Source organism: Spinacia oleracea, chromosome 2, assembly GCF_020520425.1.
Source record: "Spinacia oleracea cultivar Varoflay chromosome 2, BTI_SOV_V1, whole genome shotgun sequence".
NCBI classification, from domain to species: Eukaryota; Viridiplantae; Streptophyta; class Magnoliopsida; order Caryophyllales; family Amaranthaceae; genus Spinacia; species Spinacia oleracea.
Window position 1 is genome coordinate 8125540 of NC_079488.1, and position 72089 is coordinate 8197628.

Here is a 72089-nt window from a genome sequence, read left to right on the forward strand (position 1 = left end):
GTTGCCCTTGTTAAGGGCAACTTTTGATAATTTTACAAAAGTGACCTAGCCATAGGTGACCTTTATAAAGGGTAACTTATAAGACTATTTTAAGGGCAACTTATGATGTTTTTTATTCTAGTGGTGGAAGCTCAAATCGTGGTAGTCTTTGTAAGTCTTGCTATACAAAAAAAAACAACCTTTGTAACGTGGAGACTTCCACAATTTGAGCTTCCACCATGGTGGAGACTTCTTCTGTTTGAGCTTCAACCATGGTGGAGACTTCTTCTGTTTGAGTTTTCACCATGGTGCAAGCTCAAACTGTAAAAGTTTATGTGCAGTACCATTTTCTTACAAAAAATATTAATTAGATTTTTATTACTGAGAGAACCAAATTAATTTCTATTATCATTCATGATTATTATTATTTATTATTAACCATATTAATATTTATTATTATCATTAATTAAAATTTGATTATTTTGTTTAAACACGCGGACTTCTTCATTTTGAGTTTGGTCCATGGTTGAGACTTATGCGTTTTAAGCTTTTACCGTGGACGAAGCTTAAAACGCAGAAGACTCTATCATGGACCAAGCTCAAAACTAAGAAGTCTAAGTCTCTTTAAATTATTGTTTTTAATTTTTTGATTTTATTAAATTTATGAACCAAATTCATTAACTTTTAAAAATACATTAACTAAATTTATTAACTAGTTTGATGGAGAGATTAAGAGTGAAGTGGGGGTAAAATGTGGGAGAGAGAAAGTTAATATAGACAGAGGTATCTTAGTAACTATATAAACGGGGGAGAAATAATAGGGGCGGGGTTTAACGCTCCACCTTAATAAAGATGTATGTTTTGTATATTCTCGTTAAAATTCTCTTTAAAGCAAAAATAGAAAAGAAGTTGTCAGAAAAGAAGTTAAATACGGTACCACAGTGGTGGTGGTGGTGCTGCTTAAGTGGTTGGAAACTGTTGGGCCCCACCACAAAATAATTCTTGTAAATTACTCTTCAAATCTAAGAAAAAAAAAGAAAAAAAAAAATTTCCTCCCCTTACTAAGTTCCTTTCCCCCAAAATGGGTGGTCGAAGCTCAGTATATCTCCCATTCATTTTAGCAGCAGCACTAATCTTCTGCTACGCAACCGTATCATTACCATCCACCTTCACTGATGTTAATCCAATCAGAATTGCATCATCATCATCATCAAACGGTCTTAATCACTTGCAATCATCCACTCATCAAAATCCCAGGTTCAAATTCTTAATTTACCATACCATTTTGAATTGCTGCATTTCCCAATCTAGCTTTTATCATAATTATTAATTAAGCTTTTATTTAATTTGAATTATGTTCGATCTTATAATATTTACATGTTTGCAGATCGAGATTGTTTATTCATTATTCACGCAATTTTAGAGATTCTATTATTGCTAAATGCTTTTGATTTTTGTGTTCTACTCAGATTGTACTCCGTATGTGGTAGTAATGCGTTGACGGTAGTCTTTTAAGTTCTAGAAGGTCAATTTAATAATTTTAGGAGTATTTTAGAAGATATTAAGGGACGGAGGGAGTATTACGTAGCACACCAATCACAAAATATATTTTCTGTCCGTTTTGCAATAACCGACACGTTCCCTTTGGCATATACGGAGTAGTTAGGCTTCGTTCTATTGGAATTATTTTGACTGAATTTATATTATCTAAACTTATCTGAATTTAATTGAACTTATCCGAACTTATTTTATCTGGAAAAATACTTATTTTGTCCGCTGAAATAAACTTATTTGTGTGTGAAAAAAATCTATTTTTGTTGATATGAACTTATCTGACTTATTTTATTTAACATTTTATCTTAAATAAGTCAAAATAAGTCAAACAGAATAGAGCCTTAGTTTAAAGAATACAGAGTATGAGACCAAAAAATTGTTATTTCCGTTGTAAAAAGGAAAAAAATGAGACCATAAAAGAAGTTATTTAATGTAAAACAAAATCAGTGAATCCTTTTTTTATTGTTAGAATAGGGAATATGAGGGTGAAGAAAAGTTATTGGGGGCATGGTGTCATAAATCTCACGACGGGTGTAGTAATTACATTTTAATAATTAATAATGGAAGTCATTTTCCATTTATGGTAGTGTCAATTATTATGAAATGACTAAAGAACATGAAACATCTAAAACTTAGATTTTTTTGTGTGTTATCATCCAGTTTACCTTTAGGCTTTGTTCTGTTAGATTTATTTTGACTTATTTCAGACAAAATAAGTTCAGATAAGTTCAGATAAGATAAGTTCAGCAAAAAAATGTTTTTTACAGACATTTTTAGTCACAAATAAGTTTATTTCAGACAATTTTTTTTTTTTCAAATAAGATAAGTTCAGGTAAGTGCAGTTAAGTTCAGGTAATATAAGTTAAGTCAAAATAATTCCAATAGAACAGAACTTTAGAGTTAATCCGTTGGGCGAGTTCAGGGTGTATATGTTTCAGTCCCTCCCAATTGTTGTTGCGGGGATCCAACACGCGGTTCACCCTACTAAGTTCAGCCTCAATCACCACTGAACCAACATGCAATTGATTTTGTCTTAGATGTATAGGAGTATTGATATGTATCCAATATACACGTGTGAAAAACAACAAACTCTAATATACATGTAAATTGTTTGATTTTGTAGATGTCAACTAGCTTAGTAACCAGAACTTGAGATCCGGCTATATCATTTTCTCGTTGTGAGTCTCTCAACACCAAAAAGAATACTCCCTTTGTCTCTCTTTTATTGCTCCATAGAGTATATTGCATTTTATTAAGATTTGGGTGTAAATTATGCGCATGGGTAGAAAAGGGGGATTATTTGGAGAGAGGGTACGAGTTGAAAAATTACCATTTAAGACATGACGCAAACTCAAGAAAAATAGGGCAATCAAATAGGGACGGATGGAGTATTTGTTAAACATTTGTGGTTTTATGCAGTGCTTACCTGCTTGGAGTAGGACAAGAGGAAAAAACGAAGAGTAGGTCTCCTATTGGACCATTATACACACAAAATCGTCAATGTCATCATTTAAAACGTAGTTATATGATGACAAGGTATAACTATTTGATTCGAAAATATAACTAATTGTTTAGAACATATAATTATCCGATTGTAGATTATAGTTAATTAAACATAACTATTTGATAATAAAGTACAACGGTTTGATAAGAAGTTGATCTTGTACATAGACCTTCATATATTGTAGAGAAGATATTGTCTATCATATATCATTTAATTAATTGATAATCTAATATATATATATATATATATATATATATATATAAAGGAGACATATTTGCTGAAATATTAGAGCATCACCTAGGATTACTAATGTTTCGGAATGAAAAATAAGATTTTTAATTTATTTTTGAATTAAAAAAATCGAGTGAGATGTTATATAATTAATTAGGTGCCACGTAGATATTTTAATTAATTAATTATTAATATATACAACTCCATCCAAAAGCAAACACTCAAATAATCAAAAAATAAATTTAATATATACAACTCCATCCAAAAGCAAACACTCAAATAATCAAAAAATAAATTTAAAATAAAATTCAACCAAAATCAAACACCAATTTAATAGAATCCGTGCATCGCACGGGCTAAAATTCTAGTTACGCAACATTTCACCCGTTTTTTCTGATAAATGTTATATTTGTCTAAAACTCTAAATTAATTATAAATGTTATATTAGCTTTCATAAAGGGAAGTTTACTATACTATTTAATTATATTTCTTCCCACTTTTTTGAGAATTTTGACATTTTTAAACATTTAAACTAGAAATAATCTTTCTTTTTATGTTTTCTACTAATTTCATCCTTTTGTCATAATTTATGCATTCCAAAGATCAAATATCGAAGCCATCTATCAGTTTGGAGTTCGATTTCAGATACGGGCAACATTATACGTGAAGATCCTAGCTCTTCCTTTGGAAATTCACCGTATGGGGAAACTTATTTCCACAAGCCAACCGGTCGTTGTTCCGATGGACTTCTTATGATTGACTATTTCGGTAAAAAAATTCCTTGCTATTTATGGATTCAATTATTTTTAATTTCTTTTGATTGATTTGGTTGTACTTAGTGATGGCAATGAGGCGGGTTGGGTGGGTTATGGTGGATTTGGTGGGTCGTGGTTGAGGATAGTTGACCCACGTCCCTCCTCAGTGAAATTCAGGGTGGTTCGGGTTAGATCGTAGTTGTGTCGGAAAAAATGGATAGAATACGTGATGGGTTGTGACTTGTGAGGTACTTCCTCCATTTTTTTTAATTGTACCATCTGAGATTTCACGTTTGTCAATGCACTAATTTAACCACTAATATCTCTCATTATACATTTTAAAAAATTATAAAAATTTGATAATTTGAAAGTATATTTCGAGACGAATCTAACAATATCCCACATGAATATATTTTTCCTTACATATAAATCACAAAAAATAACTATATGAGAATATGTGAATAGTGCTAAAACCAATATAGTGCAATTATTAAAAAATGGAGGAAGTACATGGGTTGTGGTGGGTTGTGCGGGTCGAGTGGGACCGATGACCGGTTTTGGTGGGTTATTGACAGGTTTTGTGGGCTGATGTGGCTCTATTGGGTCATGTGAGTTTAGACGAGTTTTAGGAGCTGATGTGGGTCAAGTGGATCTGATGGGTTTGAACGATTATTTAAGCGTTAAGTAATTACAAATTTTATGTGAACTTAAATTAATCATTTTGTATGTTATATTGTTATTGACATAAATGCAGTTAATGTATATTTAAGCAGTAAAGTTAAAATTTATACAAAATAGTTTAAATTAGGATGACAGGTCGGGTGGATCACAAGTTTAGGTGGGTTGGGTTCGTGTATTGGGTGGGTTGTGTTTCGTGGGTCGGGTGTACTTTGATGGGTTGTGTCGGGTTCGGAAGGGTAGGTCGAAATGAGTTGTGTTAGAAAAATTGACACAATATGTGACAGGTCGAGTGGCTCTAGTGGGTTTGTTGGATAAAGACAGGTTTTGGGGGTTGATGTGGCTCTGATGGGTCAGATGGCTTTGGTCGTTATAGACGAGTTTAATTATGAGCTGATGTGGATCAAATGGGTATGGTGGGTTAGGACGAGAGTACTTAAGCTTTTAAAATTACAAATTTTAATGTGAATTTTAGCTATTTTTTTAATTATTGACATACCCACATAAATGTAGTAAACGTATATTTAAACAATAAAATTGTTTAAATTAGAATAGCGGGTCAGGTGGGTCACACGATTAGCTGGGTTTGTGTATTAGGTGGTTTGTGTTTCGTGGGTTGGGTTCGTCAAAAGGGTGGGTTAGGTGGGTCAGGTGTGTCGTGGTAAATTGTGTCGGGTCGGTCCAGTTGGGTGGGTGAAAATTGGTTGTGTTGGAATCACTCAACCCATGACACATTAAGAAAAATATCCAGGTTAAACGGTTTGTATCATAAGTGGATCCAAACCACGTGATCTATTACGAGTTGGGTCAGACACTCAGACCCAACCCACTTGCCATCTCCAGTTGTACCATACTACACGATTTATCAATACTCACTGGTATTGGTTCTTATTAATGGTTGCAGCCAAGTTCTTCAAGCTGCCATTTCTTGAACCATATCTTAAAAAAGATGGGGACTTTAGTCATGGGGCTAACTTTGCTGTTGCTGGAGCGACTGCAATGAACTGTTCGACATTAGCTAAGGATGACATTAAAAACTGCCCAATAAAAAGTTCCTTGTTAGTGCAGCTTGATTGGTTCGAGTCCCATCTTCATTCCATCTGCTCTACTGTATCAGGTAAATAATCAATCCAGTATGTTGTTCTATTTTCTTCTCCCATTCTAGGCAAATTTGCCAAATACAACCTAATAAAGTTCATTATTTGTCAATTACAACCTCAAATTTCTAATTTTGTCAATTACAACCTTAAACTTGTACATCTATTTTAAATTACAACCCGAAACCATTTTCCGGCAAAAATCACCGGAAGATGATGTCATAACGTCATTAGAAAAAACTTACGAAGTACATAATATCTATAAAAAAATATATTTTTTCAATTATGTTATTTTTTTTGTTTTAATTCTTATTTATCGTTTTAATTTTTTTTATGGAAATTATGTAATTATTATTTTTAATAACTATATGACATCATTTTTCGGTGATTTTTGCTGGAAAATAACTTCGGGTTGTAATTTAAAATGGATATATAATTTTAAGGTTGTAATAGGCAAAAATAAAAATTTAAGGTTGTAATTGACAAATAGAGAACTTTATAAGGTTGTATTTGACAAATTTTCCCCCATTCTATGTAAATATGATATTATGATATACCCCCTTGTGTGGTAAATTCTGGTAATCATTTACTCCCTCCGTCCCGGAATACTCACAACGGTTAGTTTGACTTTTTGCACTATTCAGATAATTCACTTTGACCCTATTTTATTTATAGTATATGAAAATAAGTGTTAGCATATAATATATTGTTGGCTTCATCTTAATATATATTTTCAAAATATTAATATTTTATAAGTTTTTATAATATATAATTGAAGATATTGATGATCAAAGTTGTGCATTGGCAAACGTGTCTAGTCAAACCGTTGCGAGTATTCCGGGACGGAGGGAGTATTTAGAAGGTAACTAGCTCATGAGCCCGTTCAACGAACGGGTAATTATATAGTGGTTGGTAAGCGGTCTTTTAAACTGCTAATTTTATTGAGGGATTTAGTGGGTTGAAAGTTGAAAAAATATACAAATTAGATGGTGGCTTAATATTGAGTGTTAATGAAGGAGATGAGTGGAAGAATTTATATGAATTAAATGGTGAATTGATTTTGAATGAGGAAGATGAATTGGGGTGTTAAAGATGTAAAATAATTTGTGAAACAAACAAAAAAATTGAAAAATTGAAAAAAATTAAAAAAACTCAATTAATGGAGGAAAGATGGGATGACACATGTCATCTAATAAACCATGATCTTCCTTTTTAAATACTAGGTATTGATATGATTATATGAAGTGTCATATCGGGCAGACTCAGCACAGATCAACCCACCCCGAGTTAGCGGGAAAATAATCCAGTAAGCCGCTCTATTTGTTTCTCCTATTCTCTGTAAATATGATTTTATGATATACCAATTCTGGTAATCATTTATTTAGAAGGTAAGATGAAGTGTCATATCGGGTCAATCCCCGCACAAGTAAACCCACTATGAGTTAGCGGGTTAGACACTTTTAGAGTGGGAGAAATGGTAAGGGAAATCTTCCTTCAAAAGGCCCACACTCCACAATAGGATTGAACTGGGAACCTTTTGGTTGCAAGGTGTATTCATTTCCACTAGGATTTGTAATAGTTATACGCATATACAACCATTAACACTTAGACTTTGTGTCTTTATTTGACAACACTTACTGAAATTGAACTGAAACTGATAAAACAGCTGCAACTGATAAGGCAGTACGAAGTGAGTACTTAATATTTCACACTTAGAATGCTAAACAAGTAAAAATGCATTTGTTAGTGTTAACTGTTAAGCATGGGCTTGTATAAGTTGTGTAGCTAGGCGTGTGCATTAGGCCTAACCGCCTAAGTATTAGTTTGAGGCAGATACTTCGCATTAGAGATGGCGACTTGATACATGCAATGGGTCAACCGGTCCAACCCATAGTCAGCCCATCACGAACCTATCTCTTAAAGCGGGTCATGTGCGGGTTGAAATTTTGGTTCATAAATTGGTCTAACCCACGTACTCCAACCCAGTCATATACTTATATTTCTAAACAAACAATAAAACAAACGTCCAAACTTGCTTCTCAACTCTTGAATCACCCGCCCCTTTTAAGTCCCCTACCTTGCACAGTTGCACATAGACCAGATCATCTATCGCCCGCCCCCGCTGGCCCACCAGGCCCGAAAAGTGCGGGTATGAATAGCATAGAATATGTATTTTTAGGTCAAAATTCGAACCAGGTCCGACAAAGCCCGTTTTAGACCACATCAAATTTATGGGTTTAGGCATGATTTTTGTGTTAAAACCCGACCCGCCCCAAATTTTTATCACCTCAACTTGCACATAGCCTATCAACACACAACCCAATCAAAGGTGTGTCGGCCTCAACCAACCCGACCCGTAAACTATCCTCTAGAATGATCTTCAGGGATGGCCCGTTAACCCAACCTGACCCATCCAACTCGACTTTTGCCTTTAGCTTGCTCACCAAAGTAAATTTCCAGTTAGTTTTAACTTTTCATTTCTTAGCCTCTGATAAATCCACCGGGCCATACACAAGCTCATACTCCCTCCGTCCCGGAATACTCGACCCGGTTTGACCGGCACAGAGTTTAAGGGACTTGAATTGACTTATTTAATTTAATAGGTAGTAGTTGATAGTGGAGTATTATTTTAATGTAGTTAGTGGGAAATGTGTAAAGGGGTGGGGTTGGGGGAGAGTAGGGGTTGAATTTTTAATTATTTTTTGTATGGAGTAGGGGGTAGGTGGGTTAATAGGGGTGGAGTGAGAAATAATATAATATTGTTAGAATATTTCTATTTTTAGAAACATGTCAAGTATTAAGGGACGGTCCGATAAGGAAAACAGGTCAAGTATTCCGGGACGGAGGGAGTACAAAATAAGAGATTGACCATATATAAGCCTGAGGGGTTTCCATGTATCCTAAATCAATTGGTGATAAGTAGATTAGCCCCCCAATCTACTTTATATATACTCATTTAAGTTTAATAACTAAATTTTATGGGTTTAATTTGTTATTTCAGAATGCCGGGAAAGACTTGCAAAGTCACTCATTTTGATGGGTGAAATTGGAGGAAATGACTATAATTGGGCACTTTCTCAACGAAATTCAATGGATGAAATCTATAAAATGGTGCCTGGAGTTGTTCATGTTATAAAAATGGCCATACAGGTGAATACTTTCTTAAACTTTTAGAACTACTATATGAATATACTCGATCTAAAGATGGTTGTGGGTCAGGTAAGGCCGGGCTTTGGTCGATTATAACTCAAATCTAGTTAGGGTGTCCTCGTCAGGTGGCTAAGGTTGGGTCGGGTGGGCCGACTTCGTTCTATTATAGTTCAAACCTAGTTAGGTTGTCCTCGTCGTGCTTTGGGGATGCGGAGATGGCTATGGTTGGGTCGGATCGGGTCGGGTCGAACATTTAAAAATGGGGCATATGACCGTCCGGGCCCACGTGCCCTCGTGTTGGGCCGGGTCGGGCCTAAGCCAAATTTTACTAAATTTATCGTGTGTTGTCGTATCGGGTCGAATCATGTCGTGCATTGTCCTGCTTTTTCCAAGAAAATGTGGCCCAGACCCGACCCACGGCTTCGTGCCCATCTTAGGTTGTGCTTTTTTCGTGTCTATGTTGGGTCGGGCATTTGTGTTGGGTTGGGCCTCGGGCGGTCCACAACCATCTATACTCTGATTTGTATGCTAATCATATTGTTGGTGTTCTTGCAGAAAGTTATTAATCTTGGTGCCATTCGAATTATTGTCCCAGGAAACTTTCCAATCGGTTGTATGACGATTGTTCTTAACATATTTAAAACAAACGACTTGAGCATGTATGATGAACTCCAATGCCTAAAACATTTCAATGTTTTTGCGGAATTTCATAACAAAAAAATACAACAAGTAATTGGAGAAGTTCAAGAGGATCACCCGGATGTAACAATTGTTTACGCAGATTATTACTCAGCCTTGCAAGAAATCCTTCGGAATGCCACTTCCCTCGGTTAGTGTTTCAAATATTTTGCTTATATTACCTCCGTTTCAAAATGATATTTATATTTTTCGTTCTATTGCGTTTCATACTGATCTTTTACATTGTGGTTTATAACTTTATACTATTTTTGGACATGTAAATTCACTTTCATACCCTGATTACCCCACCATATTTACAACTTTTTACTTGATTTATTTTACTTACTTTATTTATTTATTTTCTTACACCCACACATCTTTTTATAGCAACTAAGATTTTAAGTTAATTTACTTTCTAGTTAATTTGCAACCTAGTGGCAAGCTAATTTACCAAAATAGCCTGCTAGTTAATGGGTTCAACTTTTACATAAATTTTATTTTTATTCTTATTTTAATTATAACTCACCTATCAATTGAACAATTTTTTCCCAAAGATAATTTGCTTGCCAAGCTACACTACAAGAATTTGTATCTTTAATGACAACCTAATAACGACGGGTCAAAAATTCCGTCGCAAAAGCCTTTTGCGATGGGGATAACAACCAAACAATGACGTGAACAACCGTCGCAAATGTCTTTTACGACGGGGTAACGACGGGATTTTCCATTAACGACGGCCCCCTTTTATGACGGGTTCGCGACAGGAAATCCCGTCGTTGGTCAACGTTGAACGACGGCCCCCTTTTATGGTACAATTTCTTGTAGTGCTAATTCATAAAACTCACTGATCCAACTAGTTTGCCAAAGTTAATTTGTTTGCCAAAGACTCGTTTAAATTGCAAGCAAATCACTATCTAGAACCGTTGGAGTTGCTCTTACATATTTATCTTATTGTATCCATATTTTATTATATTCACCCACCTTTTATTTTATTATGTCTATATGTAGGGTTTGACAAAGATGTTATGAAAATAGCTTGTTGCGATCCTTGCGGAAGTAAAGGAGTTCCTGCATGTAAAAATCCTTACAAACGCATAAGTTGGGATGGAGTGCATTTGACGCAACATGCTTATCAAATTATGGCAGAATGGTTGATTAAACATAACCCTAATATTTTTTATGACAATATTTCTAGTGTTAAACGTTTGAATTATTCTTTTTCTCTCATTATTTTCATTTCACTAGTTTTATTTATATGTTTAAATTAAGATAGATCAGAGTTAATTATACAACAAGGTATTTTATTATAGAATAATTGATTCTAATAATTCAATTTTTGAACATTTCTCTTTTATTAATCTCACATATGAATAATTTTTTTTAATAATACAACCTTTTGGATCCATTCTCTTTTTCGAAAAATATTATCGAGGTGCCAATTAAAAAGCACGAGTCTCATATTATTTGATGATATGTTTATAGTACAAGAATTCTAACACCACTGCCAATGCTAATATAACTACAATTTTATGTCAAAAACATAAAATATAACTACAATTAGGAAGCTAGGAATAAGAATATATCCTAAATTCCAATGCTAATAAATTAAATAGGACTTTCCTAATTGCTATTAACTTCCGTAACACCCTTCAAGTTGGAGCACTGTATGGGTAAAAATGCTCAAGATAATTAAACTGACTTTTACCAAGCGCCTTAGTGAATATATCTGTTAGTTGTGATGTAGCCAGATGAAGGCGCAATAATGCCTTCTGTGATTGCATCACATACAAAATGACAGTCAATTTCAATATGTTTTGTGCGTTTATGAAACCAGACTTTTAATTTGGCAATGTGCAAAACAAACTGACATCACAAGTAGAGGAATAGCCCTTAGGATGATGTATTCCAAGACTCATTAACAACCCTTTCAACCATTTTAATTCACACGTTATTGATGTCATGGAGTGATATTGGACCTCGACGTGGAAGAACGATAAATTGTATGTTGCTTCTTTGTTTCCCATGAAATAGGTGATTGGCCCAAAAAATACAAGTCAATATGTCAGCGACCGACGAGTAATAGGGAAAGCAGCTCAGTCCGAGTCACATCATGCATCCTTGGAGAGTCAATTCACTATCTGAACGTAACAAAATCCCTTGGCATGGAGTGCCTTTGAGATATCGAACAACAAGTAAAGCAACTTCAATTGAGATAAGACATGCACCGAATAGGCAAGATCCAGTCGTGTCACGGCCAAATAATTAAATGAGTCGACCAACAAGTCGGGGATCGATAGGCTTCGGGATCCACAAGTGACATAGTTGAGGATTATTGTGAAATGTGGGAGATCAATAGCTCTTTCATTTGATTGATTTGGAGAAGGAATCTCTTCACAATTCCCTAAACGGATTTTCTTTATGCAGCTTCCATCATTTCCCCAAAGTTATATGAGAATTAAGCTTAACAGGAACAACTTGAATGATTCTTCCTTCAAGCTTAATATCTTTCACTTTAGATGTATTTCTCACATTAGATGTAACCTTTTCAACAGAGGAGGAAGATTCACCAGCCATGTAATGATGCCAAGGAAATCCATGCGTTGATGAATTTTCATTTTCCGTAACATCATTCTTATAAGCACATTCCTGTGGGAACCATAAATGATTAAATGTCACGTGTCACCCTATCTTTCATTTATAAATATATACGAAGCATATTTTTTTTTTCCAATTTTTCCTTTTGTTGTTTGTTATATGAATTATTTTACAGCTTCAACACCTCTTCGATCTAGTATATCTTCCTCATTCAACATCAAATTACCATTTAATTCATACACTCATTCAACCCCTTCCACTCATCTCCCTCTCTAACACTCAATATTAGTTATCATCTAATTTACATATTTTTTCTACTTTCGGGTATAACTATTGTATACCACATTAAAACATAATGTTCACAAGAATTCAAAATGGACACAAGCCACTTATTCCATTGAAAATAATGTTTTAAAACCAAGAAATTAATTAAATAAATACGTAAGTAAATAACTACACCCTCCCCTCCTAAATTACATAACAATGTATAATTATGTGCAATGAAAATAATAGTAAACATAGGCTATTATATAATTTTTTTAATCCATCCGTTTTTTATATGGTTACACTCACAGAAAACATTCAGAATAGATCAGATCAGACCATACAAAAAACTAGAAAAATCAGACTAAATCAAATGAAGAGAACAAGGCTTTAACGATATTTTCAAGTTGTACGTGACGTTATCAATGTTTTTCTCACTCAATTTTATACTAATAATCATATTATTTTTGTCAAGAACAAGACATCAACAAAGTTTATAAATTAACAAGAACCGGAAAAAAAAATCATAAAAAGAGAAGAAGGGTAAATTATACATACCCAACAAATGAAAGAGGCAAAGGTAATTTAATTATCCCCACATTCAAATAATCAGGTAATTTACTGACTTGATTGAGTATATGTGCATGCTTCAAAATGTAAGCATCACTAGTTTGTAAACTCCTCTTCCTCTTTCTTTTCTTCATGACCGATGCCTTCAAAAATTGTGTTTTAAAATTTACCAAAATAACAAATGTGTTTTAAAATACTCTATAATCTTTAGTGGTTTTTGTCTTCCAAGTTTGTGAATGAAACACTCAATTTATAAGAATCCATTTCCAATGGCTTTAATTATTTTATTAAGTTTTATTATCTCCTCAATTTTTTGTTGCCATATTTTAAAATCTTCATGATTTATTTCCTTTTCAAGATTAACTATTCATATTCTTGCCATATTTGTAAAAATCCACATGATTTGTTTCTTTTGTAAGATCAATTATTCATATTTTTGCCATATTTGTAAAAAAATCCCCATGATTTGTTTCTCTTGTAAGATCAATTATTCATATTTTTGCCATATTTGTAAAAATCTCCATGATTTGTTTCTCTTGAAAGATAAATTATTCATACTTTTTTCATGTTTGAAAATATCCATGATTTGTTTCTTTTGAAAGAAAAATTATTCATATTCTTGTCATATTTGAAAATCTCTGGGATTTATTTCTTTTGAAAGATGTACTACCTCCGTTCCTATATATTCTTTACGGTTACTGTTTTCATGTGAATTAAGGTAAATGTCAGGGTGAGCAAGTGGGTTAGTTATTTGCAAGTGGGTGAAAGTGACTTCTTGTTTAAGGGTGAAAGTAAATGAATAAAAAAATCAGAATAGAGGATGTAATTATGCAGGTGGGCCAAAAAATGTTGTAAGTGGATGAATAAGAATGGAGGGTATAATTGTAAACATTATATTCTAAAAGTAGAATAAAGCATAAGTATAAATAATTTTTAGGGAACGGACTTAAACGAAAAGCGTAAATAACTTTCAAGAATGGAGTTACTTAGTATTATTTATACTCCTTTTATATTTGAAATACTCATGTTTTTTTCTTCTTGAAAATCAATTATTCATACTCTTGCCATACTCAAAAATATTCGGGATTAATTCTTTTGAAAGATTCATTAATTATTCATACACCCTCTATACAAATGCAATCTACTACTTTAGTGATACTTAATTATATATGAAAAAACATATTATTGTGGAATTTTATTAGATTCGAAAAATCATAATCTTGTGAAATTTGGTTAGATTCGTCTTAATTTATACTACCTCCGTTTCAAAAAATTCTTTACGTTTTGGAAAATGTGTACAAAGTATAAAAACTTTGACCGTAAATTCTCACCATTATATACATCAAAACGTTACATGTAAGATCTTGTTAGATTGGTCTCGGGACGTATTTTTAGAATATCAAATTTTTATGATTTTTTCACTTACGAAATTGGATATATTAGTAGTTAAATATTTCATTGGAGTCCGTGCAAATAGTAACTGTAAAGATCTTTTTGAAACGGAGGTAGTAGTACTTAAATATTAAATTTGTATTTTTTTGGTTAATGAAAGCGGGGTACTATTTTTTAGAAGACAAATTATATATTCATACTGTTATTACGAACTTCTATATTTATTTCCCACTTACTTAGTAAGACAAACATAGTACTCCCTCTGTTTCGAATAAATACAAGACTTGTCTTAAATGGTCGTATTTGAAGAGGTGCAACACTTCTAGTTTTGGAAACTGAATGAATTGATCTCTTTGCTCTAAATACGCATTTAATGTATTTATAAAATGTCTAATAAATACAAGTGAGATCACATTTATTAACAATTAATTATTCAGTGAGATCAAATGATCGAAATATGTAACAGGGAGCCGCTTTTTATCAGTGGATCTGTGAAATTACTGAGAGGAAGAAGGGAGTCTTCAATCTCCATAAATGAATGACAAACTTACACGTTGCTCAATTAATTGGACTGTTTAGTGGATCAGATTAATGTAGATCTGCTACACCAAAATCCTTATGAAAAATGGATGATTAACCTAAAAGTTAATATAGAGAAAGCCAAGTGAATAAAATTAAACAAAAGGTGACACAAAATTTGCAATTATTAAACCATGTTAGAGACTTGGGGAACAATGGAGTTCATACAAAGGCGATAATTTCTCATTGATTTTGCAAAATGTCTTTGAGTTATTATTCCATTTCTGCTTGTTTCTTTGCAATTATTTGCAGTGTAGATCAAAGGAGATTAATTGGGAATGTAGCTACTTGGACTTTGTGCATAAATCATATGCACATGCATAGGTGATAGGGGTGTGAATTCGGACAAACAGATTGGGTTTGGGTCAGGTTCATCTATTCATGTTTACACAAGTTGATCATTTGGCTAACGGGTCGGATCTGGTTGGGTTCGAAAATTAGCAGGTCAGGTTGATTAACCACAGTTTCATATCGAATCGGGTTCATATCGGATCGGATTATAATCGAGTCGGTTCATATCAGATCGAATTATAATCGAGTCGGGTTGGAACGCATTGGGTTGTAAACAGGTTTAACCTGATTGTAGCAACTTCAATTCATATCATATCAGGTGAGGCTCATACCGGGTTGGGCTCATCAGATAGAGGTCTGAAACGGGTTGGGTTGAACAAGTGTAGTCATGTTACATCGGGTTCAGGTTCTTATCAGTTCAGGTTCTTATCATTTCAATTCTTATCGCTTTGGGTTCATACAATGTGGATACATTAGTAGCGGGACGTACAAAATCATTAGCGGGCATATACTTCGGATCAGGTCAATTCGATTCCAAATTATAAAAACACAATATCGGGTTATTACTAAAATAAAAGGAGATGTATTATTGAGAATGTTGCTAATTGGACTTTGTGCACAAATCATATACACATGCATATGGATATGTAACTACGTCAATCGATCAATTGCATTGTGATCCACAAGACCACAACAAATTAACCCTACTTTTTTTTCTTAACAAATCCAATTGCAATCAAATCAAATCCATTGCACAAATCCAATTGCATATGTCCATAACATTCTGTGCACAACTTGGAGTTTGCTTTTGCCTTTACCTACCTCGCCTTTTTTTGGTGTTCAATGTTTCTATACACTAGAAGTTCGTCTTATATATTTCGGGGGATTGTACATTTGTACTAGTTAATTGCAATATCTTGCTTTAAAATATTTATTAAACCGAATATATGTATATAAGATAATATAAAATGTAGGAAAATCGATATTAGCAGTCCTAACGATGGATAATACGTTTTGAAAGGACTTAACTTTTTATTAAATTAGGGTGTACCTAACTTTTAAGGATATCATCTCAAAAGGATCTTCATGCAGTATTAACCTGCTCAACCAGTTAATATAGCCTCAAAATCTGGTGTTGTCTCCGCTATTTCTTCTTTCACTCAACCACGTGCTAACGTGCTTGCATTCACAATCCAAAAGTTGGGATCATACGGAGTTAATAAAAAAGTTTGGACTTTATAAAACAGACTATTTATAATTAAGACTGTTAATGTCAATTTTTCCTTAAAGATGGTAAATTACTTTTAACTGCATGAAGATGTTGGAAATTTGGAATGACCAGAGCAATTTACCATCTTTAAGGGAAAATGGAATTCATCCCATTGTTTTGTCCTTTACAAATAGCTAATAAAAAATCTGGTACAGATTATAGATAATGCATATGGAGTATACATACAAGTAATAGTAGATTTTTACGTTGGAAAAACTATTAAATTAGTAAAAGATATACGAAGTATAAATATTTTCATATCTTAGTCATAAAAGCTACGGAGTAAAATATATAGACGCAATGTAATCACATATCTTGAGTACTACCCAGGATTTAAAACACGTATTCCATATTTTCATACCTTCGTTCCTTAAATATTGCACCATATTGATTCAAAAGGTCTTGTATATACAAGGTGTATAATAAGTTTATTGTACACCAACATAACTTTTACCAGTTTTCTCTAATTTTTATGTAATTAAAAAAAATGATAGATAAACATCTTAAAAGATTAAATGATTAATTTTATACATTATTAGTGATTTCCAATGATTTTTTTATTAAAATGAACAAATTTATTACTAAAAAATAGATAACTTTTACCTATATAAGGGTAAATTTTAAGCATTTTACGTTAACTTTAACTTCGGTGTACAATATTTATCGTACACACCATATAAATAAGAATTTGTGATGTCGATTTTACACTCACCAACAAGTGACTTTGACCTCTTAATATCTCAAACTATACATAAGTAAAAGTAAAATAAAAAATTTGATATTTAGAAAGTATATATCGATACATATCTAATAAGTTCCTAAATATATGATTACATATATATTTTCTTACGTATATATTACTACCTCCGTTTTAAAAAGATCTTTATACACTTGCTATTTGCACGGACTCCGGTGTAATGTTTGACCGTTAATATATCCCATTATGTGTTGCAAAAAATTATAAAAAGTTGATATTTATAAAAAATACATTTCGAGACAAATCTAAGAAGATATCTTATAATAATTTTTGATAGATATAATAGTGAGAATTTATGGTCAAATTTTTGATTTTTGGACACATTTTTCAAAGTGTAAAAGAATTTAATGCAACGGATGTAGTACAAAAGATAGTCAAAGACACAACGTAACTAGTGTAAAGTCAAAATGATGCGATATTTGTGGGACGGGAGAAGTATAATAGGATGACAATACACTCCGTAACCGGATTAGTGATATAAACACTAGATTAGCCTTTTGCTTTTCGGATTTTACCTTTAACTTTAGGGAGAATAATCACTTCTAGTCTTCTATATTAAGGCCTTCGACGTGGTCGGACTATGAAATTATGCAAAATAGTCAAAGTGAGAAATTCTTGTGGCCCAAACAAGCCACAAAAATGGCTATATAAACTAAATGTCCCACACATCAATTCCTTCATTTACAGGACTTCTCTTCCCCACTAACACAAAAAAAGTTAGATGATCATACAAAGAATCCTATAATCTATAATCAAAGAATCCTATAATCTATAATGGCAGACCAATCTACAACAACAACAACAGAATCAATGATCATGGCTGCCCTCTCTACACTCACCTCTTCTCAACTAACCTCACTCTCCGCCTCCCTCTCGGCCGCCTTCCGCCGCCACAACCACCACCTCGCATCGCTCCTCACTTCCCCCACCCTCTTTGCTCACACCCTCAACCACCTCTACTCCCTTTCACTCTCTGAAAAATCCCTCCTCATCGCTCGCCACCTCCTCTCCTTCCTCCACCTCCTTACACCCTTCTTATTCCCTCTGTCGTCGTCATCACCTGTGTATATACCCTCCTCCAACAGGGTTCGACTTCGTGATCTCGATTCCGTCTTGTTACTCTTATTCTTCTGTGAAGTTCGTCAGCACCAGCCGACAATTCTGGAGAACGTATCCCCTGCACGCTGGCAGGGGATACTGAAAACGTATGGCTCTGATACCATATTAGGTAACCTATACACAGGGTTCGCATTATCCCTATCTCCCTACCAAGTGTTGGGGGCTCTAGTAGACCTGGTAGTAAAGTGCAGGAGGTTTGTCGGTTCGAAAGGGTGTGATGGCGTTGAGGCGGGGAAGGAGGTAGCGGCATCCGTGGACGCGGTGGTGGCGTTGCCGTCAGTCGAGAGTGGTGGTGGGGTAGAGTGTGTGATATGCAAAGAGGAGATGAGTCAAGGGAGGGATGTGTGTGAACTTCCATGTCAACACAAATTCCATTGGAAGTGTGTGTTGCCTTGGCTTAGCAAAAGAAACACATGTCCTTGTTGTAGGTTCCTGCTGCCGACGGATGACGTCTACGGCGAGATCCAACGGTTGTGGGATGCCATTGTTAAACTTGGTCTGCAGATATAAATTTGGAGCTAGTTGGCTAGTTGCTAGAATGATAGATTATCTAATTAATCTTGTGCTCCATATATAATTTCGTGGATACAATTATTATTGTTATCGTAATTTAGGAATCAATTACAAAACTCTTATTATTAGGAATATGCAAGTCCAATGTACAGGTTGTTCTCCTGTCATATACAACTACAACTAGGTGTAGTTTTTTGTCACTTTTGGTTTGAGGTGGGGCTTAGGATAGACTTTCGGTGGACAAAAATTGATAAATACGAAATACATACTAGTGAGTAAAGATGGTTGTAGACCATGATGGACACGAAAAAAATACGGCCTGGCACGAGCAAGATGTATTGTGTCGGGACTAGGGCGATGGTTGTAGGCCGGGCCGCCGGGACGACCGGCACGGGCACGAAAAAACATGGCCCGACACGTGTAAGACGATTGCCTCATGACTAGGCCGCGATTTTTTTTTGGAAAAAACACGATACGATTCTACCCAGCATGACAAAGCACGCTACATTTAGTAAAATTAAGCTTATACACGACGGTCCGACTCGGCTTAGCACAAGGGCCTCAGGCCCCGAGCCCATTTTGATAATTTGGTCTGGTACGATGCAGATTGGGCTTGACATGGGTCGGACTCGTTCAGATTCATATATAGTTCGTGGGCTCAACCCGACCCGACCCACATCCATCTTTACTACAGGAGTCTTACATATGTTGTGGTTGATATTGTATACGATAGGTACATTGATTTTGATGTATTGAAATGGCTAAGAAAACAGCATGCATGATCCTACTAGATCAGAACCTCTAGGATCGTCCGATCCCCATCCAAGCATGTGATTGGGTAAAATGACAAGGAATTATAATGCGTTACATGTTTCTGTCACTATCTTACGTAGAGTATAATAAATGACGATGAATTATGGTGTTGTAGTTTTGTTAATTTACGCCACCGAAGAGAAAGGTGGACAACAATCACTTGGAATGTTTTGCAGGGAATTAATAAGTGGAGAGTATCATGCATGTACTCCATATAGTTTCAGAATTTGGGGGAAATTTGTATACTCCGTATTAATGTTGCCAATCTTTCTACTTTTAGTGCTTAAATCCATCATTAAAACCTCAGTCATTCAACATGTACAATTCTACGTGTCAGATGTTATAATGAAAGTAAGAAAGATAGAACGTAAATAAACATAGAGATTTAACATTGTTCACTAGTAATGTGTTAACCACGTCCACAAGCAGAGAAGAGGACAAAATTTATCAATATTAAGGATTTCTAATTACAGAATAAACCAGCAAAATTTGCCCAAAATTGACCCAACACAGATAAAATAATAAATAACCCTTATCTAGAATAACAGTTAGCGAAATTTTCATGTTGGGGTATTGCAGTAAAAACAATGCAAATTTGCAATAACTTCACCGGATGCCGAGGGAGAATTGCACGATCAACCAACAAAGCCAATTTCATAAGACAAGTTTCTTTTAAAGTTATGGACAAGTTTAAGATATTGTCCCTATACAAATTAATGATTTTAACACATACACAATTACACAAATATACTTTAAAGTCAACGAGAAATTATCTCATAATAAAACCTGCAGATGCATCCTAATACATGACTAATTGACTATGCTTGATCAGATTATAGACAAGACAGGAAGTTCATCGTCAAAAAGCAGTACATTCATTCTTATATTTAAGTATGAACTGAAGTTCATTCATAAAAAAAACACGAGGGAAAATGAAATCATTAATAAGGCGGGCATGGGAGATTGCAACTGTCAAGATTGTTGTATATGATCTGCAGGAACTATAGCCCGGCCCGAAAAAGTACGAGAGTTTGAGCAGACCAACTCCCGAACCGGCCTGAAAAAACCCCGTTTCATCCCCAAAAGCCTGCACCAAATTTACGGGTCTGGGTATGAATCTTTTGTGTTAAAGCCCAGCCCAGCCGGGCTTTGATCACCTCTATTGTATGTGATCTGCAGGAACTGGGGTCTGAACAGGTGATGATGATGAATCAGGCTGAGTTTCAACTTCAAGAGGTTGCATCTCTGTTTTTTTCTTCTCCTTCTGAATCACCTGTCTGGGCATAACTTCTAGTATAAAGCTTCCTCCATTCCAGACTGCGGCAGATACCTTTAGAATTTGGAAGATGACAGATAACTCATATGAAAGGAAGATGGGAACAGTGAGTGCCATTGTTGCTACAGTAAACAGAGCCTGAAAAGCTATATACATCAACATTCGATTTTGGTCCCCGAGCAAGCCACTCAGGCGCCACCATATGCTGTTTGCTTTCTGAGCTTTCTTTGAAAGTTCCCTGTAATTTTCAATGAATAATGTCATAAGAGCATGTTTGTCAAACACCAACCTTTGCTGTTCAAGAAAGAGAATTGAATGAAGAACAATAAAATAGGTAGAGAGACGAGAGAGAAAGGAAGAGAGGCAGAGTGAATCCATTCAAGAATTGGTGTTCATGAACAACAGATGGTAAACCAATTTCATGCATGGAGGGTTTAACATGTGGCATATGGGGGGACCAAACAATATTGTTTGTTTTTTTAAAAATGCAAAGTAACATTTTAGATATGGTGTTTGATAAATATTGTTAAATATTGTTGAGTTTGGTGTTGGGAGAGAGAGAATAAAATATTATATTTTATTAGGTTGAAGTCCAAACTCTTAGGTGTTTGATAAACATGCTCTAAGACCATAGTTATCAAACACCTTGGGTTGGTGTTTAGGAGAGAGAAGTGAATAAAAAATAATAAAAGAGGTAGAGAGATGAGTGAGAAAGTTAGAGAGATAATGAAACCAAAAAAAAATAAAAAATTGAATGGAAAACCAAAGTCTTGCTTGGAGATATTGACATGTGTCCTATGGGGACCAAAATTATTGGTTATCTATTTTTTTTTTAAAAATGCAATGTGATTTATGACATAGATTTGTTGTGTTAAAAATACATACCTATTGCAAATTTACAATGTCAATAAAAAAAAATTATTACAACTAAAAAAAAAAAAATATTATAAATGTCTTTATTTTTTTATGCTCTACAAATAGACACTAATATTGATCCACTTTAGATCACAAAAAATATTTATTTTCTTCTCTCTTGTTTAATTTTTTTGTTGTTAACAAAAACTTAAACAATGGCTAATAACTCATTTTTTGTTGTTTAATAAATATGCACTCTAGTACTCTACTATGATCCAACACAATATGAGGAACAACAACCAGAACCTTCAACTAGTACAAGGCTAAGGAAAAATAGGACGAACACCGATGAACCTTTTGAATATTCCTCAAACCGCGCATTGCAAGTTTATCAACATATATGGCCAATAGAGCTCGAGTGTGTGATCATGAAGTACACAAATCTCTCAAGGAAGACAAACTAGTGATTCATGTTATATGTTAGTAGTATGCAATACCACTTATTTAAGGGTTGTAATGATTGAGTTTTTAGGTAACAAGTTAAGTTTATTATTAATATAAATTATATACCTTAACAAGTGAAGTTTTTACTTAGTTTATTTTTTTAAGTATTTTTAATTAAATATTTATTAGCCGATTATAAAATTTAATTAATAAACAATTAATATGTCACTAACTTAATTAATAACGATTAATTATGCCACTAATAATTTGATTATATATACTTATCCTTAACAATATCATGAGATATAAATGTAGGTGGGGTATGGGTGATGTAGGAGAGAAATGAATTTTTGGTGTTTGATAAATGTTGTTAAATGTTATTGGTGTTGAGTTTGGTGTTGGGGAGAGAGAAATGGAAAAATATTATATTTTATTAGGTTGAAGACCAAAACCAAGGTGTTTGATAACTATGCTCTAAAGAAAATGGAGAAGGCTTCAATCAAGCCAGACAAATCCTGAAAAGTTGAGAGTAAGAAATGCCCCGATTTGGAAATCACTCGCACTTCCAATCAAGCATAAAGATATTCGCGACAGCAAATCCACAGAAATCTATACAGGGTTTATAAGATTTCAATCACCTGCTTTTACAATGAGAAAATTCATACTCTGTATATAGCATCTTTACTTTATATGTTAAAAGAAGAAAAGAAAAAGAGAATACCTGTAAGAAGTCATGACTTCTGGATCCCGCAACAGCCTCTGTCTACGCAACACATTAACTATTAGAAAGTAGAGAACTTGCCAAAGGGTGTAAGCTACCAACGGGACAAGAAACAGCCAAGTCCACGGGTATGATTTGTTTTCCACGTAAGGCCATGAGACTCTTTGAGCAGTTCCTTCAGGATGCATGGCTGCAAAGGTAGCTGGATTCCACCAACGAATAGTAAAGAAAACCAATCCTGAAAAAACAACCATTTCAAACTTTTGAGTTCTGACCAAATCACAAAAAGGGCTCCTCTCTACACCAAATAAACAACTGATTTAAAATTTTCAGATTTGTTCTGTTGCAGAGGTTTTATTGACTTGTTTCCGATAAATCATTATCCTAATTGACTTAATTCAGCCTCTCAATTTGCAGAAATTGCATAATTTATTTCACTTGCTAATACCAATTGTCGTAATTGCATAAACACAATAACCTGCCAAAACATTGACACCTCTAGAAATTGCCTCAGCAACTCATGAAGTAACAGAATTTTTGTGAAAATTGGAACAACAATATAAGCTCTAATGTAGCATATTTCTGATTTCGGGCCTAAAAGAAGAATATGGTGACAAAGAAGACAAGGTGATAAACTCATAGCCGGAATATTCTAATAAAGGAAAGATTCCCAAATCATCTAGGCACAGATTGCCACACATAAATACAACAAATTTACCATATCAGTGCATCACATGTACAGAACTACTGCTAATTACATTTCTTTTATTCTTATTCAAATCCTGTCCAAACATAAAATCAGTTTCTGAGGATTGAGGACTTCCCACAAGGTATTAATAACAAAGAAGAGATAATTTTCTGATTCCACGAAGTCCATTTAAATTCTTAGCTTACCAGGTAATAGGTGAATAAGGACACTAGTAATTTTGTCAATGGAATTAAAAACCAAGCTACATCTCCACACAATAATTGCCCATGCTAATGGCCCCTGCAATGCAAGTCAAGAATAGATTAAAAGGGAAGAGGAGTGATTGACCAACCAAATTTGAAGTAACACCAGAGTAAAAAGAATGACTTGCCTCAGCAAATGAAAAGCAAACCATAAAAAGCTTTTCATTCTTCGGATACATCAGAAGTGTAACCAAGAATATTGTATTCGCATAGTAGCAAAAGTCCTGCCACAACAAGAACAACCTAAGATGAGCTATTTCCTCATATGTTTTATACAAAAGCAATGTCCAAAAAAGAAGACAAAGCTAATCAGAAATCTTGGACTCCTGGCAATAGAAGCTAGTCTGTATTATTTATCTATTTACCATCAAGTCTCAGAGTACATAACTGTAAGCCTTAATAGGCAACAAAGTGAAGTAAAACAGCACTTGCACAGTGACACTGCTGTATAATGCAATAGTCAAAAGAAGTATTTCAATGGTCATGTATAACTAAATAGCTCAAGGAAAATAACGCATCATCTACATTGTTAAAAATAAAATTGCTGCCGAGAAATTCTCATAGATCCATTCTCACCTCCATTTCTAATCATACTTGGAAGTCCCAAACAGAACATAATTACCCAGAGTCCTATGTAAAAACTAAAATGTCCGATTTATGTTCAATTACTTCAACCTTGATCTGAGACACAAAATGACTTCCAGGTTCCAAATTAATGGAGTACTCATCATTCAGAGCACCTTCTATCCCTTTACAACTTCAAAGCACGAAGTGCTATAGCATTATTTTTCTGAACAATGATTAAGCATGCGATACGAGATCAATTTATGGGTAGACATTCAGTCAAGATATTATACTAAAAAGATTTGCAACTAGAATTATTTGTTTATGAAATTTAAACAAAAAAAGAGAGAAAATATGCCAATGCATGGTAAACTATTGCGGCTGTCAAACTGTTGACGTAGAGTTAACCAAAACACAAACAAGCATAGTATCAGACTACGAGTTGAAGTACCATCCTTCATTATGTTAGTTACATCTCTACCATATCAGATATTGGCTTTCTTTGGAATTCTTAGTTAAAGCCTATGGTAACATTAACACTTAATGGTAGAGTAATACGGGGAAGATATTTGCCTGAATTTAGAAAGTAATAATTATGGAACGGTTTAGCTGTGGCTTATTAAAGGAGTGGACAAATGAGGGAGTATAAAAGATTGGCCATTACAGTATCAAGGATATCGTGATGAGAGATTTCGATGCGAGTATATGCACCTATGAGGTCCATGGCACCACTTATGATTGCTTCTTTTTAAAAAAATATAACGATACAGTCGAACAACTAAAGAATATATGCAAACATACAGGAACAGATGCTCATGACAATTGAAGATGTTATAACGGATGCAAGAAAGATTAAATAACGTAAATAAAGAACGCAGAGATTTAACGTGGTTCACTAACGATGTGTTAGCTACGTCCACAGGCAGGGAGGAGGAAAGTTTTATTGATCTTAAGGAGTACAGATTACATAATACAACTAGGTTATGACCTAGAGAGTTTATATAGTACTCTCTATACAAATCATAGAAAAAAAACGCGGATGCGGTCGCGTTCGCGGTAACGGTCGCGTTGTCGCGGAAACCGCTTGTAACGGAAGAATAGAACGGATCGCGGCTAACGCGGTGTGAATTTTTTGAAAAAACCCACGTTAGCATGTCTAAGCCTTATTATTACATTTTTAGTCTAAAAAGTATTATATCAAGACAATATAACCAAATCTATCCTAATATGAGTGACTATTATATTCTGTGAACAAATAAGCGCTAGAAATATCATGTTTCATAAACTACATAACTAATTACAAAAATATTTTTGGTCAATTTATGTAAAAGAACGGTGTAACGGAGAAAAAAACGTCTAACGCGGCAAGTCACCGTTACGTAACGGACGTCGCGGGGAGAAAGACGTGATTTTTGTCAAACCGTAACGTAACGGGTTTTCGCGTAACGGCAAATCCAAAATAGGTTACAGAACGGAACGGCCGAGTTTTAATTCCATGATACAGATGCGAAAAGCCCAGAAAATAGGCCCAAAACAGATAAGCCTAGTCCAGAACCACAGATACCGTAAAGTTCCCCGAACCCCCATCGGGACCACGTTGCGAGATCCCCGTGCTTGGGCGTTGCAATAGGGGCTTGACCGATTCAAGGCATTATTCTAACAGAAGAGATGAAAAAAAAAGGGAATGTCGTACGTCGATAATTGATATTACAGATGCCTGCTTATTCACCAATGAAAAGGACTAGCTGTAATTAAAAAAAGTACATATAACCTAAGTTGTCAAGAAGATTTTGAGCTACTTTGCCCTTTTTTCTATGGAAATTAAGCCACTTTTAGGGTGATGGGAAAAGGATGACCACAACAAATTAAGCACAGCTGGACCTCCATTTACAGCCTTCCATATCTATATCCGTACAATTCGAGACGCATCCAGTACAGCTCCCATCCAAATTGTGACCAGAAACAGTACAAAGTAAAGCAACTTTGGATTTGGTTGTGCAAATCTGCTTAACTAGTCTCTTTCAATAACTACTCATGTGTTCTGTTGGCGTAACTCTGTTATATTTACTTTTAACAACTAATCTTTTGTATACATAAGCACTACCTTAACATGAAGATTCAAGAATAATCACATTAGTTGCAAGGATGTTCATAGCACCCCCCATTCCAAAACAAAGGCCTCGTAGCACTTCTGTTCATTGCCAAGGTTCATGCTCCTCCATGTGCGCTACATATGGACCTAAACAGCACTAGCTGACAGCAAGTTTATCCTTTCCAAAAACAGAAGGGAGTGAGAGAGCTGACCAGAAATGAAAGATGATATAGCTTCGCCAACCCTAATTGCCCAATCAACCCTTCGGGTCCTAGCTACTACAATATGAGAATTCAAAGAAAGGGAAAGTTTTTCCATGTCATACTATTAAAATTTTAAAACTAGTCAATCAAGAGGGATTCTTAACTTTTGAAGTTATACACAACAATACTTGGTTGAGCTCCCATTCCCTTTACAATACTATAAACCCTACCCATTCGGAAGAAAAAGTAGGTAAAAGTAACACAGCATGTCTATCGTGAGGGTCCCAAGCAAGTAGCTTTTGGGGGGGAATGAGGTATTTCTTCAAGTGCTTCTAGGTTATGCACTTTTCCGTCTAGGTTATTCATCTTTTCAAAATAACCATTCGGTAGACAAGCTAATTATCACAGGTGAATATGTAACCCAATCAGTATTAGTTTGAAATTGAGAATATTAACCACAATTTGAAACCTCAAGGAGGATCATCACGTGATGATCGGAGTACATTAGTGGGGCAAAGGGTAATAAGGTGTGAATGGTGAGGAACATAAATGCTCTACGTTTCACTTAATTTTGAGGTCAAAGAGGCACACTTAGGTCACTCCACAATCGACATGCCCAAGAGACATAGAGATTCCATTAAATGAAGGGTCAATCTGAGAACATTTTCCCACGAGATCATTTCAAAATCCCAGAAAACTCAATGTTACTTTGAGAAAATTAAATGCCCCTCTATTTGGATATAGAGAAAACGATGACTTCAGCATCGGAGGAGGAAATTGCCTCTTTATTCTTGGAGAGGAATAATATGCATATTTAATTACATTATCATGAGGAGGTCCAGGGAAAATTTTAGAGGTAAAGGCAAGACACCTTTAGAAATTTAATTTAGAACTGCAAACGTGGTCAAAGTCAATACAGAAGTTCTCAGAAAGAAATTAAGATATACAATGTGAATGACCTCTTACCTATGTCCCCAATGTCTATCCAATAATGTATGAGAAACATATGGGTCAGTGTTCAAGCGTCTGACCCGGCTATTTTGTAAAAGAATTACGATTTTGGCCCAAAATGAAACAGGTATTTGAGGTTAAATGAATAGTCTGAGGAGTAAAGAAGAATAAATGAACCTCTAACAGATGTAATTCCTGTGTTGATGACTTAAGCATGCGTACCCGACGTACTGAGGTACAAAAGCAGAGTTACAATCTACATGACTCATCAATTTGTACTTCTAGAATCTAGATACAAAAGTTCAACTTCTCACTAGAAAGGTTCTGGTTCCTATCTTCTTTTGCACCTTAAATTAGTTTGTCAGCTTAATTAGTGTTTCAAGAAGCACCAACAAAACGCTTACATTGTTTCTTCAACAGCTATCAAAGTACTACTATGCATCGTTCAGTAAATGTCATAGATAGAGCTTTCTTTTAAGTACCATTCCATTCATTTAACAGCTTTGGGACCAACTAATGACTAACTAACTACTATTCCATTCATTTAATAGCTTTGGGACCAACTAATGACTAACTTACTGTTGCATTGATTGATCACAGTGAGCATTTCTCAAACAGGGTACCCTATTGTCTATACGTAGTAGAGCTAAACTTCGTATTTGAAGACCGCAATCCGAAAACAACCTAGTTCGTGTTCCCATACAACACACCGAGTTGGTGTTGTTGTTGCTTAACCCGCCAATAGAAATCATATTTTTCGAACAATGAAGTTCAATGTTCAAGCTAAAATGCACTGTTTCTCCATTTTTCTTATCGAATTACTGTCGAAAATGCCACACCATGCATTCCTTGGAGACCGGAGTGGGCTACAATAGCAGGTGGAGGATACAAGTGCAAAAATAAAAGATGAGACAGCGCCATTTAACAGTCCTTATATATAATAATTATACTACTGATATGTACTGAAAACATGATGTGAGGTAGTTGAGACCAGACTTACCAGAAGATAGTAATGCCACTTCTTGTACCGATAGTAAATCCATCTAAGTGGAACAAATGTAACATAGAATAAACAATACACATATGGAACATCTTGTGGCCCTGAAAATTGAAAGTTCGAACATAAATGCTACTAGTCTATAACTACTCAACAACCTACAACTACACTCAATAAATAAAATACTGCAAATCAATGATCAGATGGCAAGAGAATTGAAGACTCACTTGCCCCAAGTAGAAAGCAAAATCCTCCAAACCCTAGTACACCACACAAATAAGTAACCTGACATCAAACAACAACAACAACAAAAAACCCACAAAATTTCAGCTGCGCATTTAAACAAACACCTTACATGCATTCAATAAATCCGCATATTCAACACAGAAATCAAAACGAATGAACTCAAATTATTAAATTTAGCAAACCTTATTGATGAATCGTTCGTGTTCTTCAGCTTGTTTAGCAATCCGTTCCGCATGTTCAGATATGATCTTCTTCGTTTTGTCTCGTGTTTCTGCAACTTTCTTCAAGAATTAAACATACCCATTTCAGAATCAATCGCGCAACTCACAAAAACCCAATCAAATTCGATAAAAACCAACGAAATAAGAGAGAGAGTTGGTGGGGTTACCTTAGATCGATCTATTAACCTCTGTTTAACTTTCTCAAATGAATGTTCATTGGGTTCTTCAAATCCTTCATCACTGCTCGTCATTTTGATTGCCTTTACTAATTATGCGTGTTCTAAATTGTTCGATTGATCAATTGGGAAGTATATGAGTTTCTAAATATGGAAGTTTAGGATCTTTGGTATCGAGAATCATCAATCCTGTGTGCGTTTCTGGATTTTCTGACAAGATGTTGTTGGCACCACTACACGTCAAATTATAAAATAAAAAAGTAAATAAATAAAGGTGGTGAGGGAGATTATCCATCAATTGAATATTTTTTTTCTTACGTGGATGACGTAGAAAGTGTCCACGTATGCTTCTTGAAACTTACTAATTTTGAAATTGTTGCATAAAGAAATGTTAGGAATTTTGTCAACAAAAAAACTTGTATTCATAAATTCGGTAGTCATTTTCATGATTTCAAATGTTTTAAATTGCTAGAAATACCAAAAGAGTTAGAAATAAGATAGATTTGATAATAGTTGTATGCATGGGAATATGGGATTCGAAGAGATATATTACAGATTTACAGCTATTTAAAGGAATAGAATATTAAGCATTCGTAATATTCTACTTTAATTTGACTTTTTTTAATGAAGTAGGGTTGGAGAATATACCGCAACCCGCAATTACTACTTTTAAAGACGTACAACAGCAAAATGATGTTCAGCAATGAAAGCGGGTAGGCAGACAACGATTCAAGGTAACCCATCTTGGGGATTAGAGGTATTCGAAAGGCTGGAAATTTGCTACTCCAGAGGTCGGCTTGGAAAGTGGTGTCTGGAACGAGTATCTTAGCCGCCAAGGATAAGTTGATAATGGGAAAGTACATGTGTTTAATTGTAATGTTCGCGTACCGGATGCAAAATGAGAATCTCCGTTCTCGTGGTTTTGAAATTGATACCACTTGTGATGCATGTTCTATAATGGAGGAAGATTCTCAACATTTGTTTAGATCATGTTCTTTGGCGCAACATGTTTGGAGGAGTGTGTCTGGATATTCACATCAAATCATAATGAGAACTTTAGTCTTACATACTGGATTCTCTGCTTATATCCGATATTTTATAACCTAAGATGGAAAGGATGGAAATAGATTGCCAACGCGTAAGTATATTATGGGCTTTATGGGTTTCCGTGAATAACCACACTTTCTGAAAACAACCTACAAGTGTTGCATTAGTATTTTTAATTGTCGACAACACTTTACAGCAATATCATGTTTTTGGACCTCCAGGGAGCATAGTTTGACTATTCATCACCAATTGCAAGTGATAGAGATAGAAATCTACTAGGATTTAATCTCTTGGAATATTTGATGTATATTAGACTTCCAGTCAATTTAGTGATCCTAATTCTATTATGACTCATATTGTAATCCATATATATTTGATCAATGGAATACACTTCAATTCAAAAAGTTTCTCATAATCTAACATCGTATCAGAGTTTAGGTTTAGATCTAGCTTCCACAAAATTTTATTTTTCGATCTTAGAAAAGTATTCGTTCACCCACCATAATTCTTCCGCAACTTTTGGTCTCCACCACACTCTCCTTCTTGAGTTCACTTTATTCCAATATCACAAGTTTGCTTAGTTGTCATAAATTTTTGATTTTCTTTACAAAACAAATATTAGTGCTACTTTTTCGATTATTTGATACGAAAGTAACAGTGGATACCATAGCACTAGTTTGTCCCAATGGCTAAGGATGATAAAGTTCCTCCACCTGCTACCTCCTCGGAATTTCACCCTGTTTTGGAAGACAACAACATTAAAAACGCAATCCCTCTGATTCTTGATCGCGAAAAGGCACAATATTTCAATTGGGTTGAACTTTTTGAATGTGATGCTCGCGCGTTTTAATGTTCTTGATCACATAGATTGACCCTTTTATCCACCAAGTTTTCTCCATGTTGAAATTGGAAGACCGCAAGCTTGACCTACATTCGTGTTGACGTAGCATGGAAGAAACAAACTAAAAGAGCTGGTATGGGTTAGGCGATAACTCAAAACGGACTCAACTCTGATACTAATATATTATAAATGGTGGTTGTGCTTTAGGTATGGCTTATTCAGCAATACAGGCACAGCTTGTTTAAAAGGCATGGAATGTGCACTTGATTGTTCAATTGACAACATTAGCATCTTCACAAACTCGGTCGTCAACCTGCTCAAATCCGAAACCTCCAACACCAAAAAATACACTGACAATTAAGAAACAAGAAGCAAATTAAAACAACTCTTGGCAAATGATAAATTGCATTCTGAAAACCAACAACTGATTTCAGAATAGTTGGGAAATAGTTAGTAACAGGAGTACTCTCTCTACTGACATAGATTACAAACCCAAATGCACAGTTGATAAGTAACATAAACATCATAATCTGCAAACTATCTCATATAATAATTAACATAATTCTAGGCACACGAATAAACACCAGGATAAATGCATTAAGCACTAATTAAGAGCTACCCACCTACACAATTAGCAGAAATATCCTCATCAAATGGAGTGGAATACAAATAGAAAGTCAAGGCCTAGATCTTTTGTTGCTGCTGCATGAGGGGCACTTATACTGCTTGATATGCTCAGCCCTAGCCGGGGTTATCTTCACACACTTGCCATGGAACCATCTCTCACATATGTCGCAGCAAATCCAGAACTCGTCTGAAGCATAGTTATCTCCACAAGCACCGCAAAGTGTATCGCCGTGTTCCTCTTCGAATTCCTCGTCAAAACCATCTTCTTCGTCCTTTGTTAGTGGTTGTGGCCCTTTCGAAGAATACTTCGCCTGCAATTTTTAAATATTCTCTCATTCCAGTTCAAAAACACAAATATTCTCATTTTGAAGTTCATAGCAATTTCAATGGTAACTATACCCGGAAACCTGTTCAGTACACAGGTACAAAAAGCAAACCAGGGATACATTGGTATATGCAAAGGCTTGTTTCTGTTGTCAGCCATTTCAGACAGACCTCGGTGTTTATGAATTTGAGTAACTAGTAAGAATGTTTTGTGTATGTTTTATATAAGCCCAGATTTGTCGGTCTCATAGAAAGGAGGAGAGTAGGAGGGGGAAGGTAAGAAAATAAGGAATAAAAACAGGGAGCACGAAACAAGAAGAAACTTGCAAAGAAAAACAATACTCCCTCCGTATTTTAAAAAGAGATACACTTTCCTTAAATGGCCGTATTTTAAAAAGAGATACACTTCTCTTTTTGACATGTTTTGGTCCCCCCTTCCAATATATTAATATTTCTCTCTTTCTTGTGGTCACACACTTACTCATATCATCTTTTAACTATAATAAATAATTTACCCACTACCCCACTTTCATCTTATTTTAATAAACTTAACTCACTCTCCTAAAACTATGTGCCGGTTAAAGTGTATCTCTTTTTAAAATGCGGAGGGAGTTATTAATTGTGAAATGGTAGGGTAGAAGAACACTAATGCAGTATTAGTTACAGTGGTATATTGCAACAATATTATCCAACACCAGTTCGAAACATGACTATTGAATGCTACATAGTGTAGTCATGCAAATATAATCAGAGATTCAGAGTTATAAATTGATATCAGCCACAAATTGTTTGAATTAATGACCAACAACAAAGCAAGATGAGCCTTTTAGAGAGCCCACTAGCTAAGCTACATGCAAAAATCTTGAAACATTAACACAGAAAGTATGACCTTCACAAGCACTCCTAACCTTTATTCTCCACTTCTCTTTTCTACCAGCAGAATAGAAAAATCTACGTAAGTGCACCATGAGGATTCACCGCAATCAGTTACGCGCTTATCACTTCACTATATTTTGTATTGAACTAAGCTGATTAGTAAGAATTGGGTTTTTTATTTATTTATGATTAAAACCTGATTTTACTAATGAAACTTGTTTTATGGATTACACATCAAAATTGAATATTGCTAATTCACTAATGCTTTTATCACATGATCAACTAAGTAAAACTAATTTTACTTGCAAAACTAATTTTTTCACATAAGCTGAAAAGAACGGCCCCTACTATATTATCAGAAGATCAATTTGCTATTTCAGAAAAGATGTCAGACATTAAAAGCCAAGCACATTGTCCACAACCAAACAACAGTAACCTGTGGCCCAAGTTCAAGAATAACAAATATGTACACAGTGCTTTATTCCAGAATAAAACAAAATTCAGCAAACAGTCCAAAGACCCCAGAAATACTTCAAATTATGAAATTTAGACTAGTACTCATAACCAAAAACAGATTGCAGGTCAGCACAGTACAAGCAAAACCTAAAATAGCGTTCTTCACAGTAATGTCCCTCCCTCCAAAAACGCGAGATGAAGAAAACATGAAAAAATATTAGTCACATGAAAAGGCAGGATGACATAAAAACAATTATTGTTTGAAGATTATTAGCTAATCCCTAGGTTCTGGACCATGTTTTCTTATTTAAAAAATACATAATCAGCAGGAACAACTCAAAAGCTAAGACTATTAAGTTAGCCAGGGGTGCGAGACAGTCAATAAAGAAGCAACCATATGGACACAGCTCAGCATAGTGCCATAAAGCCCATGACTCCATGCAAGAAGCTTTGATTATGTTTTATTCTATCAGCTCACCCTCTAATGCAACCTTCTCACGGACAAAAAAAACACATTCATATACAAAAAGAAGACCTTATATGTGTTTATTGCTCATGTACTTATCTTACCAGGAGTACGACATACAATTGAGAAAAAAGAAGATTAAATCCTAGATAAAGCAGATAAAGTGGTCTTCAAACCATACAATGGCTGCTTGAAGCTAGACATCACATGACACAAATAAACAAGATAAAGGTCACCATCTACTCCTGAAGACAATTCATGATACTATCATTCACACAGAACAAAGTTTAAGGTAATGGTCATCCACTGTTATTTACTAGCCCATCGCACATGCAACGCTCCAAAATAAACATACCAACAAAATCATTACCCTACGGCCTACAATGACTGAATTATCTCTGACTCTCAACGCAACACGTCAATTTCTGTAATGAATGCAACTACTCATGCACAGTTTGCAAAGAACTGAAGTCATCACTTACAGATTTTGAGTTTGATTTGGGTTTGGTGCTGCTGTTGTTTGAAACTGATGTCTTTTCTTTTGAATTTGATGATTGCTTCTTTGCATTTCCACTCACAACCTCAAATATTGTAGGCAGGTCATTGATCATACTAAACAGACGTTTCCTGCATCGAAGATGGTAAAATAAATTTTAATTAATAAATAGTAATTATTATCGAAACTATAATAAAAGTAACAGAATCAATTACAACAGCAGTAATAATCACAAAAACATTAACAATCTGACCAAAAAAAAGATATTTAACAATTAATCTGCCCATAATATCCCAATATGATCAACTTTTCAGACAGATGAAAAAAGATCGTGAAACGAAAAGGCAAAGGAGTAGATGAAGGAACAATCCTCGCCCAAGAAAACTTTCCACACCAACAGCTCACGATACACAAAAAGACCACCTGTACTCCCTCTGCTCTCTTCTTCATAAACCAAGGTTGATTTTATAGAATAATAAAATAGAAACAGATCTCATAACGGTAAAACAAGCTTCAGTTGTAACATAAAAAACAGGAGACTAGAAATCTAGCCAGGCAGAGTTTTCAGTGTATATAATTCATTGAAACAACTGGTGTGATTTACCATGAGATCTTTCCAGATTACAAATCAGGTATAACAATAAATTTCAAAAACACATAGATAAGCAGAAAGGTAAAAATTATATACCTTTCAGGTTTCTCAAATCCAAATCTGGCTCCAAAGTAGAAGGCAACAGAAAGTAACCAAGCATCACTATGAACAGCAACAAGTGACAGCCAATCCTTCGATTGCATTCCATCTCTCGCGAAATTAATACCCAAAGCAGGCTCAGGGAGCTCTGGAGGCACCTCTTCTGCCGGTAAGTTCACTTCCCACTGCGCATTTGGAAATCCATACAGACAAAGGTTCTCCTTCTCTGCAAAATGCACCCAGTTAACAAGCCAAACAAAGAACTTGCTGAAAACCTACCTTAACAGCTAATAAAACAATACAATTGATGCTACGTAGAAGAAAAAGAAGGGGGCGTCTACCAATACTTGGATTCCAGGCAAAAAACAACAGGAAAGATTTATTTTCCCAAGCACAGATGTAGAAATAAACATCAATACTTGATACCAGATACAAAAAAATTAAAATTTTATCCACCACATTTAAACTGAACAACATAAAATTAGAACTCGTTCATCAGGATTCACAACCTTTGACACGGAATACATTAACACAGACACACAGTACTTGATAAAAGCTTGACAACATAGCCATTACTAGCATCTATAAGACTCAAATATGCAGAAATGGGAATAAATACATACTCCCTCTGTCCCTTAATACTCGCACCGTTTTGACTTTTTGTACTATTCACATAATTCGCTTTGACCCTATTTTATTTATAGTATATGAAAACAAATGTTAGCATATAATATATTTTTGGCTTCATCTCAATATATATTTTCAAAATATTAATATTTTATAAGTTTTTATAATATGTAATTAAAGATATTGGTGGTCAAAGTTGTGCATTGGCAAACGTGTCCAGTCAAAACGGTGCGAGTATTAAGGGACGGAGGGAGTATGAAAGACTTATCAATCAAGAGCTCCAAAAACAGCTTGTAAAAGCTTCTACACATATGAAAGACATATCATTCAAGAGCTCCAAAAAAAATTCCACTGATAAAATTTCGAAAAAGATTCGGAAAAACTCAGGCCAAAGTATATACAATAGAGTACGCGTCACAGTTTACTAGGACAAATACAGCAAGTTTTATACGGAAAATATTTACACTAAGACAATTACTCCCTCCGTCCCGGAATACTTGACCTGTTTTCCTTATCGGGCCGTCCCTTAATACTTGACCTGTTTCTAAAAATGGAAATATTCTAACAATATTATATTATTTCTCACTCCATCCCTATTAACCCACCTACCCCCTATTCCATACAAAAAATAATTAAAAATTCAACCCCTACTCTCCCCCAACCCCACCTCTTAACCCACCTCCCACTAACTACATTAAAATAATACCCCACTATCAACTACTACCTATTAAATTAAATAAGTCAATTCAAGTCCCTTAAACTCTGTGCCGGTCAAACCGGGTCGACTATTCCGGGACGGAGGAAGTATAATGAAACAGTATTCCAAAACGTATAAAGCAAAAAAAAAAAAAAAAAAAGATTCCGGCGCCAAAAAGCCCCAAAAAAATCAATTTAGCAAACAATTTATGCTAAATCTACACACAAATCAATATTCAAAAAATAAAATAAAAAAACAGCGCACACTAAAATAAACTCCCAGAAATATCAAAAATTAAGCAGACATTCAACCAATAATCCCAATAGAAAACACAAAAACCCTAACCTGGGTCACATTGCTGGTAAAATTCATCAACATCTGCAATAAAAAAATAAAAAAAAAAGGCGAAAATTGACGGTTAATAATACAAGCTTAAAATCGCAAAACCCTAAAAATTACTTTGGGCAAAAAAAAAATTAATAAAATAATTAAAATCGGAATGAAATTATACCGGAAGTGAGAGCTTTGATCATGCCAGCTCTTCGACCCTTGAAATCTCTGAAAACTTCTTCAACGGTTCGCGGATTATACTGTGCATTCCCGTCCATTATTGTTCTTCGACCTTGAAATCTCGAGGTTAGCGGAGAGGAGAGGAGAGAGAGAGGTCAGAGAGTGTGTGCTGAGGAATTTTACTAACAGAGAAAGACCAGAAAAATAAACAATCAGTTTTTTTTTAATTTAAAGGGGGGAGGAAGGAAGAAGCAACAGCAGCGAGCTACCTGAAGCAGAAAAAAATTGGAAAAAAAAATTGAAAAAATGAAAGATAGAAAAGCAAGAATAATGGTTTTGAGGTCAAATTAGGTGTACCCGGTTGTATGTAGCTTTACTACTAATTGGGGTTAAAGTATATTTTTACGGTTTAAAATTATACGTTTTCAATTTAAAAGCACTTTTTTACAATTTTAAAGCATATTTTTACCGTTTAAAAGCACATATTATTTTTTCCAGAAAAGTTGTTATTTTAATGATTGTTTTTTAAAATTTAAAGGGGGGAGGAAGGAAGAAGCAACAGCAGCGAGCTACCTGAAGCAAAAAAAAAAAATATGAAAAAAATATGAAAAATACGAAAGACAGAAAAGCAAGAATAATGGTTTTGAGTCGCAAATTATAAGGTGTACCCGGTTGGTTGTATGTAATTTTACCTGTAATCGATGTAAAAATACATTTTTACGGTCTAAATCATACGTTTTCAATTTAAAAGCACATTTTACAGTTTAAAAGCACATTTTTTTTTCCAGAAAAGTTATTATTTTAATGATTGTTTTTTGATCTGTAAATTGTGTTTTTAGTCGACAAATATGTGTTTTTAAACAACAAAAAAAAAGGACTTTTTGAAGGGTTAAAAATACAAAATGATCCGATTGCACGTACAGATACATGCAACTGGGTGTATCTTCTACCAATTGGTAGAAAACTTTAAAATTGTTGGATTCAGAAATTTTGAAAGTAAAAACAAAATTAAGAATTTGGGTTTAAAAAGGAGAGAGATTAAACATCAAGAATAATGGTTTGAGTGATGTATTATGTTTAGAATTACGATTTTTCGACGTGGATGTCAACTAGTCGTTGTATTTTACCGTATGAAGTACTGAAGGAGAAAGATTAAAAAATTTTAAATTTGTTGGATTAAAAAATTTTGAAAGTAAAAATAGGGTTAAGAATTTGAGTTTAAGAAGGAGAAAGATTAAAAATCAAGAATAACGATTTGAGTCGTTTCGACGTGGATAACAAGTTGTAGTTTTATTTATAGGGTACGAATTATAAGAATATTACGGAGTATTAGTTATCGAGAGTTACTGAGTAGGTGTTTGTAATGCAAATATTAGTCAGTGTGGTTCTATGTGTTTTAAGTATGAAGTAGAAAACTTTAAGATTGTTCGATTGTGAAATTTGGGATTTTTTTTAAGAATTTGGGTTTAAACTTTAAAAATTAAATATCAGTTGTCAAAAAAATGCTTGTGAATAACAACCACTTCTTCCTTTTTGGGAAGACTTTCTTCATAATTGACTTGTGGAGGCCCATTTATGATTTATTATTTGACCAAATTCTTATATTTTTTTCACTCTCATTTATGTGCTAGAAAAATTCTTACGATTTCATATGCCACCTCCTTTTTATTCTACGGTAATATTTTATCGTAGTTTATGAATTGTATAAAAGAAAAATAAAAATTATACATAAGGTTCTTGTTATAACTTCTCTCCTTGATATTTCTAAGCATCAATCAAAGAAAAATAGAAAATACTTCATATTATATTTAAGAAAATATTCAACAATGTTTCATTACATATACAATTTAAGATATTTTATTTTGACCATTTATAAAGTTCTTACCAATATCAAAGTATGAATCCCCTAAGAAACTCCATATTAAAATCTTTAAATGTTGAAATTAGGTATAGTCAAACAAATTTAAGCCATTCCTTTCATCATTGGTGGGACCCTAATCCCATGAGTTTACTATGTTTCATTTACTCCGTATAAATTATGCTTCCAAAAAGTATTCTTTGAAAATAACGTGAATAAAATATTTTTATTTTCTTAACACAAGTATAAGACCTAATTAATTAAAGACGGGGAGAAAATTCCGCAAATATGATGTATAAAACATTTGGTAAGGACATTTTGATCCAACCTCATACAACAACTAAAAGTTCTTGATTTATGATGATACAAGTCAAGTTTTCTGCACTTCTGCATCAATAATTAGCCTATGTTTTCCTCTCACATGAAAGAATAGTCTCATCAGTGTTATATTCATAATGCATCACCCAAACCACAAAACCTTCAATTAATTAATGTCATCTCCAAGTTGATCAAAAGTCCAACCACATGGCCCTCACTCATCGGTATACGTAGTGATGACAATACGTCGGATCTGGTCAAATTATATGAACTTCATATCCGGCCCACCACTACTCGGACTCGAATTTTTTAAAGTTCGACTCGAATTATATTATCAGATTTTTATCGGATTATTTTTCCTCGGATCGGTTTGAATAGGGTTCATATCATTTTAGTAATTAAAATAAAAATAAAAATAAATTTAACACATTATAATGTAATATTAATACTTAATACAGTGTATATTTTATGGTGAGGTGGAAGTATTAATCGGATTCGGGTTGGATATGAGAATTTTACTGAAGCTCCACCTCATACGGGGGTTCGGATCAGATTTTCATTTTTTCAAATTCGGATCGGATTTTTTCGTCAGATTCGGATCACATTCAAACTGAATTGTCACCCCTAAGTAGAAGTACAGATTTGCTCTGAAAACCCTAAGTCCTGACCCTCAAACCAAGGTAAATCAAGAAAGAAGATGAAAATATAGAAGAAGATTTGCCTCCTCATTGGAAAGGTTAGTATTACCCACCATTCCTGTCTGAACCAATTAGTCACAGATTGATCTACTGGTTCATTGCTAAGAAGCAAGAACTATATAACTTGCAATGACAACGAGCAGAAGCCTCAAATATCCAAAGTTTCAAACACCACACCATACACAATCTGGTGAAACTACTTCAGGAATCCAAATAACTATCAAACCAAAACAAAACAAGAACTTTGATCTACTGGAGGGGCCTAGAACCTATCCACGCAGAACTTGCCCCGAATTCGGATTAGTCCTAAGGGTGAACTGGGTGGTAACACCAAAACAAAACAAAACAAGAACATAATGAGTGACTACAACAATTCAGCATTCAACTCTCGCCGGGGTTAGATTCTTACAGGCTGAATCAACATTTGAGCCTGATACTAAAATCCCAATCCACAAATGATTTAGCAAAAGAATCAAAAACAATAGAAAAATGTGTTGTGCTATTTTCGGAGCAAAAACTATACACTGTATGTTTTGCCTCTCTCCTTGCTAGTTGCTACTCACTATCTACTGCATGGTGAACACAGGCTAATAACTTCGCTCACCAAAATTCATCAGCAAAGTACATTGTACTGTTCAGTTCTTGCTAGTTCGACACAGCAAGAACGCATAGCCACCAATTAGATTCTTGGCCAGAAAAACAGCTCTTTGCGGGTGGCTTTTACACGTTGCAACAACAGGTACAAAAAAAATATTCAACCATGTCTCAGGGCAGATTTGTCTTTCAACATCTTCTAACAGCCATTGGTTAACTAGCATGAGAATCTGTAAGAAAAGTGTACTAATGGTAAGTGGAAGTATAAAGTAAATAGACATTTTAAGCGGAAAAAAGAACAGATAAGATAAGGACCTACTAGGCAACTAAGGGTCACAAAGATGGCAAGTTGTTGATAGTGAATATGAAACCCGTATTTCACATTTTCGGATAAACTAAAGCAAATGCAATAACTTGAATTCAGAAATTAAGAACTTTTCCCAATCAAATAAACAAGCAGCAGAGTGCAAAGAGGAGAATGAAACAGAATGGGAAGAACGGGGAAAACAATGTGAGTGGATCGTTGGGAGGAACAAATTGAATAATAATTGTCGTTTATCTAATTATTGAACATTCCAAACAAAATGGAAAGCTCAAGCAACAAAGCAAGTGATGAACAAGTCTATGATATTATGACAAATCGACAGAAGGTCAGAAGCCAAGGAGACACAGCTAAGGCTAACCCTCGCTACAGGAATTACAGATTAGGAAAGCTTAAATAGAGAGTTATTTTTAAAAGAAACACAGTTGTGAAATGGGCCGGTGAGTCAATTCTTACACTAGATTATTAACTATTTTCAATTGCCCCTTCTTAGTAACATATACGCAACACAATGACTAACTCTGAAAGATAGTATTCATAGTACTCGTATTTACTTGTTTAGGTACCATAGAATTTGCTTGATATTGGATTGATAAATGTTCACATAAATACCACTCAAGATTATTCACCACAGATATTTCCATAAGAAATAAACTTCACAACTCGCAAGGGGGGAAATGGCTTTAGTTGGTTTCATGGCCTGAGCACATCAGAAAAACATACTCCGTACTTGCTCTGTTTCTTTTGTATAATCGCACCCTTTGAACTTTGCATTATACACACACTCTCCTTTGAGCATCTTTTGTGATTTATACACAAGGAAAAAAATATGGTCATGTGGGATCTTGTTAGATTTGTCTCCATATACTTTTGAAATATCAACTTATTATCTTTTACTAAAATATAATTGAAGATATTAGTGGTTAAAGTTGGCATTGGCAAGCGCAAAACTCAAAATGGTGCAATTTTTATTTTTAACGGAAACAGAGAAAGCATGTATTTTATAAGCATGCAGAGAATGAGTTATAGATTACCAGTGCTACTGGAGTTAGACTCGTCGTGCATATTTACAGATACATGTTCTTCCATAAATTCATTGACTGTTCTCCAATAGCGATCTCCACCAGTAAGCCATGTATCCATATGCATGCCAGTAGGGAATTCCACAAAATAGCAACGTCTATTACGCGCAGCTGCTTTGGCGTACAACATTTTCATATGGGTTGGAGGAACCATCTCATCTTGCAATCCAGAGATGAAAAGGATAGGCTGTTTGACCTGCAGAACAATATAGAAGAATAATATAGTTTTGCTAAAAAAAATGTATAAAGAAATTGGGGGATAAACGAATAAAAGAAAAGGGGAAAAATGGCGAGCAAAAATGAGATTCAACTTAACATAAACAATGCATACAAAACAATATTAAGAGGGAAATTACCTGGAAAGGGATTTAAGCTTTAATGTCAAATAAAGAGACAAACCAGGAGCACAAATCAGTACATAGTAGTATAGTACACAACATTTCGTAAGGATCAGGCCATGGAATGTAAGGAATTACTTTACGGTATAGAAGTAATCTCAAAGAAGAGTAATTATAGAATAGATGAGGATGGATAGAAAAGAAAAGGAAACAGTAACATGTTTAATCCGAACTTCTTTATATCCTTTCAGATTAATCTCAAGTTTGGATTAACTCTATAAAATCTCAACTTTAGGTGCTACATTTTTGAAATAATCCCAATCGCGCAGGGATTAGCATAGTAGGCATCACAAGGGACAATTTTGAGAAGTCATAATTCCTCTGTTTTATCTAGTTATGGTACTGAGTACTTGATAAAGACAATAAAGTACAAAGAAAGGGAAATATAAATGACCCACTTGCTCACAGTATTTGTAATGGCACGCGTGGAAACTTACTTGGTTGCAAGTAATATGATAATTCCGTAAGAGGTAAGTGTTGCAACTAAATAAAAATGAGGAAGTGTAGCACTAAGAATAATTTTGAAAATATGGCCTCGGAAATATCTCCTGAGTTGATTGACGTTCGATGACCAAAAGTTAGGATTGTCGATATTTATTTTTCCAGCAAGATAAATTATCTCAAAGAGCAACAAAAACATCAAAATCCTGATATGCACTTAAACATAATCCCAAAATTAATGTGATTTTATTGGATAAAAGCATAGACAACCATAATATACAGGCTACACATATACCTGGGCAGAACCAAGGATAAATTCATTTAGCATATATACGCATATACCAGCATATTTTCTAGAAATGAGTCAACCAGCACGAAAACTACGGCAAAATAATCTTTTATGAAGGAAAGGGGCATATAAACACAAGTCTGGCACACATAGCTTTACCTGACCAATAATATCAATTGTACTCCAAGGAGAACGGACTACACAGTTCAGAATCTTAAAACCGTTCCCGGTGCTTCTGCCAATAAACCACTTCAAGAAAGGCAGTAAAACTCCAGCCATGTCCAAAATGGATGTGAATGTATTCTCCAAAAGCAAGGCAGAAACCTGGAATAAATAAATTGGAGTAAATAAATGATGCAGCAGTCAGCCTTTTGAGTCTAAGGCAGCATGGTGAAGCAGAGTCAAGCTTTCCCCTTATCTGAACTTATTAGACCTTGTTTCAACCAATCTGAACTTATCTACCCTTACATGTACCGACTCTAATCTATTTTAATTGTGAATTGAACTTGGGTAGCTCTTAATTGGAAGTTACTGTCTGTTGTCTGATTTTTCCTGAAACTTATTTACGAAAACAATGCCCTAAAAACATATAGGCTTACAGCAGCAAATATACCGGGTTCCTCCATTGTAAAGGTATGGAGAAGTCAAGATGTATGCAAAGTCATTCCTAACCACTCTAGACCAATAGAGAGAACAGCTTCAACCACACTGGGAAATTGTTTATCAGAAATATGCTGAAACAAACACTTGCCAGCTTTGTAAACAGTTTGTCATATTGCACGTGGGGAATACTTAGACTGAAAACTCAACTTTTAACTGCATAGTAGTAAGCATGATGCTATAGAAATTTTTTAAGAAAATAGATAGATTAGAAAATAGATAGATTCCAGAAGTCCATGCCGTAGAGCTGACTACTAACTAGTCGAATCTCATAGAGCTCATGTTTGATTAGGGAAGACAGCCCAGAGACTGCAGAAAACGTACCAAACAATAGCAAACATCACATATCTACACAAAAACTCACTTTCTCCGTTGGAAACCACTAAATTATTTGTGAAGAAAGCACTCTAGCCATCAGGTTAGGATATACATACACTCCCTTCGTTCCAAAATACAGTTTACACGTTCCTTTTTCATTTGTCTCAGAATAAAGTTTTCACTTTTGTTTTAGGAATGACCCCGACAATATTTTAATCTCTCTCTTCCCTCTACTAAAAAGTTTTAGTCCCCACACCCTCTATCATTCAATTAAAAAAGTAACTCGCTAAATCCTACCACATCTATTTTTTCAATAAAATAACAATTCGTAACCAAACAACCACTCATCAACTAAAACTGTGTGATATGTAATTGTAAAGTTGTACACACCTTTCTGGGATGAAGGGAGTACTAAAAATCAGCCTAAGAAATAATAGTGCCAAGATTAGACCTACCAAGAAAAATGGCAAAGCATGAAAAGGTGTTTGCTGGTCTATCTGGTGGACACGGCTTGGAAAAGAAGAAAAAACGTGAAGCAGAAAGAGTGGGAAGCAGCCACAGCTTGGGCGGAAGACGCAAACCAAACAATCATTTGTTCTGGAGCCAAGAGGATATTTGCCCACGATGCACTACAAGCTGAATGTTTATGCAATTTTAGAGGGTGTCAAGATGGCTGGTAATATCTTCCGACACGTGGTTGTGAGCAAGCAGTAGATGCCATCAAGAATGGCAGCTTCTGCCAACATTGCTACTGTAGTCGAAGAAATTAAAAAAGAAGCCAAGAAGTTAAACTACTTTGTTTGGATGAAAGTTAGCAGGTAGTCGGTTGCTAAAGCCCACAATCTTGCCCAGCAAGAGAGGAGGGGTCTTAGTGTTTTATGTTTTAGCTGTCAAAAAAAACACAACTAAAAAAAAAGCAAGTCAAATTACTCATTATCAGCAATATGACTGAAGCTCATTTTTGCTGAAAAAGACTTTCGTATCTGAGAAAACTTATTTTTGCTGAACTGAACTTGATTAATTTATCTGAGCTTGTATTAATTTGTCTTAAACTTATCTTAATTTATTTTTGCTGAAATAAGTCAAAATAAAAAGCAAATTGAAACAAACATACCCTAATTCTATACGAATAGTAGACTTCATGAAGAACTTTTATTTTTTACTCAGTGAATAAAGGTCCACGGTGCAGAGTAGAAACTTAATTACTTGACCATAGAAGGATTTGTAAGTGAAATCAAATTACACCGTCTTGATCAAAAGAAAATGCAAATTTGCCAAGAACGTGGTAAAAGCTAAGTAAATTCAACTCAGTGACTACTGACAACTTCTAAGCCAAAATTAAAATTCAAGAACATAAAGGCCTTCCCAGGAAAAAAAAAAATCAAAGATGAGAATGTTTTGATAAATGATTAATCAAAGAAACAAATGAAAATAAGAGAGGATGTAAGGGAAAGTGCTTGTTTGATTGAAAAAAAGTTGCACATTTTAAAACTTCCTCAAAAATGATCATTTAGCTCTATGTTTGGTTGACTCCAATTTGAAAGAATGTGGGAGAGGGACTTCTTAGGGAATAGAAACTCTCACAAAACAAGAAAAGAGGTTTATCCCACCCCTTACTCTCCCTGGTTAAGTGACTTCCTGTAATCAAAACATGAATAGTGGTTGTTTATTTGAAAAAGGGAAGTAACAATTCCCCCAGTGTTTTTTTCCAATATAATTTCATTTCCTATGAAATGAAAAATGTTGGTTGGTTAGCATGAGAAGTTTCACTTAATGGGAATACTTCCTATGAAATGCAACTTCCCGTATTTTTGCCAACCAAACAATTCCACATTCTTCTGCTTCCTAGGAATTTTCACTTCTAGTAAATTTTTTATATGAACCAAACAAGTGTGCTTCTTCCCTAATGCCCACTAAACATGTTAAGGTCAGGAAATGTATACGAGAATTAAATCCCCAAGAAGTGCAAATTACCACGAATTTCCTATGTGTACCAAACAGACAGAATTTTCAGTGTTAAAAGTCAGATAGAAAACCTAATTAATGAGTCCAAATCTAATAGGCTTATAAACATCACCTAAGCTCCATTGACAGCAGTCCCGCAATAACAAAACAAATTAAAATAAAATTTTAGAAAGAACCAAAAGAACAATATACCTTGTCAGGATTGTTCTTCGCGAGAACAGCTCCAACTGCACCACCCAAAGACCTCCCAAACACAATTATCTGAGATGTGTCTATATCAGTCCTCTGCATCAGATGATCCAATGCAGCCTGAAAAAAAATAAGAGATTTCATCAAGGAACACATTTAGTACAATAACTTAGACTCAAAGCAGGGCAAACTACCAGGTGAAGAACCAAACCTGAGCGTCCTTAGTGATTCCATGCTGAGAAGGAGAGCCATCACTTGCACCATAACTAGAAATGAAGATACAAACATCACATTCTTTAGCTACTATGTACGTATATTTAGCACACACTACATATAATAGGGATAAGAGAATCCCTTAGCAGCCAAAGAAACATACCCTCTGTAAGAAAGCATAAAAACATTGCACTGCAACTTCTGTATCATAATCCGAACCATTTCAAGGCGATGAGCAATATCTAAGCAAAAGAAAGTTAAGGTCTTCAAACAATAACAACATAATCAAAGAGATACAAGCCGCAAAGTGAAGTTCCAAGTCCGGTACATGAAAGTGATTGAATGAGGCAAAAATTGAAGGATACTTCCAGCATTTTCTTGAAAAAACAGAATAGTCGGACCTGAAAATCAGTAGCAAAGGTCAATTACTTCTTTCAAAATCACAGTAAACACCTAGCAGATGAAAAAAAAAAGTATGAGAATAGCAAAAGCGAGAAAAAAATGTGACTTTATACTCAAGAACTTAATGATAGAGGAGGCATTTACATCAGAAAACGGCAGGGGAGCCAGAGGGGTTGAGGCGTTAATGATGCCCTTCATAAAATCTGGTAGAATACTGAATCTGCTACAGATTTAGATTACTTAATCTTGCAGAAAAATTAAACTAACACATACAGTTCTTTTCGTCAAAGGAAACATTAGCATGGGCGGGGGGGGGGGGGGGGGGGGGGGAATCCAGCAAGGGGTTGTTCTAACAGAGACTCTATAAGCTAGGGGTTGAACAGATATCCTTGATAAAATATGGTAGAACTGAACCTTCTACAGATTTAGCTTACTTAATCCTGCAGAGAAATTGAACTAACACATACAGTTCTTTTCATCAAATGAAACATTGGCATGGAAAAAAAAGCCAGCAAGGGGTTGTTCTAACAGAGACTTCTCTAAGCTACTATGCATCCCCATTATAGTATAATATATTCCCTTTTATAGAGAATAGTAGCAATTCATGATATAAAATTTTAGGAGGACGGAGAGATAATTTGGTTGAATCCGTTTTGCATGACCTTCCCAAAAGGTAGATTAATCTCTTCTTTGAATAAAACAGATGATGTGCAAGATATACCAGCTCAATTCATATGAAAATCAAGCTATTGTGCGTAACCGTTGGCCAAATGGGTTTCACTTTACCAGGAAAAAGAGCAACAAAAACTTGATATTTATAAAAAAAAAAAAAAAAAAAAAAAAAAAAAAGGAGAAGAAATAGTCAAAAGCTCCATCAGTCCATCTGTATACCAGATAAATAAATTAAACAGACTGTTTCCACAAAAAATACTCCAACAAGCAACAACTTCTCTCACATCACAATGAAAAAAGAGGTGAAACGATTCCGCAGAAGTTTCCAACATTTCTTCAAACCAAATAAGCATCAACTCAAGCCAAATCAATTGTCTCAGCAAAACAAGGTTCGGGATCTCAACACTTTTAGCTTGATTCATCATCAGAATGATCTTGAATGTTACAGCTCTCTCCATTTCTCTATTTCATAACTCTTGTTAGTCACATTGCTGACTTCTCAGACAAACCAGACCAATAGGACCTTTTTTCCTCTAATAATATTCATTCAGTTGTTAAACAGTCTTCCAAAGTGCAGCAAACTTCGGGTAATTAAAGATACTAGTCAAAACATGGAAAAACTCCTGATGATTTGACATTTGGACTCTGATGAGATCTATGTAAGAATCGAGTTGGTGGCATAATTAAATATTCATACTAGGCAGTCTAGGAAATGAGGCTCTCCAAAACCCTAGATGCTAAAACAATGATTGGCTAGCCAATCAGATTTCAGCTAGCGGCACTTGGCACATGGACGTTGGGTTCTTGAGCTCTATCCTACCAATCAGGCTCAGCTCAGTTAGTGACCTTCCTACTTTCGGAGGAAAAGAATTTTGCTGGCAGTATCTCCTTCACTGAATTCTTAAGGAAGCCCAATGGTTAAGGAACACTTTACAGCCCACCAAGGTAGGATGATCTCAATAAATGACGGGTGCATTCCGTTGGCACTATATGGTTGGATCTTTGAGGTGGACAACAATCTTCTTAGCTGTGAGTCATAGCCAATTTGAGCTTCTAAGGTACCCATTGACTTGAGCCTGAAGAAACTAAAAAACATTCCTCATGTGAGAGTAGAACGGTCATCTAAATCTCGACTGAGACATCCACATAGATAAACTACGTCACGCTGACCTAGGGGTATCTTCATACCGCAGCAACTCTCATTCTTTTCACTACGGATTACACTCAGTGTAGCAGGGAAACTTAAACTTTCTCCTGATTTTCACTACTGATTTTGGTTTTACATTGCAGATATCTTGTTTGGGTTTTAGGATAATAGAAAAAACGGCATTTATTTAAGTATGGGTTTGTACTTTGTACTCTACATAGAGCTCAAGATTTCGGAAACAAGGGACCAAGTAATTGATCCTATAGTGAGTACATTCATTACTACTCCCTCCGTCCCGGAATACTTGACCTGTTTTCCTTATCGGGCCGTCCCTTAATACTTGACCTGTTTCTAAAAATGGAAATATTCTAACAATATTATATTATTTCTCACTCCACCCCTATTAACCCACCTACCCCCTACTCCATACAAAAAATAATTAAAAATTCAACCCCTACTCTCCCCCAACCCCACCCCTTTACACATTTCCCACTAACTACATTAAAATAATGCCCCACTATCAACTACTACCTATTAAATGAAATAAGTCAATTCAAGTCCCTTAAACTCTGTGCCGGTCAAACCGGATCGAGTATTCCGAGACGGAGGGAGTATCTTATTAGATAACCAGATGAAGTTATCATACATATAAACATCTTCAATTCCACACTACATCTTACCCATCCTGTTCTTTTGCAAAGGCGGTTTCCATCCATAACATAATACCAGAATCACATCTAACACATACAGCCAGTAAATAACAGATGAACCTATACACCGTGCAATCGAACAAGCAAGAATAACCTTATTTAGCAAAACTAGTGAAGTAAGAGCATAATTTTAGCAGGGAAACCCAACCAATTTTACCAGCATTAATCAACTAACAAAACCTGATCAACTACAAAATTCCCTACTATATTACTAAAATCAGACCTCAGAAACGTGAACTTGTGATAGCTGGTAATCACAATATCAAATAACTTCAGCAGGGAAACCCAACCAATTTTACCAGCATTAATCACATAAAAAAAACCCGATCAACTACAAAATCCCTACTATATTACAAAAATCAGACCTCAGAAACGTCAACTTGTGATAACTGGTAATCACAATATCATCAACAATTCCACCAAATTCCCAGATGGCATCAAATCTAGTCGAAAAAATTATCAAAAATTAGCAATTCCCGTCTCACAACCAACAAAATCAAAACCCTAAACCCTAAGAATTATTCAAATTTCACATCAATTACGCAAATTACAGTAAGGAGGAGAGAGAGATAACAAACTAAGAAAAAGAAAGAAAAAAAACCTCGGCAGTCGGGAATTCGCTGGATGAACCAGGCATGGAGCTTAACACCATCTTCCGATCTGAGCCATACATCTTCATAAAGGAGACGCAAACGAGCAGGAGTAATAGGGTACGACTTGGTGAGACCAGGTAAGACCGGGACGTAGACGAGTCGCTCCTGAAACGCAACCAGCAACGCCATACCTGCAACTACTATTCCTCCAACGCCGTACAACAAGGCGTTCATGTACAACACCATTTTTGTGTTTGTTGTTGAAGGTGAAGGTGGAATTTTCTCTCTCAGAAGAAGGAGAAAGAGGGAGCTGCTTTTGTTGGTGTGTGCTCTCGAGAGTCTCACACTGTCGAAGCTGTAAAGACGTGCTTTGGCATTCTGGTTTTTTTTAACCATTTTTAAAAAGCCACGTTACCTTTTTTTTTCTTTTTCGTCTTTCTCTTTCATTTTCCACTTTGAAGTTGAAAATTTTAAGGTTTAAGCCCAACTATCTCTCTTATACCGACTCCGTTCCTGAAAGTTCTTTACGCCTTGAAATATGTGACCAAATTAAAAAAGCTTTGACCGTAAATTCTCACTGTTATATACATCAAAACTTATCATTTAAGATCTTGTTAGATTAATCTCATTATGTATTTTTAGAATATCAACTTTTTATATATTTTTTCACATATTGAATTGTATATATAAGTGGTTAAATATTGCATGGAGCTCGTGCAAATAGTAAGCGTAAAGAATATTAAGGAACTGAGGTAGTATAAAAAGCCCCTTCCTCCTTCATTCTACTACAATGGTGTCTGAATTGCGGGTTTTGGTTTATACGCTTCTTCTACGGAAACCGAGAAGTGGGGTTTATTGATGTAAACTAGTTCCTATTATCTTTCAGCGCGTCTTCTGTGTGATCAGCCACACCATCAACTTAATGGTGTGACGTGCGCTCGTAGCTACTATGGATAAGGTTGTAGACTGATGTTACTTGACTTTCTATGATGATGTTACTTATACATTTTATTCGCTGTTACTTTTTTTTGTTTTGTTGCAGTTTCATGTTAGAGGTTCCTTGTATAGAGTGATGTTCCTTGACTATCTATGCTGGTGTTAGTTATACATTGTATTCGATGTTACTTTTCTCGTTTTATTGCAATTTCATGTTAGAGGTTCCTGTATATACTGATGTTACTTGACTTTCTCTATCGGTGTTACTTATATATTGTATTCGTTGTTACCTTTCTTGTCTTATTGCAGTTTCATGTTAGAGGTTCCGAGTTTCCGACTGGTGTTACTTGACTTTTTATGATGGTGTTACTTATACATTGTATATGTTGTAACTTTTCTTGTCTTATTGCAACTTATTCAATTTCATGTTAGAGGTTCCTTGTATAGACTGATATTATTGGACTTTCCATGCTCGTGTTACTTATACATTGTACTCGTTGTTACTTTTCTTGTTTTATTCTAGGTTTTTCAATTTTGTGTTAGAGGTTCATAGTATAGACCGGTGTTACAGAGCATTTGATTTTATATCTTGGTGTTACTTTTAGTTATTGTAGTTTCTTCAATTTCATGTAAGATGTCCCTTGTATAGACTGGTGTTACTTGACTTTCTATGATGGGTGTTACTTGTACATGAAGGAAATAATGCCCTTGGTCCAAGTATGAATTCAATGCTAAGTCTAATAAATGCGGTTCAGTATTAATAAATTATGCAAGTTAATAATTCAGTGAGATCAAGTGAACTGTATGCCTAGCTAGAGGCCGCTTCAGTTCAAGTGGAAATTAATCCACAGCTTACTCTTGACTGAACCCGTAGGGTCACACAAATAGTACGTGAACGGATCAAGTATTTAAGTGAATTAAATACTCCATTTATGGATATTCGGAATCGACGGATCTCGGTTCCAGTGGGAGCTGAAATCGTCAAAAGGCAAATTATGAATACTCCGGAAACGATGATATTGCCGGAAACGGAAATATGGATCGTATCGAAAATATAAATATTACCCAAGTCGTAGATGTTGCCGGAAACGGAAACATGGTGCGTATCGGAAAATATTATCGGAAATGAAAATATTTCCGGAATCGGAAATATTGCCGGAAACGGAAATATTGTCGGAATCGGAAATATTATCGGAATCGGAAAATAATTCCGGAATCGGAAATATTAAATATTTGTTCGAAACGGAAATCAATTCCGGAATCGGAAATATTAAATATTGTTCGAAATCGGAAATGAATTCCGGAATCGGAAAATTAATCGGAAGCGCGTCGTACGAAATAAACATCGGACGAGCTTGCTAGACGCATGGCCCAGCACGAAGCCAGGCCTGTGCCTAGCGAAGCCCGCGCACAGCAAGGTGAGCCAGCAGCCTGCCAAGGCACGCAGGCCCAGCCAAGCAACACGCAAGGCCAGGCCCAGCGAGCAGTGATGGCCAGCAGGCTGGCGCGCCCAAGCAATGGGCTGCAGCGCTGCTGGGCCGAGCTCCGCGCGCGCGCGCCCAGCGCCCTTCGTCGGTTGTGCGTGTGTGCGCATTGAGTTCGTGCATGCATCGAATCCTTAAGCGTTTAGGATTAGTTAGATTAAAGATTATTTTCCTAAAACTACTAGAGTTAGTTGTTGAAATAAACACTAACTTGATAGATTTAATTAATATCTAATTCTAATAAGATTAGGTAAATTGAATCCTAGTAGGTTTCTAGTTCCAATGATCCTACCCTATAAATAGGTGATGGAAATCATAATTTATAATACATCAATTCAAGTATTCATATAGTTTTAAGCTAAAACTAAAGTTAATAATTTTGCAACAAATTATAATCGAATAAACATAAAACCTTAGGCTAAATTCTAGTTAATTGAATCTAAGGCGGATCCGAACGTGCTGTGGACTATCTACGGAGGGACTACACTTGGAGTCCTAAACTTTTCCTTGTCCGGTTCGGGAGCAGCTAGGGAGGGCACGCTACAAATGTATGCATCCTAAATTATGCTAATTCGTGCGATTATTTAATTATATGTTCGCAGAATTTTCGGCAGTTTAGTCAATAATGGTCGGAATCGTATAATTTTATAGTGAATTTCGCATGTAAACGGCGTTTTAAAATTTTGACTAAAATCATAGATTTGATGCCGAACCTAGAATTCACAAATTCGAAACCTAACTATGACTTTCGGAGGTTTTAGTTTTCGGACGCAAAATTTGTAATTTTTAAGATGTTAAATTAAATATTTGCGATTCTTGTTTGTAAATCTTGAATGTATGATTGACTTACTGTATATGTTTAACAATTTTAATGCCTAAGATTTTTAATTATACAACCTAATTTGTAATTGTAATTAATTTTTTGAAATTCGAATAATTTAGAATTTGATTTGATTTTCACAATTAATTAGTAATTTAATTAGGAATACATGATTAAAAACCACCATAAAATTTGTTAAAATTGAAAAGTTTTAAAATTTTATGACTTAGATTTGAATCCATGAAAATAAATATAATCGAAAATTATTTTGAATAATAAATTTTCGATTTTTCGCCCAAAATTTATGAAATTAATATGATTTATTAATTCGTCGATAAATTTAATAATAAAAGTTTTAATTTTTATGAAATCCGTTCACGAATCTTGCACGCACGAAGCAATGGACGCTAAGTGTTACCCTTAAGGGTGTTGTATAGTGCGGGCGTGCGACGACGAGCAAGGGAGCTCGTCGCCCATGCGGTACGATGCAACGAGCAAGGGGCGTGCTACTTGCGCGAAAGGCAGCAGCCCTGCCATGCGCTATGTGCCGCGTGGATGTGGGCGGGAGAGGCGAGGCAAGCAAGGCAGTGAGCACTCATTGGCTGGCTCGTCCAGCAACGTCGCTCAACCCATCGAAGGATGCCTCGATACAGCAACGAGTGGGCTGCGCGCAAGCGTGGCTTGCTCGGCTTGTTGCGTTTGCGCGTGGTCGCTCGGGCCTTGTGTGAGGGGGTCGAAAAAGCACGAGGCTAATGCGTGACCTCGTCCCTCGTGGGTGTGACGATTCTTTTATTCAATCAAGTGTAATTGGATTTCCTGTGAGTATACACCCAATTGACTAGTAATATAGGAGTCGCCATTCAGTTTTTAACGACAATGAGAAAAACTGACAAAACCCGGTTATCGTGACATAAAGGGAGTGAAATTATGTTTGACCACGACGGCCATAGGTTCCCTTGTGATCCCTGGTGTGGGGATCTCTCAACATACACCCGCAAGGTAGAGATTGAGGGTTCGGGGGACTGTAACTACCGAGAGGAGTACTTCGTGTTAGGTTATGATTCATATGACAGTTCATAAATCATGCGGAAAAACCATAAAGCCAGGAAACATATTATTTACACATAATCATTTAGCATAGTTTAGATGCATACTCTTTGTTGCGTGCCTTCCCTAGCTGCGCCCGAACCGAACAAGAACAAGTCTTTAGGACTCCAAGTGTCGTCCCTCCGTAGATAGTCCACAGCACGTCCGGATCCGCCTTAAGATTGACCAACTAGAATCGCCCTTAAGGTTCTAATATTTTCGGTTAGGTAGGCAAGAATATTGGCTGATTTTTCTGCTTAAAAATCTTAGTTTTGAATACTTAAAACTTGTGTATAAATAATGACCCCTAGGCCTTTATTTATAGAGTTATGGAAAAGGAATCGTAATCCTAGTAGGATACGAATTAATTGAAATTAGAATCCTACATGAATTCTATTTAATTAATTTATCCAATTAGGAATAGGAATTTAATCATACACTAACTCTTGTAGATTTAGGAATCACGCATGAGCACAAACTCACACACACACGGCAGCCACAAGGGCTGCCCATGCGCGTGCGAGCAGCAGCCCACGCAGCGCGGCCCACGCATCCGTGGCCTTGGCGCGCGCTGGGCCTGCCTTGCGGTAGGCCTGGGCGCTGCCTTGGCTGGGCTTGTGGCGCGCGTGCTTGCTGGGCGATGGCCCGGCTTCGTGCTGGGCCTTCGTCCGGCAGGCCTCGTCCGATGCTAATTCGTACGATACGCTTCCGATTAAATTTCCAGTTCCGGAATTTATTTCCGATACGAACAATATTTAATATTTCCGATTCCGGAATTAATTTCCGTTTCGAACAAATATTTAATATTTCCGTTTCCGGAATTATTTTCCGATTCCGGTAATATTTCCGATTCTGACAATATTTCCGTTTCCGGCAATATTTCCGATTCTGGTAATATTTCCATTTCCAATAATATTTTCCGATACGTACCATGTTTCCGTTTCCGGCAACATCTACGACTTGGATAATATTCATATTTCCGATACGATCCATATTTCCGTTTCCGGCAATATCATCGTTTCCGGAGTATTCATTTCTTGCCTGTGACGATCTTAGCTCCCACTGAAACCAAGATCCGTCGGTTCCGAATATTCATAGATGGAGTATTTAATGCCATTAAATACTTGATCCGTTTACGTACTATTTGTGTGACCCTACGGGTTCAGTCAAGAGTAAGTTGTGGATTAATATCATTAATTCCACTTGAACTGAAGCGGCCTCTAGCTAGGCATTCAGCTCACTTGATCTCACTGAATTATTAACTTGTTAATTAATACTGAACCGCATTTATTAGACTTAACATAGAATGCATACTTGGACCAAGGGCATTATTTCCTTCAGTCTCCCACTTGTCCTTAGGGACAAGTGTGCATTTCTTAATTCCTTTGTCGCTCGATGCTTGCTCTTGAACATAAGGTAAGAGTTGTCATCCTTATTATGTCCAGAGGTGTTCCTCGGTTTCAGAGTTCAACTGATCAAATAAACAGATAATCATAGCCTATGATTCATCCGAGCACGGCCATGCATTTCACAGTTTCTAGCTCTCCGAGTGGCCTTGTACAACTTTTAAGCATCTCATCCCGATTTATGGGAGGACAATCCCAATCTTGCGATCTTGAGATTAGACTTCGTTTGATAGGTGATTACCTGAGCGTTGCCTTTATAGCCTCCTTTTACGGTGCGACGGTTGGTCAACGTCAAAGCAACCAGTTTTCAAACAAGTAATCTCAAATCACTCAGGTATTGAGGATTTAGTGTCTAATAATTTAATGAAATTTACTTATGACAGACTTTCATCTCTTACAGTAAAGTTTCATAGGTCTTGTCCGATACTAGTCTTCCCAAAGTAAGTATCTATGCAAATGATTATGACATTTCCATGTCCACATAGTTCAAGAAACAGAACTACTAGTCATCTTGCATTCTAATCGTCTAACGTTTTCTATGCGTCCAATTTTATAGAAAACTCCGATTAGGGACCATTTTCAACCTTTGACATTCAAGTTCACTTGATAGACATTTCTTAGTCACAGGACTGGTCCTGACAGTCTATCTTGAATATATCGTCAAATTGAAGGGACTCATCATTTAATAAACCACAAATTAAATGGAAAAATGAATTCCTTTCATTTATTGTGAATGATTAACCGATAATGTTTTACAAAGATTTAAACTCTAAAACTTTAAAACATTAAACAGAGACATCAAAGCCATTCTCCAATATGCTTGATTCCCATAGCTGCAGTGTGCGAGTTGTGCTTCGCCTGCGGCAGAGGTTTAGTTAATGGATCTGATATGTTGTCATCAGTTCCAATTTTGCTTATCTCGACTTCTTTTCTTTCAACGAACTCTCGTAGAAGGTGAAATCTACGAAGTACATGCTTGACTCTCTGGTGGTGTCTAGGCTCTCTTGCCTGTGCAATAGCTCCGTTATTATCACAATACAGGGCTATTGGTCCTTTAATGGAGGGGACTACACCAAGTTCTCCTATGAACTTCCTTAGCCATATAGCTTCCTTTGCTGCTTCATGTGCAGCAATGTACTCCGCTTCAGTTGTAGAATCCGCAATGGTGCTTTGCTTAGCACTTTTCCAGCTTACTGCTCCTCCGTTGAGGCAGAAGACAAACCCAGACTGTGATCTGAAATCATCTTTGTCGGTTTGGAAACTTGCGTCCGTATAGCCTTTAACAATTAATTCATCATCTCCACCATAGACCAGGAAGTCATCTTTGTGCCTTTTCAGGTACTTCAGAATATTCTTGGCAGCAGTCCAATGCGCCTCTCCTGGGTCTGACTGGTATCTGCTCGTAGCACTGAGTGCGTACGCAACATCCGGGCGTGTACATATCATAGCATACATTATTGAACCAATCAATGATGCATATGGAATCCCATTCATTCGTCTACGCTCATCAAGTGTTTTTGGGCACTGAGTCTTGCTTAGAGTCATTCCATGAGACATGGGTAGGTAGCCTCGCTTGGAGTCCGCCATCTTGAACCTATCAAGCACCTTATTGATATAAGTGCTTTGACTAAGTCCAATCATCTTTTTAGATCTATCTCTGTAAATCTTGATGCCCAATATGTACTGTGCTTCTCCTAGATCCTTCATCGAAAAACATTTCCCAAGCCAAATCTTGACAGAGTTCAACATAGGAATGTCATTTCCGATAAGCAATATGTCGTCGACATATAATACTAGGAAAGCAATTTTGCTCCCACTGACCTTCTTGTATACACAAGATTCGTCCGCGTTCTTGATGAAACCAAAGTCACTGACTGCTTCATCAAAACGTATATTCCAGCTCCTGGATGCCTGCTTCAATCCGTAGATTGACTTCTTTAGCTTGCATACCTTTTTAGCATTCTTTGGATCCTCAAAACCTTCAGGTTGTGTCATAAACACAGTTTCTGTTAAAACGCCGTTTAAGAAAGCAGTTTTGACATCCATCTGCCATATTTCGTAATCGTAATATGCAGCGATTGCTAACATTATTCGAATAGACTTTAGCATTGCAACTGGTGAAAAGGTTTCATCGTAATCCACACCGTGGACTTGCCTGTAACCTTTTGCAACCAATCTAGCTTTGAAAACTTCAAGTTTCCCATCCTTGTCCTTTTTAGTTTGAAAACCCATTTGCTTCCAATGGCTTGGTAGCCATCTGGCAAATCGACCAAATCACATACTTGGTTTTCAGACATGGAGTCTAATTCAGATTGCATGGCTTCTTGCCATTGCTTGGAGCTAGGGCTCGTCATAGCTTGCTTGTAAGTCGCAGGTTCATCACTTTCAAGTAATAGAACGTCATAGCTCTCGTTCGTCAAAATACCCAAGTACCTTTCCGGTTGAGATCTATATCTTTGCGATCTACGCGGGGTAACATTTCTAGATTGACCATGATTCTCACCAGATTCTTCTAAAGATCTCTGAGTTTCATCTTGAATGTCATCTTGAGCATTCTCTAGAGTTTGTTGTTCGACTCGAATTTCTTCGAGGTCTACTTTTCTCCCACTTGTCATTTTGGAAATGTGATCCTTCTCCAAAAAGACACCATCTCGAGCAACAAACACTTTGTTCTCAGATGTATTGTAGAAGTAATACCCCTTTGTTTCCTTTGGATAGCCCACAAGGATACATTTGTCAGATTTTGGATGAAGTTTGTCTGAAATTAATCGTTTGACGTATACTTCACATCCCCAAATCTTAAGAAAAGACACATTTGGAGGCTTTCCAAACCATAATTCGTATGGAGTCTTTTCGACAGCTTTAGACGGAGCTCTATTTATAGTGAGTGCAGCTGTATTTAGTGCATGTCCCCAAAATTCTAATGGAAGTTCGGCCTGACCCATCATTGACCTGACCATGTCTAGCAAGGTTCTGTTCCTCCGTTCTGACACACCGTTCCATTGTGGTGTTCCAGGAGGAGTCAATTCTGATAGAATTCCACATTCTTTCAGATGGTCATCAAATTCATAGCTCAGATATTCACCGCCTCTATCAGACCGCAGTGCCTTGATCTTCTTGCCTAATTGATTCTCTACTTCACTCTGAAATTCCTTGAATTTGTCAAAGGATTCAGACTTATGCTTCATTAGGTAGACATAACCATACCTACTGAAGTCATCAGTGAAAGTGATAAAGTAGCTGAAACCACCTCTAGCATTTGTACTCATTGGTCCACATACATCTGTATGGATTAAACCCAATAGTTCATTTGCTCTTTCTCCAACTTTAGAGAAAGGTTGCTTTGTCATTTTGCCAAGTAAACATGATTCGCATTTACCATAATCCTCTAAGTTAAATGGTTCTAGAATTCCTTCCCTTTGAAGTCTTTCTAAGCGTTTCAAGTTTATATGGCCTAATCGACAATGCCACAGATAGGTGAGATCTGAATCATTCTTTTTGGCCTTTTTGGTATTTATGTTATATACTTGTTTGTCGTGATCTAATAAATAAAGTCCATTGACTAATCTAGCAGATCCATAAAACATCTCTTTAAAATAAAACGAACAACTATTGTCTTTTATTATAAAGGAAAATCCCTTAGCATCTAAGCAAGAAACTGAAATGATGTTTTTAGTAAGACTTGGAACATGGAAACATTCTTCCAGTTCCAAAACTAGCCCGGAGGGCAACGACAAATAGTAAGTTCCTACAGCTAATGCAGCAATCCGTGCTCCATTTCCCACTCGTAGGTCGACTTCACCCTTGCTTAACTTTCTACTTCTTCTTAGTCCCTGTGGATTGGAACATAAGTGTGAGCCACAACCTGTATCTAATACCCAAGAAGTTGAATTAGCAAGTATACAGTCTATAACGAAAATACCTGAAGATGGAACGACTGTTCCGTTCTTCTGATCTTCCTTTAGCTTCAAGCAATCTCTCTTCCAATGCCCCTTCTTCTTGCAGTAGAAGCATTCGGATTCAGAAGTGGGTTGACTGACCTTCCTCTTTGCAGATTTGGCGCCAGTTTGCTTAGTTGGGCTGGCCTTGTTGCCACCTTTCTTAGCATTCCTCTTCTTTCCAGATTTCTTGAACTTGCCCCCACGCACCATAAGCACATCCTGCTTATCACTTTTGAGCGTCTTTTCAGCGGTCTTCAGCATACCGTGAAGCTCAGTGAGCGTTTTGTCCAGACTATTCATACTGTAGTTCAGTTTGAACTGATCATACCCGCTATGAAGAGAATGGAGGATGGTGTCTATAGCCATTTCCTGAGAAAATTGCTGATCCAGCCGACTCGTATTCTCAATGAGTCCAATCATTTTGAGAACATGTGGACTTACGGGCTCGCCTTTCTTAAGCTTGGTCTCAAGAATTTGCCTATGAGTCTCGAATCTTTCGACTCGAGCCAGATCTTGGAACATGTTCTTCAACTCACTGATGATTGTGAAAGCATCTGAGTTGATGAACGTTTTCTGCAGATCCGCACTCATGGTGGCGAGCATTAGACATTTCACATCCTTGTTGGCATCAATCCAACGATTGAGGGCTGCCTGAGTGACCCCGTCGCCTGGAGCTTCGGGCATCGCCTCATCTAGGACATACTCCTTTTCTTCCTGCATAAGAACTATTTGCAAGTTCCTTTGCCAGTCAAGGAAGTTTTTCCCGTTCAACTTCTCCTTTTCGAGAATTGATCGAATGTTGAATGAATTGTTGTTTGCCATATTAAAAACTACAATTGAAAAGAATAAACAAATAAATAACCATTCACAGTTTCTCTTAATAAACTTAAATTCTAGCATACATGCATAATTCAATGTTTATTAAGCATTTTATTCAAGTTATGTGTTCCGGCAGGTGTGAATAAAATGATTCCAAGATCCTAAAATCATTGAAGAACTAAGCACAGTTTGTCGACTTAATTCTAGAACATCTTAGGTAAGCAAAAGCCTTTTGCTAATAGTCTAGAAACTATTCTTGGTTGATAGGTACGTCTAAGAACTTATTAGGTAAACCTATCGAATTTGCCACGACATAAAAGGACTCCTTACTTATATCGTTGAGTTTCACCAAAACTAACATGTACTCACAATTATTTGTGTACCTTGCCCCTTTAGGACCAATAAGTAACACCTCGCTGAGCGAAAACTATTACTAGATTGATGTAAAGGATATCCAAGCAAGTGTATATTTTGGCATGGCACCTTTTAACTCAATTTTTAAGTTTGGAACTTAAGGCTCTTACTATGTTGGTTAGATTTTAAGTGAACTAAAATCCTTAATCATGCAACATAATCAAGCTTTTGATCTCATGCATTTTAAGACATATTTAAAACAATAAATAACTTAAAACATGCATAAGATATTTGTGATCTAGTATGGCCCGACTTCATCTTGAAGCTTTGACTTCAAAGTCCGTCTTGAAAATCTCCGTGGGAGGCACCATTTTCTTCAAATAGGATAAGCTATAACTAATTACAACTATTTGATGGTTCGCAGACCATATTTGAATTGAAAAATAACTTTGGTACTTTAGACCAATTACATTCAAATTAATGGTACGCAGACCATATTTTCTATCCTATTTGGGCCATACTAGTCACTTCATAACCTGCAAAACAGTACATATACAATATATACCATTCACCCATTCATTATCATGAATGGCCCACATAGCTGGTTAGTAAAACACATTATGCATCACGTAAACATTTGCAGCAATTAATCAAGGGCACCAATAATCTACCAATTATTCAGTCCTTATTAATTCTAATCAAGTTGTTTTAACCTTAAGGATTTGTAGACCTAATCAAGAGTTTATGACTAAAAAGCGCTCCCACTTAAACCAATAAATTCATATGCTTTACCAATTTTAAACATAAAAATGTATTTCTAGTCCAACCGGAAACATACAAATTTAATTAAAATTTAAAGCTCATATCAATTTATAATTGAATCCAAAAATTTAATTTAATTTCAGCCGTATTTAAATTAATTCATGATTTTAATTTTAGTAAAATAATTAGAATAAATAACATTTATTATAATTATAATATTCAAAATTAAAATCCAAGAAAATAATTCAAATTATTAATTTTAAAATTAATTAAAATTACGTGAACTGAAATTTTCAAATTAAACATTCAAAACGATCTAATCGTAACGCAAACACCCTACGCGTTGCACGCCCATGGACCGTACGCACACAGCCATTGCTGGCCATGTGCGCGCAGCCCATGCGCTCGTCGCATAGCTGCTGCTTCCCTATCGCAAGCCTCCGCACGCATTGGTGCTCGCTGCGCGCGCCAGCGCTCATCGCACGCGAGCTATCGCTCGCAGTGCGCGCGCGCGACATCGCTCGCTGGGCGCGCGACATCGCTCGCTGGGCGCGCGACATCGCTCGCTGGGCGCGCGACATCGCTCGCTGGGCGCGCGAGCCATCGCTCGCTGGGCGCGCGACATCGCTCGCTGGGCGCGCGACATCGCTCGCTGTGCGCGCGAGCCATCGCTCGCTGGGGCGCGACATCGCTCGCTGGGCGGGCGACATCGCGCGCTGTGCGCGCGAGTAATGCTGGGCGCAGCGCTCGTGGCACGCGAGCTTGCGCTCGCTGCGCGCGAGGCTGCGCGCTCTTGTGCGAGGCAGCGCGCGTTGTGGCGCAGCTCGCTTGCTGCCCACACGCGACTGCCTTGGCTCGCCCTTCGCCCATGCACATTCGTTCATTGCTCGTGGCACACGACACAAGGCAGGGCTGCTGCCTTGTGCTCGTGCACTACGCCCTTGCTCATTGCATTCGTGCCGCACGGGCGACGAGCTCCCTTGCTCGTCGTCGCATGCCCGCATTATACAACACCCCTTAAGGGTAACACGAAGCGTCCATTGCTTCGTGCGTGCAAGTTTTATGAACGAATCGCATAAAAATTTAAAATTTATATTTAAAATTAATGACAAATTAATAAATAATATTAATTTCATAATTTTAGGGCGAAAAAATCGAAAATTTATTATCCAATTGATTTCCGATTGTTATGGATTCAAGTCTAGGTCATAAAAATTTAAAATTTATCGTAAATTTACAATTTTTATGGTGGTTTTTAATCATAGGTTTCTAATTAAATTACAATTAATTATGAAAATCAAATTAATTCTAAATTATTCTAATTTTCAACAAATTAATCATAATTACAAATTAGATTGCATAATTAACAAGACTAGGCATTCAAACTTGTTAAACATATGCAGTAGGTCAATCAAAAATTCAAGATTTATCAACAAGAATCGCAAATATTTAATTTAACATCTTAAATTTACGAAATTTTGCATTCGAAAAACTAAAACCTTCGAAAAGTCATAGTTAGGCTTCGAATTTGAGAATTCTGGGTTCGGCAGAAAAATCCTATTTTTGTCAAAATTTTAGAATGCCTTTTACATGCGGAATTGACACAAAAATCACTCGATTTGGATGAGTAACGAAGAAACTGCCGAAAAACTGCGTACGTATAATTAAATAAACGCAATTTGCAATTAATTAACAATTACGAAAATTAATCACCCCTTTTAATTCTTGCAAATTTGTAATATTTAACCATGTTCATGCAATTTAGATTATGAAAATAATAAGGGGCTCGTGATACCACTGTTAGGTTATGATTCATATGACAGTTCATAAATCATGCGGAAAAACCATAAAGCCAGGAAACATATTATTTACACATAATCATTTAGCATAGTTTAGATGCATACTCTTTGTTGCGTGCCTTCCCTAGCTGCGCCCGAACCGAACAAGAACAAGTCTTTAGGACTCCAAGTGTCGTCCCTCCGTAGATAGTCCACAGCACGTCCGGATCCGCCTTAAGATTGACCAACTAGAATCGCCCTTAAGGTTCTAATATTTTCGGTTAGGTAGGCAAGAATATTGGCTGATTTTTCTGCTTAAAAATCTTAGTTTTGAATACTTAAAACTTGTGTATAAATAATGACCCCTAGGCCTTTATTTATAGAGTTATGGAAAAGGAATCGTAATCCTAGTAGGATACGAATTAATTGAAATTAGAATCCTACATGAATTCTATTTAATTAATTTATCCAATTAGGAATAGGAATTTAATCATACACTAACTCTTGTAGATTTAGGAATCACGCATGAGCACAAACTCACACACACACGGCAGCCACAAGGGCTGCCCATGCGCGTGCGAGCAGCAGCCCACGCAGCGCGGCCCACGCATCCGTGGCCTTGGCGCGCGCTGGGCCTGCCTTGCGGTAGGCCTGGGCGCTGCCTTGGCTGGGCTTGTGGCGCGCGTGCTTGCTGGGCGATGGCCCGGCTTCGTGCTGGGCCTTCGTCCGGCAGGCCTCGTCCGATGCTAATTCGTACGATACGCTTCCGATTAAATTTCCAGTTCCGGAATTTATTTCCGATACGAACAATATTTAATATTTCCGATTCCGGAATTAATTTCCGTTTCGAACAAATATTTAATATTTCCGTTTCCGGAATTATTTTCCGATTCCGGTAATATTTCCGATTCTGACAATATTTCCGTTTCCGGCAATATTTCCGATTCTGGTAATATTTCCATTTCCAATAATATTTTCCGATACGTACCATGTTTCCGTTTCCGGCAACATCTACGACTTGGATAATATTCATATTTCCGATACGATCCATATTTCCGTTTCCGGCAATATCATCGTTTCCGGAGTATTCATTTCTTGCCTGTGACGATCTTAGCTCCCACTGAAACCAAGATCCGTCGGTTCCGAATATTCATAGATGGAGTATTTAATGCCATTAAATACTTGATCCGTTTACGTACTATTTGTGTGACCCTACGGGTTCAGTCAAGAGTAAGCTGTGGATTAATATCATTAATTCCACTTGAACTGAAGCGGCCTCTAGCTAGGCATTCAGCTCACTTGATCTCACTGAATTATTAACTTGTTAATTAATACTGAACCGCATTTATTAGACTTAACATAGAATGCATACTTGGACCAAGGGCATTATTTCCTTCACTTCGCTCGTCGATAACTCCAGAGGCAGGATATCCTTACTAGCTCAGCATAAATAATTGAAGGGACATGCGTTAACTATTAAACTAATCTGAGTTGATTTTAGCAATATGCAACATATAATACTAGATCGATCGCGATTATCTGATTTAGATTGCATTAAGGGACCTAGCATGATAATCCAATTTCCTAAAAATATTATATTTGTTAGGCGTGATAGAACAATCAGATTTAGTTAGTTTAACAGTTCATAAAAAGGGCGAGGAAAGAAATTAAATCATCGAGAAGGGACACATTACGACGCACCCTTGAGAGGTGCGTCACGGTTCTCAGAAAACTAACCACTTTGACTTTGCTATTTCTCCTTTTTATTTAACGAATCTCAATTATGGTACAGGATACGTTCTGTTCGATTTATGGATCGATTGCGACAGAATGCGTGAACACTTTCGCAGCGTGAGGCTTAGGCTAAGGGTTGGAGTCAATACTCAGAATATAATTGTGTTGTGTGTGTGTTCCTTTCACGTCGAATTTAGGGCTGTATTTATAGGGAAGAGTTCGTGGAAAGATAGAATTGCAGAGTTCTAATCCATAAAGAATTAGGAAAAAACACGTACCCAGGTATTTTCAGCGCCCAGGCCTGGGCAGAGCCAGGCGTTAAAAATAGGGTCTGGGCTGTTTTCTTTAGTCAGATTCGGAATCCTGAAATCCGTAGAGTTTGAGACTTAATCGAGTCTTTTACTGCGTATTAACCTTGCGACGGGATGCGTCTGGGCCCGTTACGAACTCTAGGCTCGTTAGGATTTTAATTAATACGTAACTCTTATTTCCGAATCATATTAGGAATAGGATTCTCGCAATTTTCTATCTCGTTTAGGATTTATGTTGGAATGCAACACCTAATTCTGACAGGTTTCTATCCTTTATGATTTGCCACTTTTAGAAGCTACCTTTTACGGCAGTTACTATTTTTAGCAGGTTTCCATAAATAGCAGTTTTCTATAAATATCAGGTTTCGGGCGAAATGAAAAGGGGAATTGAGATTCGTTTATTTTATAGGAGATGCGTTGTCAAGTGGAGATTTATGCTTTCATCATCGAACATTTCCCTTTCGGGAATGGGGACAAAAGTAGGTGTCTACACCTTGCGGTACGATCAGTCGAAGCAGCCCATTGGGTGCTGCAGCTAATTGGACTCGACGAGGCATGGGCGCGAGCCCATGGCCTTGTCTTGGCCCGATTGATTCGTTTTAATTTTGATTTTTCGGTTGAAAATCGATTTTAATTAAATTTAAAATTCGTAATTTAATTTTTTCTCGGAATTTAATTTTGAATAATTTAATTATTATAAATTTATTTATACTAATTATTTTACTAAAATTAAAACCTTGATTAAATTTAAATTAATTAATTAAATCAACTGAAAATAAATAAAAGGATTTAAATAATAATTTTATATGAGCTTTAAATTTTAATTAAATTTGTAAGTTTCCGGTTGGACTAGGAAATACAATTTTATGTTTAAAATTCGTAAAGTATGTAAAATTCTTGGTTTTAGTCAGAGCTTTTTAGTCATAAAGTCTTGATTAGGTCTGCATTCCTTTAAGGTTAAAACAACTCGCTTAGAATTAATAAGGATTGAATAATTTGTAGATTATTGGAAGCCTTGATTAATTGATGCAAATATTTATGTGATGCAGATATTTATGTGATACATAATATGTTCTACTAACCAGCTATGTGGGCCATTCATTGATAAATGAATGGGTGGATGGTATATTATAAATGTACTGTTTTGCAGGTTATGAAAAGTGACTAGTATGACCCAAATAAGATAGAAAATATGGTCTGCGTACCATTAATTTGAATGTAAAATTGGTCTAATGCACCAAAGTTTTTTAATTTAAATATGGTATGCGTACCATCAAATAGTTGTAATAAGTTTCAATTATAGCTTATCCTATTTGAAGAAAATGGCGCCTCCCATGGTGAAATTCAAGACGGAGTTTCCAATCCATTTTCAAGACGGAGTTTGAAGTTGAAGCTTCAAGATGAAGTCGGGCCATACTAGATCACATTTATATCTTATGCATGCTTTAAGTTATTTATTGCTTTAAATATGTCTTAATTATGCATGAGAATGTGGCTTGATTATGTTGCATGATTAAGGATTTTAGTTCACTTAAAATCTAACCAACATAGTAAGAGCCTTAAGTTCCAAGCTTTAAAAGTTGAGTTAAAAGGTGCCATGCCAAAATAACACTTACTTGGATAACCTTTACATCAATCTTAGTAATAGTTTTCCGCCATAGCGAGGTGTTACTTATTGATCCTAAAGGGGTAAGGTACACAAATAATTGTGAGTACATGTTAGTTTTGGTGAAACTCAACGATATAAGTAAGGAGTCCTTTTATGTCGTGGCAAACGGGATAGGTTTACCTAATAAGTTCTTAGACGTGCCTATCAACCAAGAGTAGTTTCTAGACTATTAACGAATGATTTGGTTACCTAAAATATTTTAGAATTGAGTCTAAATACATAATGTGCTTAATTTTTCAATGATTTAAGGATCTTGGATTCATTTTATTCACACCTGCCGGAACAATAAATTTGAATAAAATGCCAATGACTTGTTTAAATTGCATGATTGCTTTAATTTTCAAGTTATTATTCATGATAAATTTTTAGACTTTGCATGCTTCAATGTATGTTTTAATTATTGTTTATAATTAAATATCTTGCACTGCAGTAAATCCTTTTAGAAAGGTAACTGTAAATTTCCTCGATTGGTAGTGAATCCAAGAACGATTCACGGAAATGAGATAAAATGAGCAATTTAAATGTACGTTTCTTATAACGACTTTTATGGTTGTTTTCGAGTATCAAACTCGAATGGCAAACCGATTGGTGCTTTTGAATTCAAAATACAATGTAGTTTTGAGATCATAAAGCATTGAGTTTAAACGCTCAGCTTAACCAATGGTTAACAACCTAATATCTTTGTCCATTTAATTCTCGAATGAGTCTAGTCCCTAGACATTTGAATAGATCAATGCTTAGAGAACTTTAGAAGCTTCTGGTAAGATCATCTAGTTGAAACAGAATATTCAACATAAATAAAATGGTAAGAACCTTGTTTGAGTGACATTGGACATGTCTAACAAAGTATAAAAGTCAACACTAGAGAAGTCAATTCTTAAGACTATAAGAAAGGGTACAAGAAATAGGAAAACAAGGAACAAATGAAAGGAATTTACAACTCCGTTTCTACCTATAAGTTTATGTTTAAAGAGAAGTAACTTAGCAATCAAACTTCCTTGGTATCATATACCGCTTGAGGTTCTTACTTCGGTAATGACTCAAACAATGAAAGCTAGGCTACACTAATGACCTACACGTGGGAAATGAAGCATGACAATGCTACATTAGTTGTAGGGTCATCTAGTTTGTTTTAAGTCCTTTCAAGGCTAGAACTTAATGGCTATTTTGTTGCATAATCAGCATACCTAAATTTCTGCTTCAAACACAGAAAGACTCACATTCAAGAAAGACAAAAACAATGTTTGTTTGTTATTTGAATGAAATGGTCATTTACGGGTTGAGTCAATATGCTTGATTAAAACAAACAACCCTTTAAATCATAAGAACTTTACTAGGTTCAAATCAACCTCTTGATTTGAGTTCCACAAACCTTTAGCATTGTTGCTTAGACCATGTCAACAAGTTAACATTCAAAATCTCTATTTTGATGGACTTTTGAAAGTTGGTTGATTTCTAGATCAATTCAAGACAAGCTAGTCTTACTTGTTGAAAGTAACAAAGGATATGAACTATTGTTAGAACGCCTAGACAATAGAGTTCAAAGCTAAAGAAAGATTTTATGACTTTATTATTTCACATGGATTTGAGTGAATATAGGTTTATTTACTCAAATGTGATATAAGTTTGAATCTGTTTGCCTAGTTCAAAGATTCAGAAGTATAAAACCCACTTGGCAAGAAATCATAAAGATCTGGGTTAGATCATGTTGATGATTACTTAAGTCAAGAATGATCATCAATGATTGTGTGTTGTAATTTCACGATCTAGCTCCATAAGATATGGCATATATATCTAAGTTGGAATGATCGAAGTCAATTAGTGCTTGATTCGATCAATGATGAATCATAAAGACTTTTCCTATAATTTCTAAAATAAAATGCTCAACTACCACCAAACTAAACCAAATTCGTCAAAGCTATTGAAAAGTAATTTCAGAATATATTTTCAAATATATATAATATATCTAAAGAGTTGCTAAACTCAGTGGGAGCTTAGTGTTTGTTATTCAACAAACTAAGGCCCAAGAATAGATATATGTTTCATTGTGATTTATTCAAATGAGACACAAGGGTATTGTTTCTACCACGAATTTTTGAGAACATAATGTTTGTTTGCTCGAAATAATGTCCTTTTGGAGATTCGTTTCCAAAATGACAAGTGGGAGAAAATAAACCTCGAAAGTATTCGAGGCGAACAACAAACATAAACGGAACGGACATTTCGGAGGCTTTTTGAAGTTCTTTAGAAAATCCCAACACGTATTTTTTAAGGACTTTAGAAGTGGCTTTAAAGAATAGACATCTCTTAGAAGACTTTACAAGTACTTCAAGGAGAACAGAATATTCAAAGGAATCTCAAAGTGCATGTTGATATTCTATTGTTTGATGTTCTATACCCAAGTATACATAGAGTTCAAGTCACTGAAACTATGAGATTCTTCTATTAGATAGTGAAGAAACCTACAACTTGCAGTCAAACTATTATCATGTAGATTAATGAGTTTGTGACCTGTAAGAAAGCTATGACGAAACCCAGATTCCCTAAAATGGTTAGAGACCATATATAGACTCAAATGTTTTAGATGGTTAAAGGCCATAAAACATAACCAATGTTTTGATGACAAAATTGAAAATTTGTTGATTTGCAAGAATAGGTTAACACCTATTGGTTGCAAATTGGTTTTAAGGATAAAAACCATCAAACATGGAATTTTGTTCACAACAAAAAGCTACATTAGTTGCTAAAGGTTACAAGCAAATTCACGGCGTGGATTGTGTTGAAACCTCATGCATAATTGTAGACACCTACTTTTGTCCCATTCCCGAAAGGGAAGGTTCGATGATGAGAACATAAATCTCCACTTGGCAACGCATCTCCTATAAAATAACGAATCTCGATCACCCTTTTCATTTCACCCGAACCTGCTATTTATAGAAACCTGCTAAAAATAGTAACTACCGTAACGGGTAGTTGCTAAAAGTGGCAAGACATAAAAGATAGAAACCTGTCAGAATTAGGTGTTGCACTCCAACATAAATCCTAAAAGAGATAGAATTTGCAAGAGGAATCCTATTCCTAGTATAATTCGAAAATAAGAGTTACGTATTAATTAAAATCCTAACGAACCTAGAGTTCGTAACGGCCCAGACGCATTCCGTCATAAAGTTAATACGCACTAAAAGACTCGGATAAGTATCAAAGACTCCGTATTCCACGAGTCCAAATCTGACAAGGAAATACGGCCCAGACCCTATTTTCAACGCCTGGCTCTGGGCGCCGAAGATTTCGGCGCCCAGCCCTGGGCGCTGAAATTACCTGGGTACGTGTTCTCTCCTAATTCTTCCTGGATTATTACTCTAAAATTCTATCTTTCCACGAACTCTTCCCTATAAATACAGCCCCAAATTCGACGTGAAAGAAACACACAATTCATATTCTGAGTATTGACTCCGACCCCTAAGCCTAAGCCTCACGCTGCGAAATTGATCCCGCGTTCTGTCGCAATCGATCCAAAAATCGAACAGAACGTATCCTGTCCCTTGTAGCTGAAGAATTAAGCCCGGAAACTTGAGATTCGTTAAATAAAAGGAGAAATAACAAAGCCAAAGTGGTTAGTTTTCTGAGAACCATGACGCACCTCTTAAGGGTGCGTCGTAATGTGTCCCTTCGCATGATTTAATCGCTTTCCTCGCCCTTTTATAAAACTGTTAAACTATTAAATCTGATTGTTCTATCACGCCTAATAAAGATAATATCTGGGACAATTAAACTATCATGCTAGGTCCCTTAAATCAATCTAAACTAGATAATCACGATCGATCTAGTATTATGTGTTGCATATTGCTAAAATCGATTCAGATTAGTTTAATAGTTAACGCATGTCCCTTCAATTATTTATGCTGAGCTAGTAAGGATATCCTGCCTCTGGAGTTATCGAAGAGCGAGTACTCCTCTTGGTAGTTACAGTCCCCCGAACCCTCAATCTCTACCCTGCGGGTGTACGTTGAGCGATCCCCACACCAGGGATCACAAGGGAACCTATGGCCGTCGTGGTCAAACATAACTGCACTCCCTTTATGTCACGATAACCGGGTTTTGTCAGTTTTTCTCATTGTCGTTAAAAACTGAATGGCGACTCCTATATTACTAGTCAATTGGGTGTAAACTCACAGGAAATCCAATTACACTTGATTTGACAAAAAGAAACGTCACGCCCACAAGGGACGAGGTCACGCATTAGCCTCGTGCTTTTTCGACCCCCTCACAGTGGCGACTCTGCTGGGGATAGTGAAGGAAATACTCGTGCTCGTAGGTAATCAAAATAGCCGAAGGGTGAAACGATCCTACCCCGCGTTTGTTTCCCCATCAAGTTGGGACGACCTGAAGATCAGCATATTAATGTGAACGGACAGAACCGCATAACGAATCTTGGCTCCCTTGGATGTTTCATCTCGGGAGTTGGGACTAAGGATACCCATCGCCAACCGGGGGGTGCATACGCTTCGAATGTTGTCCATTCGGCACTTTTCGCTAGTAGTACACCCATCCCAAACCCAATCGCTCGCCCACTAGGTCCTCTCATTGGTGCATGCCCCCTTGGCTTACATCGTGATTGGCCTCTTGGGCGAAATTCATCTGTTGAAGGCACTACCTCGACCGGGGCATGTGTTGGATCTGCGATAGAAGCGGTACCAAGCCGGCGCAAATACTACCCATAGAAGCCTATCATAAACTACATGACATATTATTATTTTGCCTCATGGTATAATGTTAGTTATGTGTAGCGAATTATGTGATTGTGTGTGACATATAATGCTAGAAAACCAACGACCTTAAAAATTTCCCAAACATTCATAAACCAATTGGCCAAAGAGTTATACCAAAATACGTGTTCCGCAAACCCGAACGATCGCCACAAAAATAAGCGACGCACGGGATGGCCCGTAACGCATCCCACAAACGCTGCACAACGC

At 36.0% G+C, this 72089-nt stretch overlaps 4 protein-coding genes and 1 pseudogene across 4 annotated transcripts; 2 read left to right on the top strand and 3 right to left on the bottom strand.

Annotated features, from left to right (window-relative positions):
• Positions 1 to 905: 905 nt before the first annotated feature.
• Positions 906 to 10969, top strand: LOC110793996 (acetylajmalan esterase-like; annotated as a pseudogene).
• A 6952-nt stretch (positions 10970 to 17921) lies between these two features.
• LOC110793995 (E3 ubiquitin-protein ligase SGR9, amyloplastic) lies at positions 17922 to 19176 on the top strand. The gene has a single exon (XM_021998938.2). It carries the CDS (start codon positions 18119 to 18121, stop codon positions 18971 to 18973), a length of 855 nt encoding a protein of 284 aa, XP_021854630.1. The 5' UTR covers positions 17922 to 18118; the 3' UTR covers positions 18974 to 19176.
• A 1250-nt stretch (positions 19177 to 20426) lies between these two features.
• LOC110793994 (glycerophosphocholine acyltransferase 1) lies at positions 20427 to 29735 on the bottom strand. Its single transcript, XM_021998937.2, has 8 exons — positions 29478 to 29735; positions 29272 to 29370; positions 29071 to 29128; positions 28847 to 28947; positions 24165 to 24260; positions 23980 to 24073; positions 23086 to 23323; positions 20427 to 21303 (listed from the first exon to the last, which is right to left on the bottom strand). The coding sequence occupies exons 1-8, from the start codon at positions 29559 to 29561 to the stop codon at positions 20949 to 20951; spliced, it is 1125 nt and encodes a 374-aa protein (XP_021854629.1). The 5' UTR covers positions 29562 to 29735; the 3' UTR covers positions 20427 to 20948.
• A 2015-nt stretch (positions 29736 to 31750) lies between these two features.
• Positions 31751 to 37430, bottom strand: LOC110793993 (PHD finger protein ALFIN-LIKE 4). Its single transcript, XM_021998936.2, has 5 exons — positions 37146 to 37430; positions 36980 to 37012; positions 35308 to 35536; positions 34606 to 34750; positions 31751 to 32312 (listed from the first exon to the last, which is right to left on the bottom strand). The coding sequence occupies exons 1-5, from the start codon at positions 37240 to 37242 to the stop codon at positions 32052 to 32054; spliced, it is 765 nt and encodes a 254-aa protein (XP_021854628.1). The 5' UTR covers positions 37243 to 37430; the 3' UTR covers positions 31751 to 32051.
• A 2779-nt stretch (positions 37431 to 40209) lies between these two features.
• LOC110793992 (alpha/beta hydrolase domain-containing protein WAV2) lies at positions 40210 to 50391 on the bottom strand. Its single transcript, XM_021998934.2, has 8 exons — positions 50022 to 50391; positions 46855 to 46890; positions 46653 to 46731; positions 46488 to 46542; positions 46280 to 46396; positions 43304 to 43468; positions 41969 to 42212; positions 40210 to 40842 (listed from the first exon to the last, which is right to left on the bottom strand). Exons 1-8 carry the CDS (start codon positions 50257 to 50259, stop codon positions 40826 to 40828), a joined length of 951 nt encoding a protein of 316 aa, XP_021854626.1. The 5' UTR covers positions 50260 to 50391; the 3' UTR covers positions 40210 to 40825.
• Positions 50392 to 72089: the final 21698 nt, after the last annotated feature.

Bases quoted from the DNA above. Each gene is read 5' to 3' on its own strand.
- LOC110793995 (XM_021998938.2), top strand. From the start codon at position 18,119: ATGGCAGACCAATCTACAACAACAACAACAGAATCAATGATCATGGCT.
- LOC110793994 (XM_021998937.2), bottom strand. From the start codon at position 29,561: ATGACGAGCAGTGATGAAGGATTTGAAGAACCCAATGAACATTCATTT. The intron at 24,261-28,846 runs GTAAGTCTGGTC...TTGTTGTGGCAG, and splicing joins AGTGGCATTACTATCTTCTG to GACTTTTGCTACTATGCGAA. The intron at 21,304-23,085 runs GTATTCTCTTTT...TGAAAATTACAG, and splicing joins GAAGTCATGACTTCTTACAG to GGAACTTTCAAAGAAAGCTC.
- LOC110793993 (XM_021998936.2), bottom strand. From the start codon at position 37,242: ATGGACGGGAATGCACAGTATAATCCGCGAACCGTTGAAGAAGTTTTC. The intron at 35,537-36,979 runs GTTAGGGTTTTT...TGCATTTTGCAG, and splicing joins TTACCAGCAATGTGACCCAG to AGAAGGAGAACCTTTGTCTG. The intron at 34,751-35,307 runs GTATATAATTTT...TCTTCGATGCAG, and splicing joins GGATTTGAGAAACCTGAAAG to GAAACGTCTGTTTAGTATGA.
- LOC110793992 (XM_021998934.2), bottom strand. From the start codon at position 50,259: ATGGTGTTGTACATGAACGCCTTGTTGTACGGCGTTGGAGGAATAGTA. The intron at 46,732-46,854 runs GTATCCTTCAAT...TCTTTTGCTTAG, and splicing joins TTTTCAAGAAAATGCTGGAA to ATATTGCTCATCGCCTTGAA. The intron at 42,213-43,303 runs GTAAAGCTATGT...ATTGTTCTGCAG, and splicing joins CAATTGATATTATTGGTCAG to GTCAAACAGCCTATCCTTTT.